This window comes from Carya illinoinensis, chromosome 15, assembly GCF_018687715.1.
Source record: "Carya illinoinensis cultivar Pawnee chromosome 15, C.illinoinensisPawnee_v1, whole genome shotgun sequence".
NCBI classification, from domain to species: Eukaryota; Viridiplantae; Streptophyta; class Magnoliopsida; order Fagales; family Juglandaceae; genus Carya; species Carya illinoinensis.
In genome coordinates, this window is record NC_056766.1 from 37241451 (window position 1) to 37313539 (window position 72089).

At 36.2% G+C, this 72089-nt stretch overlaps 5 protein-coding genes across 6 annotated transcripts in view; 3 read left to right on the forward strand and 2 right to left on the reverse strand.

Moving 5' to 3' along the window:
- The first annotated feature begins 27930 nt into the window (after window positions 1–27930).
- LOC122297813 (uncharacterized GPI-anchored protein At4g28100-like) lies at window positions 27931–30477 on the forward strand. The gene is made up of 2 exons (XM_043108010.1): window positions 27931–28885; window positions 29953–30477. The coding sequence occupies exons 1-2, from the start codon at window positions 28220–28222 to the stop codon at window positions 30295–30297; spliced, it is 1011 nt and encodes a 336-aa protein (XP_042963944.1). The 5' UTR covers window positions 27931–28219; the 3' UTR covers window positions 30298–30477.
- An 8181-nt stretch (window positions 30478–38658) lies between these two features.
- On the forward strand, window positions 38659–39003 carry LOC122296898 (uncharacterized mitochondrial protein AtMg00820-like). Its single transcript, XM_043106695.1, has one exon. It carries the CDS (start codon window positions 38659–38661, stop codon window positions 39001–39003), a length of 345 nt encoding a protein of 114 aa, XP_042962629.1.
- A 2193-nt stretch (window positions 39004–41196) lies between these two features.
- LOC122295566 (laccase-1) lies at window positions 41197–45339 on the reverse strand. Its single transcript, XM_043104644.1, has 5 exons — window positions 45023–45339; window positions 44766–44917; window positions 43188–43429; window positions 42618–42746; window positions 41197–42438 (listed from the first exon to the last, which is right to left on the reverse strand). The coding sequence occupies exons 1-5, from the start codon at window positions 45212–45214 to the stop codon at window positions 41336–41338; spliced, it is 1818 nt and encodes a 605-aa protein (XP_042960578.1). The 5' UTR covers window positions 45215–45339; the 3' UTR covers window positions 41197–41335.
- A 12803-nt stretch (window positions 45340–58142) lies between these two features.
- Window positions 58143–62453, forward strand: LOC122297808 (pentatricopeptide repeat-containing protein At4g02750). Its single transcript, XM_043107998.1, has 3 exons — window positions 58143–59797; window positions 60298–61583; window positions 61987–62453. Exons 1-2 carry the CDS (start codon window positions 58262–58264, stop codon window positions 61102–61104), a joined length of 2343 nt encoding a protein of 780 aa, XP_042963932.1. The 5' UTR covers window positions 58143–58261; the 3' UTR covers window positions 61105–61583; window positions 61987–62453.
- A 6034-nt stretch (window positions 62454–68487) lies between these two features.
- The window catches only part of LOC122297303 (mitogen-activated protein kinase 9-like), a 10141-nt gene continuing 6539 nt past the window's right edge, over window positions 68488–72089 (reverse strand). Inside the window, exons 9-11 of one of the 2 annotated variants that reach the window (XM_043107327.1) lie at window positions 70471–70572; window positions 69627–69876; window positions 68488–68983 (exon numbers count right to left, since the gene is read on the reverse strand). In XM_043107327.1, coding sequence (XP_042963261.1) covers window positions 68909–68983; window positions 69627–69876; window positions 70471–70572 — 427 coding nt within the window. In that variant the 3' untranslated portion in view covers window positions 68488–68908. Of the gene's footprint in view, window positions 68987–69626; window positions 69877–70470; window positions 70573–72089 lie in introns of both variants that reach the window. The other variant, XM_043107326.1, reaches the window with a different exon arrangement.

The window sequence follows — 72089 nt, forward strand, 5'->3', positions numbered from 1 at the left end:
AATTAAGTTTGTGTTTATTGTATGGACACAAGTGTGGGTAGCACTCACACCCAAAGACCTTTAAAAAATTGTAATCTAGATTATGATGATAAACTTTGAAGAATGGAGTTGATTTTTGAGAGTTCATGAAGGCAATAGATTTATAAGGTAAACTGCCGTGTCAAAAGCATCAGCCCAAAAATAAAATGGAAGAGACGCATGGGCTAAAAGGGGAAGCTCGGTTTCAACTATATGTCTATGTTTTCATTCAATGAGCCCATTTTGTTGATGTGTATGAGGGCATGGAAAACGGTGATGGATACCATGTTTTTGGCACAACGGAGTGAGAGGTTTGAATTCACCACCCCCATCGATTTGAAGGGTGATGAGTTTGGTATTGAATAGTCTTTCAACATAAGACAAAAAAGTAGAAAATATATTGATAACTTCACATTTTAATTTCAAGGGAAAAACCAAGTAAACCTAGTACAATGATCAACAAAAGAAAGGTAATACTTGTATCCATTTCTAGAAACAAAAGGGGCCAAACCCTAGAGGTTAGCACAAATTAATTCTAAGGGCTTAATAGAAGAGTCCCAACTAGTAGAAAAGGGAAGTTGATGACTTTTGGCTAGAGGGCAGTTGGTGCATTGAAAAGTGCTTGCTATGGGAGAAAACTTCAAATAGTTTGCGTCCAGAATGCAAGAGACCAGAGTGAGTGAGGGATGACCCAGCCGATGATGCCACTAAGCAATAGAAGTTTTCTCGCCTAGATGAGCAGATGGAGAAAAGGAAGAAGCCAAAGAAGATGGAAAAACATAGAGGCCATCATGAATTGGCCTTGTGATGAGGAACTTCCCCGTCAAGGTGTCCTTCACAGAAAAATGAGGGGCATGAAACTCAAAATAACAAGAATTATCACCATAAAACTTGGAAACTGAAATTAAATTTTTGGTAATGCTGGGAACGTGATGTAAGTTGCAAAGGAGAAAGGAAGAATGGGGGGAAGAAAGAGAAGAGCCACCAATACTTTGTATGGACAGTCCCGAACAATCACCCGCACGAATATGTTCACCACCATCGTACTGCTTAGAGGAGAGGTTGAGGTTTGTGAAGTCATGGGTTATGTGGTGCATCACAACTGAATTTGGGTACCATGTGGAGTCAAAAGTGCTTGGGCTTGTAAAATTTATAGAGAAAGAAGGAGAAGAACCATATCGATAACTGTGATCAAATCGATGTCTACACTATAGGGCTACATGCCTAGATTTATTATACAGTTGGCAAGTTGGCCTCTGATTATACTACTGATTTGGTTGAGCACCAGAAGTGGAATTTCTACCACCTCAATTGGAATAATTGGACCTACCTCACCCACTTCGACCATTGGGACCCCTACAAGCAGAGCCTCTACCACAACCTGTTGTGGTGAAATGAGCTAAAGGTTCAAGAGATATAGTATTATTTTTTTTTTTTTTTGATAGGAAATCTGTAAACTTCATTCATAAAACAAAGCATTACAATGATGTATCAACCCAAATAGCATGGGATATACATTCAGGAATAACATCCCACCATAGAGCAATATCATCAAGATGCCATGCAAACTTAGCTAGATTATGTGCCACACCATTAGACTCACGGCTTCTATATTGAATAGACCAAGCTGGAAAGGAGGATAGGAGGGATAGTATTATGTGCATTGTATGAGAGTCTATTTTCATGAACAAGCAACAATTGATAAATTTTATTAGTGGAAATGGGTTCAACCTGTGTGGTTACAGATGTGACAAGCGTCTCATATGCAGAACTAAGTCCAGTTAGAAGGTAACTAACAAAGTCCTGATCGGGTAAGGGATTACCAAATGCCGCAAGGATGTCTGCTAGAGCACAAGCCTTACCAAAATAATCTATGATGGTTTGCTCACCATGTCTGAGATTAGCAAGCTGAAATCACACCTTAAACTGCTTGGCCTGTGAGTGTGATGTGAACATGGAAGCAAGAGAGAGCCAGAGGGCATGGGAGGTGTTTGAAGAGAGAATATGGCCTATTACAGATTTTGAGAGTGATGAAAATAGGACGCTAAGGACCAATTGGTCAGTATATTTCCATGATTGGATTGACTTGTGGAGCAGAGTTGGATTGGGTGTATAGAAATTCAACTAGACATGTAAGAATGCATCAACGTATTGATAAAGGTCTTGGCCCTGTAGGTAAGAACTAATTTGCACTTTTCATAAGGTATATAGTTTTCTATTGTTAGTTTAGTGGTAACAATGTGTGAAAAGGAAGAGGCAATAGAGGGATTTTGTGACGCCCCCAAATCCCCACGCACGAACACGGGAAAATCGAGACGTCCGGATGATGACATCATGGGTCATCACCCTATTAACGTGTGCCAAGTGTGTGTATAAGTGACGAATGTGCACGAGAAATACGCAGCGAAAAACAAGTCAATAACTAAGTATCAGAATTTTTCTTGTTTAATACAAAACTGTTCAACACATACTTAAATAAATATTACAAAACACAAACATAAATTTAACCAAATACAAAACATAACATCAGCATCCCGGCGGAGCCGCATCCTCGGGCTCAGCCTCCTCCTCCTCATCCTCGATCTCTGCACCAAAATCTACGGTACCAAAAATGGTGCCGCAGGTAAGTAAACTCCAAACACCACTAGATAAAAACATATAAAACTCAAATAATATGCGTGAAAGAAAAACCAATGCACATGCGCCATAAAACCATAATTTTTCCACGCACGCCAAAAACCCATTTGGCCCATAAAAACATATCTTTAAAACCAAGCCTCGCCATTATCCCAGATAATGGCCCAAACCACCATTTTTCCAGAAAATGGATCAAAAGTCTCAAAAACCAAACATCGTCATTTTCCCAGAAAATGACCCACATCCGAAAACCATAAAAACAATCTGGTTATGCATGCACCATGATCTCCCCTAGGGATCACCCGCACACCCTGGCTCTGTGCCACACAGCAGGTAACGACTATGCATGTGACACCTAAACGAACGATGCCCAGACTCGCGCCCCACGCGTACCTGGCCAGGTCATCCTCTAGTCCCCGCCACTCTAGGGACCACGGAGTCATCACGACAGCGTTACCGTATCGTGCGATCCGGTCGTCGCCCTGCGACAACCCAGGGGATGTCACTCAGTATTATCCACTCCCAAGTGACCAGAAGAGCTCCACCGAGATATTAACCTATCCCGGCTTGGGCTCGTGAGACACACCCACCCAAAACCATTTACGCCAATAAAACGGGATTTTCTCGATTAAAACAATATGCACATAAACACAATATGCAACTCACGCCTCATGGCTCAAATAATCAAGCAAACACAAACAAGCAAAACCAAGCACTCCGTCCTCAATCCATCCGACCCCCGAACTCCTCGGACTCAGTCCGGAATCAGCCAACCAACAACAATTAGTTATTGAAAGAGTAAAATATATTTAAATCTAAAAGTAGGATTTGGAAAATACTTACAGCTATATGGTATTTTTAGAAAACACGCGGCGTTACAAACGGCGGAAGGAAAGCAACATAACAGTGCATATTCACTGTGGCCGTGAGTTGTAAAATACCCACTTTTGAACGGGGACAAACCAAGGCTTGGGATTGATAGGGAATGGTCTAAGGATGTTTATGAAGCTAGTGGAAGTGAAGTTTGGCCGTGGGTGGCAGCGAAAACGGCGGTTGAAGGCTAGATTTTCCAAAACGGAAACTAGCTCGTGGTAGCTGTTCCGGTGACTATTAGAGGCCGGAAATGGGTGGGTTAGGATAGCAAGGAGTCGGTGATGAAGTGGTGAAGAGGTGGTGGCCGGAGGTGGAGTGACGGCGGCTGATCGGAGCAAAATCCGTGAGGCTTGCTGGGCTTTTTCAGGCCAAACGGCGGCTCCGTTGGCGGTGAAAATTGGTGGGGTGGTTCACCAGAGGGAGGGGAAGATTTTGGTGGGGGTGGTATGCCGCACGGTGGCCGGCGGTGGTGGGTCTGGGCTGAAGAAGTTTTCGGCCGTGAGAAAAAGGAGAGAGAGAGAGAGAGAGAGAGAGAGAGAGAGAGAGAGACGAACGGGGGGAGGGGGGTTATCGCGCGGGAGAGGGGAGGGAAAAGGAAGAAGAAAAAGAAAAATAAAAAATAAAAAATAAAAAAGGATAGAAAAGAGAAAAAGAGAAAAAGGAAAAAGGGAAAAGAAAAGATGGAAGGAAGAAATGAGTTCCAGTCCTCACTCCGAAAACTAAAACAGATCCGCCGAAAACGAAATTAGAAACCATAAAACGACTAATTAAATTAAATACCGCATCAAATAAATAAAAAAAATCAATTAAAATACATTAATTTAAAATAAATAAACTAATATATTAATTAAATTAAAGATAACCCTTCAGTGAAAATACACGTAAAAGCAGGTCATCACATCCTCCCCCCTTAAAAACAAATTTCGTCCTCGAAATTTGCAAAATCAACCACCAACTTAAAACAAGCCACATAAAATCACATAAACCAACTGTGATCAAGATTAAGAAACGTACCGTCTTTACTCAAACAAGTATGGGTATTGTTTCCTCATGTCCGCTACTCGCTCCCAAGAGAAGTCTTGAGCTAACGGATCTCCTCATGCCACCTTAACCAAAGGTATCGTCTTGGACCTCAACTGTTGTTCCTTCCAATCCATGATCAGCGACGGAACAACCTCATAAGTGAGATCCGATTGCAACTAAATACTCTCTGGGTCGACAAAGCGTGGCTCTTGTAGTCCAAAGCTCTTCTTCAAGGACGATATGTGGAAGACATCATGAATATCCCCAAAATACTCTGGCAAAGCAACTCCATAGGCGACGGGCCCTACCTTCTCCAGAATCTGAAAAGGGCTGACATACCTCGGATCCAGTTTCCTCTTCTTACCAAAATGCTTAACACCTCTCATGGGAGAGACTTTGAGATAAACCCAATCACCTTCTTCAAAAGATAACTCTCTCCTCCTGGTGTCAGCATAGCTTTTCTGACGACTCTGAGCTGCCGCCATTTTATCCCTGATGATTCGAACTTGACTTTGCATCTCTTGAATTATTTCGGGTCCAATTATCCTACTCTCCCTGACTTCATCCTAACACAAGGGCGATCTGCACTTCCTCCCGTAAAGAGCTTCATAGGGGGCCATCTGAATGGTCGCATGGAAGCTGTTATTATATGCAAACTCTATGAGCGGCAAGTAGTTTTCCCAACTCCCTTGAAATTCCATGACACACGCTCGCAACATGTCTTCAAGGGTCTGAATGGTGCGCTCTGATTGGCCGTCTGTCTGCGGCTGATATGCAGTACTAAACTTCAACTTAGTACCCAAAGCTACTTGCAAACTCTTCCAGAACTGAGACGTGAACCTTGGGTCTCGATCCGACACTATACTCTTTGGTATGCCGTGCAGCCGCACTATTTCTTTCACGTACAAGCGTGTCAATTTACCCAAGGAATCAATGTTATTAACAGGCAAGAAATGAACACTCTTCGTTAACCGGTCAACAATCACCCAAACAGAATTTTTCCCACTAGGCATTCTCGACAAACCCACTACAAAGTCCATCGTGATGTCATCCTATTTCCACTCAGGAATAGGGAGGGGTTGGAGCATACCAGCGGGTCTTTGATGCTCGGCCTTCACTTGACGGCATGTGTGGCATTTCTCAACATACAAGGCAATATCCCTCTTCAATTCCATCCCACCAATAATTTTTCTTCAAGTCCCGGTACATCTTCGTACTGCAGGGATGAACTGAGGAAGGGGCCGCATGAGCTTCTGCCATGATCCGCTCCTTGAATTCTGAATCTTTGGGGACCACTCTACGATTTCGGAACCGAAGTATTCCATCTTTATCTATACTATAGTGCAACGACCCTCGAGATTTTCTGACTCTTTTTCTGATATTCAGCAGCTTCGGATCCTTCCTTTGAAGAGTCTTCAATTCCTCAAAATTAATTACCCGAACATCAAGAACTGAAGATAGAATCTCTTCTTGCTGTGAACTTTCAATAAGGAGCCTTCTCATCCCACAAAGCAAAGAATCCAATTCTGATGGCTCGGCTTCATTTTCCTAGTGCGATTTTCGGCTCAAAGCATCAGCAACTATATTAGCCTTCCCCAGATGATACTTGATCTCACACTGGTAGTCACTGATTAGCTCTAGCCATCGCCTCTGCCTCATGTTCATATTTTTCGGGGAAAACAAGTGCTTCAGGCTCTTGTGATCGGTGTATACCTCACATGCTTCCCCATACAAAAAGTGCCACCAGATCTTGAGAGCAAATACAATCGCAGCCAATTCCAAATCGTGCGTCGGATAATTCTTCTCATGGTCCTTTAGCTGACGAGATGCATAGGCAATAACCCGTCCTTCCTGCATAAGGACATAACCCAAACCAAACTTAGACGCATCGTTGAAGACTACAAATGGCTTATGCGGTTTTGGAAGTGCTAACACTGGTGTCGTCGTCAACCTGTTCTTCAATTCTTGGAAGCTTCTCTCACACTTATCTGACCAAACAAATTCTGTATTCTTTCGAGTCAAAGCTGTGAGAGGTCCGGATAGGCGAGCAAATCCCTCCACAAATCTTCGGTAATATCCGGCAAGTCCCAAGAAACTCTGGATCTCATGCACTGTAGTCGGACGCGGCCATGACAAAATGGCTTCCACCTTACTAGGATCAACAGCCACTCCGTCTCAAGAAATCACATGCCCAAGAAATCTGACTTCCTCCAGCCAGAATTCACACTTGCTGAGCTTGGCATATAACTGGTGTTCTCTCAATTTCCCAAGTACCAGACGAAGATGATACACATGCTCTTCAATATCTCGGGAATAAATCAGAATATCATCAATGAATACTACCACAAAGGAATCCAGATAAGGTCGAAATATTCGATTCATTAAATCCATAAAAGCAGCAGGGGCATTAGCTAGCCCAAACGGCATCACCTTAAATTCATAATGCCCATATCTCGACCTGAAAGCAGTTTTGGGCACATCCTTATCTCTGATCCTCAGCTGGTAGTATCCCGACCTCAAATCAATCTTCAAGAACACGGCTGCTCCTTGAAGCTAATCAAATAAATCATCTATCCGCAGGAGAGGATATTTATTTTTTATGGTCACCTTGTTTAATTCCTGATAATCAATGCACATACGGAGGGTTCCATCTTTCTTTTTAACGAACAACACTGGTGCACCCCACGGCGAAGTACTAGGCTGAATAAACCCCTTATCTACCAGCTCTTGCAACTGAGTTTTCAACTCTTTTAATTCAGCCGGTGCCATGCGATATGGAGCTTTATGTACAGGAGCCGCTCCAGGTTCTAAGTCTATAACAAACTCCATTTCTCGAACAGGGGGTAGTCCAGGCAAGTCATCCACAAACACATCGGGAAATTCTTCCACAACTGGAATGTCTACCAAAGACTTCTTCTCGGACGGCGTGGACACCATCTGGACTAAGAAGGCTTCCGCTCCCCATGCAATCTCTCTTCTTGCTTGAATTGCCGATATAATTACCGGCTTTTCTTTTAACTTACTCCCCGCAAATTCCGGACAATCACCATCTGGAAGCTGAAAGGTAATTACCCGACTTCTGCAATTAATACTCGCAGAATATCGGTATAGCCAATCCATCCCGAGGATGATATCAAAACCCAACAGCTTAAACACCACCAAATCAGCATCCAAGAACCTTCCATCAAAATTTAACGAGCATCCCAACGCAACCTTGGAGCACCACACCACTTCACCATCGAGTAAAGCCACTACCAATGACTTTGGCAAAGGTTCCGTGACCAAATTACACATCCGCACAAACGTAGAAGATACAAATGATTGTGAAGCACCGGAATCAAACAAAGTGCAAGCATAAAACTCATACAAACGGACTCTTCCTGAACCAAACACAACCCATGAAATCCAAAAAAAACAAAGGAGAAACCAAATACACCAAACATTAAATCCAACATAAAATTAAATTAAATTAATCCATACCTGTAATTACTCCAGCATCATGGGTCGCTGGTGCCTCATCATCCACATCTCTGGGTGTGACAGCATAAACCCGGGCTTGCACTGCTTGCCTTGGATTTGTTCTTCCACCACGTCTACCTCCACGGCTTCTTTGAACTGGTCTTGGACATTCTCGGGCAAAGTGACCCTGCTAGCCACAATTATAACATCGAGCCCCACCAAAAGGGCACTCACCCACTTGGGCTCTATTACAAACTCCGCAAACAGGCACACGTCCTCCCATGCGAACACCTGAGGATGATTACGGTTGAGTTCCGGTCCGCTGAACAAATTTTTGAGGCTAACCCGAGCTGCTTCCTTCACCAGAAAAACTCCGCCTCTTATGACCTGGAGGGGAGCCCATACTCAGATTATTCTCTCGCTCCACAAGGGTGACCACATCCACTAAGTTCTGAAAAGTGGATATCCGGTGGCTGACCACCATACGGCGTATGTCAGGGCGTAGTCCCTCCTGGAAACGCTCAGCTCGCATCTCCTCTGTGGCAATGAGGTGGGGAGCAAACCGCCCAAGTTCTATAAATCTTCGGGCGTACTGTTCCACTGTCGTGCTCCCTTGAACCAAATTTGAGAACTCTCTTGCCTTTTGCTTCCTTACAGATGCGGAAAAGAAGCGGTCGTTAAATTCTTTCTTGAAACGCTGCCAGGTCACAGAGGCAAAGGATCTCAATTCTGATTCCAGCATCATCCTCTTGGTATCCCACCAATCAGAAGCGGTGCCTTGCAACAGATAGCTGGCGTAGAGTACTTATTGCGCCTCGGTGCAACCACACACCTCAAAAGTTCTTTCCAAGTCCTTGATCCACTTTCCAGCCTGAAGTGGATCCTCTTCTCCAGTAAAGTGTGGAGTCCTATGCGCCAGAAAGCGCTTATAGGTGCATCCGGCTTGCACCATGCTACTAGATCCTCCCGGGTAAAGTCAAGGCCCTCCCTGATATGGCCAAGGACCTCCTGGTTGCGGCCAAAATCCTCCTTGTTGCGGACAAGGCCCTCCTTGTGGCGGCCAGGGACCCCCTTGTTGTGGCCAAGGTCCTCCTGGTTGTGGCCAAGGTCCTGTCTGCTGTGGCCTAAAATTTTGCTGCATAAACTCCGTCATCTGCCGTATTGCTTGGGCTATGGAGTCATCTCTTGATGTATTGTCCCGTGGTTCCTAAGTAGATTTCCTTGGTCTCACCATTTTTCCTGCCATCACAACCTTTGACCCCCTTTAAGAAAACAAAAACAAAAACCAAAGACCAACACCACATACCAAGAAACAAAAAGAAACCAACTTGCAAAAACATAACTAAATAAATAAAAACAAGCAAACAAGTTCAAACAAATAAAACCAATCAAATAACAACTTTACTTAACATAATTTTTAAAACACAACCTTAAAAATATTCTGGTACTACCTACGGGACATGTGGTTTTACGCAGAGCCAAACCGCTCTGATACCACCTATGACGCCCCCAAATCCCCACGCACGAACACGGAGAAATCGAGACGTCCAGATGATGACATCACTGGTCATCACCCTATCGACGTGTGCCAAGTGTGTGTATAAGCGACGAATGTGTACGAGAAATACGCAGCGAAAAGCAAGTCAATAACTAAGTACCAGAATTTTTCTTGTTTAATACAAAGCTGTTCAACACACACTTAAATAAATATTACAAAACACAAACATAAATTTAAACCAAATACAAAACATAACATCAGCATCCCGGCGGAGCCGCATCCTCGGGCTCAGCCTCCTCCTCCTCATCCTCGATCTCTGCACCAAAATCTAAGGTACCAAAAATGGTGCCGCAGATAAGTAAACTCCAAACACCACTAGATAAAAACATATAAAACTCAAACAATATGCATGAAAGAAAAACCAATACACATGCGCCATAAAACCATAATTTTTCCACGCATGCCAAAAACCCATTTGGCCCACAAAAACATATCCTTAAAACCAAGCTTTGCCATTATCCCAGATAATGGCCCAAACCACCATTTTCCCAGAAAATGGATCAAAAGCCTCGAAAACCAAACATCGCCATTTTCCCAGAAAATGGCCCACATCCGAAAACCATAAAAACAATCCGGTTATGTTGTGGAAAATGATGACAATGAATTGAAAAATAATATGGAACGAGAAAGACAATCACACACGCAATCACACACGGCACAGGATGTACGTGGTTCGGCAAATTGCCTACGTCCACGGGAGCTGCAGAGGATTTTATTATTGAGGAATATCACACTACAAGATGGATCTCAACACTGTTCGTCCACAGTGTTTTTGTGTCAACAGTAACCGGTCATATGAAGTAAAACATCATATATATAGTTTAAACGGCGGAAACCCTAAAAATGCATTTTCGCTCGAGCTGCGTGTCGAGCGCGCGTCGAGCGAACTTCCCTTCCGTATCCTGCTCGAGCTCACTGTCGAGCTGACATCGAGCGTTCAACTCTACCTGACTTCGCTCGAGCAGCCAATGCCTTCGCTCGAGTGAAAGCCTCCTGCTCGAGCTCACTGTCAAGCTAACATCGAGCATTCGACTCTGCCTAATTTCGCTCGAGCGACCAATGCCTCTGTTCGAGCGATGTGAACCAGACTCCATAGTACTCAACAGGTTATGCATGCACCATGATCTCCCTTAGGGATCACCCGCACACACTGGCTCTGTGCCACACCGCAGGTAACACTACACATGTGACACCTAAACGAGCGATGCCTAGACTCATGCCCCACGCGTACTTGGCCAGGCCATCCTCTAGTCCCCACCACTCTAGGGACCACAGAGTCGTCACGATAGCGTTACCATATGATGCGATCCAGTCGTAGGCCTGCGACAACCCAGGGGATGTCACTCAGTATTATCCACTCCTGAGTGATCAGATGAGCTCCACCGAGATATTAACCCATCCCGACTTGGGCTCATGAGACACACGCACCCAAAACCATTTACGCCAATAAAACGGGATTTTTTCGATTAAAACACTATGCACATAAACACAATATGCAACTCACGCCTCATGGCTCAAATAATCAAGCAAACACAAACAAGCAAAACCAAGCACTCCGTCCTCAATCCATCCGACCCCCGAACTCCTCGGACTCAGTCCGGAATCAGGCAACCAACAACAATTAATTATTGAAAGAGTAAAATATATTTAAATCTAAAAATAGGGTTTGGAAAATACTTACAACGCTATATGGTATTTTTAGAAAACACGCGGCGTTGCAAACGGCGGAAGGAAAGCAACGTAACAATGCATATTCACTGTGGCCGTGAGTTGTAAAATATCCACTTTTGAACGGGGACAAACCAAGGCTCGGGATTGATAGGGAATGGTCTAAGGATGTTTATGAAGCTAGTGGAAGTAAAGTTTGGCCGTGGGTGGCAACGAAAACGGCGGTTGAAGGCCGGATTTTCCAAAATGGAAACTAGCTCGTGGGAGCTGTTCCGGTGACTATTAGAGGCCAGAAATGGGTGGGTTATGACGGTAAGGAGTCGGTGATGAAGTGGTGAAGAGGTGGTGGCCGGAGGTGGAATGACGGCGGCAGATCGGAGCAAAATCTGTGAGGCTTGCTGGGCTTTTTCCGGCCAAACGGCGGCTCCGTTGGCGGTGAAAATTGGTGGGGTGGTTCACCGGAGGGAGGGGAAGATTTTGGTGGGGGTGGTGTGCCACACGGTGGCCGGCGGCGGTGGATCTGGGCTGAAGAAGTTTCCGGCCGTGAGAAAGAGGAGAGAGAGAGAGAGAGAGAGAGAGAGAGAGAGAGAGAGAGAGAGAGACGAACGGGGGGGTTATCGCGCGGGAGAGGGGAGGGAAAAGGAAGAAGAAAAAGAAAAAGAAAAAAGAAAAAAGGAAGGAAAAGAGAAAAAGAGAAAAAGGAAAAAGGGAAAAGAAAAGATAGAGAGAAGAAATGAGGTCCAGTTCTCCCTCCAAAAACTAAAACAGATCCGCCGAAAACGACATTAGAAACCGTAAAACGACTAATTAAATTAAATACCGCATCAAATAAATAAAAAAACCAATTAAAATACATTAATTTAAAATAAATAAACTAATATATTAATTAAATTAAAAACAACCCTTCAGTGAAAATACACATAAAAGCGGGTCATCACAGATTTAGAGTGGGAGGAGAATGTGATAATGCCATGAATCAGAGGGAAAGTGACTCGCAATGCTCTGATACCATATCAGAAAGGCTTCTTTGCCTGAATTCAATTTGTATATTTTCATTACCTTTCCATGTATATTTATACACAACATGTACATAATGCAAAGGCAACAATAGAGAATAAAAACGGTCACAAAACTTGAGAGAATAACAACCAAAATTGTCTACAATTTGACAATCATATCCTCTAAGCTAATAGGAATGATAAGCAGAATTATTCTAATATAATTGAGATGCTGAGATTAAATTGGATTCTGTTTTCATGACTCAAGGATCGATGTACTATAATGTCCAAAACCAATGTCTAAAATAGGAAAATGATATTTATAGTTTTGGAGTGTACAGTTCATGCGTATAACTCCATTTGAAAATAATGGGTAAATTTGTTACTCAAATAAAAAAATTTATTTTTTCAATAATGACCCTCTCTTTTTTTCAAAGGTAGTATGCAAAGGATTCATGCACACTTCAAGACTATATATAATGTCATTATCCATTCACTTGACTTCTATTCGAATATTTATCAAAGTAGACAATCAATCTATCCCTCCACCTGATCTCTTTCCACTAACGACAAAATTCTTTGAACCTAATCAGTCTTTGGTATGGTTAAATGAATTCAAGTATCTTGTTGTCATTGCCCTTTTCATAGAATTTTTAAATATATAATCAGTTACTTGCTCTCGCCCAATATCCTTTCTCCCCAACATGCTAATTATATATAAGTAGCGGTTTAAAATGTATACAAACTTAAGCGTTTTCGTATATATTAATATTTCATGATTAGATTAGCCTCCTCTTACCTAATATTCTCACGATATCATGGCAATTAATATTCCTAGGCTCCTATAATAATTTTATAGGTCCGAACAAATTAAATCAAGGATATTATGTGCTGAAAAATTCAAAACATAAGCTCATACACCACACACCACACATTTTTTTAATTTTTATTATTTTTTTCTTTTATTAAATATTTTGTATATGGATAATGAGTAGAAAAATTTAATTAGTTTAAAAATAATAAATCCAAAAATAATTTAAAAAAATTAAAAAAAAAATGAGGTGTGTGGTGTATGGGACTTATGATTAGCAAAGATCATTATGTGTGCTTGTTTGGGATTGTCGTATAACTAGCTTACTTTTATGTCTCTCTTTATTATTTATTGTTCTTTTGGCCAATCTACTAATTCTCTTTCAACACTGAGTTTATAGAAGTAAATCTAGAATATAAACAATATTGTGTGGACTAACTGGGGATACATTATACATGCTGAGTTACGATCCCCGGCCCCAAATTCCTTCACATAGAGCTTTAACACAAATTTAAGTGTGTGTGCGCGTGCGTAGAGAAAGAGAGAGAGAGAGAGATGCTATTTTAAGACATTTATACCACACATAATCCACAAGGCATTATTTGATTTAAAAGATTTAAATTTTAAAATTTATTGTTAATGTTATAGTTAGATGGATGGAACTCAAGCCAGCTGCTGATATCAAGCCTTGAGGATTGCCTTGCATGTAATATTATCATTGTACATATTTTTAGGCTAGTGATTAATTTGTATTAATTATTTTGCATTAAATTGTAATCTATTATTGACCTTGCTATATAATACACGACCAGACACATATACTCAGTTGAGGTGTGAAATAACAAATCCTTTTGTGCTATCTTAGCTCACTATTGAAGGAACTCTATTTTTAGACCCCCACTCTATATAGATCTCTTGTAGGTGGACTTTAGAATCTCACCATCAACCAATTAGATTTCTCATATTCTGCTAACATAATTTGTCAATTCGTACATGCTTCCGTCAAGGTTCATAATTTCCATGTTGTTAAAATGATACTTGGATATGTCAAAGGCACTTTGCATTTTGAATTCAACATTTCTTCTCAAAGCTCACCTACTCTATTAGTTTATTCAGATGCTAATTGGGCAAGCTGCCCTAACACACATAGATCCATGTCTTGGCTATGCCATTTTTCTAGGCTCAAACTTAGTATCATGGCACTGTGTAACAATATAGTGCCAAGTCTAAGTATTGATCCCTTGCTAGCAACAGTTGTAGCGCTACAACTGTTGCCGAGGTGACTTGGATACGAAACCTTGTCCAATAGCTCCACATAAATCTTTCACGTCGTGCTACTTTGCTATGTGATAATCAAAGCATAATTTTCTTATCTCGTTACCCTATTTCTCAAACTTGATCAAAACATATTTCTCTTGATTACCACTTCGTTTGTGAACAAGTGGCTACCAAACACTTACATGTTCAATTCATTCCATCAACTCTTCAGTTTGCAAATGTCTTCACTAAGACTCTACCTCATCCATAGTTTAGCTTCTTTAGGTCAAAGCTAACTGTCCCATCCTCCCAAATCAGCTTGAGGGGGTGTTAATGTTATAGTTGGATAGGTGGACCTCAAGACGGCTCATTACATGGAAAGATAAACAAATGTCCTTGATCATAACTGCTGATGTCAAGCCTTGTCATCAAAATAAACAGTTAATCCCTAGCCAATTAAGCACATGACTAGTACGTACGTACGCTTTGTCATCAAAATATATATTAATCATGTTAATTATATAATTACCTTTTGGGTTTTTTCCGACAAATGCATCATGTGTACGTAAATGATTGAAACAAATGATAATAATAGTACTACCAATATATCATGATTTTCATTCTTTTCCCGTGATGATCGATCATCATCATGTCTCAACCCATTATGGTTTTTTAGAAGAATAATTGGATGTATACCTAACGTCCTTGACGATCGATCGATCATAATTAAATAGGTTAGCTTTCTTTAATATCCATACATATATATATATATATCTATATTTGGAATTTCAACTGCCATTATATATAGGAGACTAGGGGCCTCCATAATTATCGTCGACCTAGAGTAATAAAAATGATCATGCATGGTAATTACCACAAAAGGGAAAATGAAAGTTAATGGGGAAATGAGACCATATGAGTGGTCCTACTCATGATTTGATCACTGATATGAAAAATGTCATTCTTACGTAGATACTGTAATATAAACATGCATCCATGGGTATATTGACATTGACTATAGGCAGAAGCAATTTGATAAAGCATCTACCTTATTTTACGTAAACAAAAGTATATCTCAATTTGCTTTCAGTTTCTATATGTCGGTAGAATCACGCATGAGATATAAACAGCATGTAACGACAGAATATCTTTAGATAGTAATATATATTAATAACTAAATAGGAATGAACATGCAGATGATCACCGGTGAAGGATAGATCTAGGGGAGAGGCCGAGTGGTGGAGGTTGGTAGATACGTAGGTAGCTAGGTAGAAAAATGAGAACGATCGAGTAGGGTGCGTACGTGGTAGTTGAGAGAAGGAAAAAATTCAGAGGCGGCTGAATATAAATTAAGATCTTATAATATAAAATTTAAATTAGTCATTTATAATTATAATATAATAAAATATAAGTAGAATATTTTCAAAATTTTCAATAAAATGAGATTTCATTTAAAATCTTTAAATAAAGTTTTTTGAAATTTATATTCAATACAACAACTTAAAATAAGCTCTCAATGCAAATTTTGTATCTCAATTTAGCAAGAATTTAAAAAATAAATAATTCATTGTATTAAATAATAAATTTAGTATTATGGGGCCTTGCACACTTTGAAAAATATAAAATTTATCTAAAATTTTATTTAATGAAATGGTTTTTATTTTTTTCCTAAAATAATTAAAAAAAAAAACATCTCATTTTTAATTTTGGGAGTTTTACATAGGATGAGGACCTTAGGCAATGACCTCAATGGCCTTACCATTGAGCCTGCCCTGGAAGAAACACGAGCATAAAAATCTCTCCTTACTGTCCTAGCTATATATCATATCCTATGGATCAAGGAGGGAAGGTGCATGAAAGGGCAAAATATTGGTGTTACTTTCCTGAATAAAACTGTGTAAGGGAGAGAGGGAGGGGGAGATCGAGAGAGCTATAGAGCAGAACAGAGCAGATTGTGGAGGTTTGATGTTTTGGGAAGGATGGGATCAGGAGATATGGGTACGTAGGAGGGAGAGAGGGAGAGAGAGAGAGAGAGAGAGAGAGAGAGAGAGAGAGAGAGAGAGAGAGATCTCCCTCTCTCTACCTTCTCTTTCTCTCACTAAAAGGTTCTTCATAATAAGTTGGTTCTTAATTTTGCAAGTAATTATCTACCATAAGATCATGGTTAATAAAAGAGTAAAAAGATAGCTAGGGATTAATTAGTGGTATTCATAATTAATTTCTGCTATAATGGAGAAATATTGTTGTGCGATTTAGGCAGAGAAGCATCGTATTATCATTATTTAGTCTTTTGTAAAAAGGAGTTTTTAATAAGTAAAAATTCTTACTAAAAAATCATTAAAGAAATGATTGTCGAATATAATATATATCAAGGAGGCATACTCCTAGTTAATTAAGTCTCAACTATATATATGAGAAAAAATATTTGTAATTGTAAATTGTGCAACTATCGTGAAATCACTTTGAAAAAAATAAATAAAACATAGAATTCATATGAAAAAATTTAATTTTTTAATAATAAATTTTACTCTTTTTTAATTTTAATTTTTGCTGTTTTGATATGTAGAATTACTATATATATATATATATATATATATATATATTATATATACAAGCAGAAAAACGTAAAGAAAGATGTATGATGCATGCTGCAGCTACGTACGTACCATGCATGTTTCACCTACCCACCTACAACCAAAATTGCACCAACCAAACTGCAAATACATAGATCAAACGGTACAATACTATATATACATGAACAAGGATCGATCTCAAAGAACAAACGTCCAAACTGATATCCATATCAGAACGGCAGAAAAATTGATTAGACACCATATCTGAGGCACATGCAGCTCTACATAGGGAATGCAAAAGAAGTGATAAGAAAGGCATGCGTACATGCCTACCAACCATGCGTATCGCGGTTGTATTTGAACCGATCGAAGATGAGCCTAATACATATACGATTGTTCAATGAAAATAATGGTAGCTTTTTTCCCATTTAATTATATTTTCACACCTTTTTAATGTCCAATTTAAGGGTCGGGAATGTGCCAATTTGGACATCGATCACATTACAGATGGAAATATAATAGTATTCTGAATTTCCTCACAGTACGTAATATTAGCTGCACTTTTTTCAAGGGAAAGTACCTCATCAAAACAATGAACAATAGAATGGTCAAGTTTTGTACAGTGACCTTATATAATAAAGCATGCAATTTACTATAAAATCTCTAACATAACTGGACCACGGGCCCTTACAATATTACGTTAACTAAAATATAAAGGTAACATAATCTGGCCCAGCATTGAGCCCAAAATCCGTCCCACTTCAATCTTCGGCCCATCACCAAGTCCCTTCCTTCGGTAGTCCACGACACAAGATCAACGCTTAGGGTTTGATATTTACTACCTCAGATGCCTTCCTCTTCTTCGTATTTTCCTTCCCTTCCCAGCCGCCGTCTCACAATCAAGGCTTGAAAATTTTGAATCACGTTCTAAATTATCGGATAATTTTTCATAACAATTTTGAATTAGTTATTTCACTATTGATAAAAAAAAAAAACGTATTAAAAACCATAAATAATGCAATTCAAGCATTTTATATCATGTATAAAAGAGTATAAAATATAAATTCATTAACTAATTTAAATAAAAATATGATATGAATCAAAATGATTTCAATAAACATGTAATTTATGTAATTAACCTCAACACGAAGAAGATAAAGACAACTAAATTATAAGCACATGGTAAATATAGTATTTTATCAACAGCCACAAATTTAATACAAAATATTCATTCAACTTTTAATTTTCTAATTCAACTAAAGCAAATAAAGAACTATATGTTTTATATTTTAATTTTTCCACAATTCTTATTGCATACAATAACAAAGAAGTTAATATATATATATATATATATATATGTAAAAGAAATTTAAAATAAAAAAACTCAATTCTTAAACAACTTAAAAATAAATACAGTTTTGAATCAGTTCGAATTGGTATAAAATCGACTAGAATTAGTCTGAATTGGCCCAAATCGATCAATTGAAGCAGTTTAGTGAACAATTTAAAAAGTTCACTAAAATCAGTTTGACTTCTAACCGATTTAATTTGAATCAACTTGAATCGAACCATTTTTTTCGAGCCTAGCTTGCATTTTGTAGACAATTTCAAACCATTCTAATTAGCTTGCAAGGAAATCGTATTTATGAAATTATAATTCATTTTACGACCAACCAATATGATAGTATCAATTAATAAAAAAGACGTTTTATGTAATCGCCCCCTATTTAAAACAGAATTATAAAAAAGACGTAAAATAACATTTGTATATACCTCCAAAATCCTTGTGGCTTATGATACAGATATTGGGCCCTCTATTTTGGGCCAAATTTTTGGGCTATTCTCTTGAGAAACAAAATTTTCGATCTTCAAGGCCAGGGGATGGGCTCAGATTGTTCGTATTCGTGTGACCCAACCCATGTTGAGTTATTTATGACCGTAACCATAGACAAAGATCGCACATGAGAATAAATAATTTATGAAGCTCTACGACAAATTCCTCTCATCTGCTCACCAGTATGTAGGCCCCACACACTTGACGCTTCTATATTTTGCAAAGAGTTTTATTATATATAAGTAAAATTACGTACTAATCTACGTATCAATACTGATTTATTTATAATTAAAATTTAAATTAACACTATTTTTAATAAAATTTACTTTTTAATCAATTACATTTACATTAAATTAATGTACAGATTAATACACAATTATACTTATAATTATATTTTTAATCTTATAGAAGATCAATAGAGAGCTTACATGTAAGAAAAAGTCTAGAGAGCAGCCACTGTTTGAGTGAATCCATCGCACACATTACGTGTGAACCGGGTTTACTAAAACAAACACTGAACCGATTTCAAGGATTACGTCTCTCAACCCTTAGCCCTTCCCCATCCCCCCCGACCTCACAGCCCTCAATGCCTTCTCGAAATCGACTCCTTCCCCCTTTGTCTTCTTCGACATCCATCAAAGCCAGGCACCACCAAGCATCCTTCATCTTCTTCAACAGCCAAACCAAGCACCACGGGCACCACGACCTGTGAGCATGGCGGTGAAAATACTTCTAACGCTGGAGCCAGCAGCGACATCAAAATAATCGGCGATTCTTGCTTTTGAATTACCGAATTTCACGTTGGGCGCTTTTTCCAAATATGCCAAAGCTTTACAGGAGAGAATGCCTAGCATGTCAGCGTCGTCGATGCTAAGAATGCAGATTTTACCCCTTTGGTTCTTAATCGCTGAGATGCTATTATCAACGGCTGATTGAACTTTGACTTGAGCTTGAGGCTGAGCTTCAGTGGTCGGGGGAGCGATCGGCTTGGGAACTCAGAGCTTTGATCGTCGTAGCCGAAGAGGAACTTGCTCTCCAAGATGGAGAATATTTCGTAGCTGAGCTTGTCGGTGTCTTCAGTTCTTGCATTTTTGACTAATTCGAACCCATTTGCTCAAAGACTCTGTGGAAGTTTCTTATAGAAAGAAGCACCTCGTAATTTGCCCTTCAAAAAACCCAATTAATCTTCATTTTAGGTATTAAATTCCTTCTATTGCATGTCCATCGGTACACACCCTTTAATAGAACTTAAAGAACGAAACATGTAAAAAGTAACCAAGCCTCCTCTCTCTCTTTGTCTCTCACTCAAACATGGCTGAGTAGCTAGAGGTTTTTCTTTCTTTCTGCAATTTTCCTTTTGTTATTATAAAATAATAAGAAAATGGAGTTCAGAAATTTAGGTCTCAAATCTCAGTTTTAAATGTGTTTTCCTCCCCCAATTTGAACATTCTATAACACAATGCTTAATATTAATAACAATGCTCAACCCAATTTGTCCAACTCGTCCCCTTCAAATAGAATGTATCCAAACAAGAATCTCCAAACGAAGTTTTTTTTCTCCGAATTTCCTCCTAACCAAACACCATCACTCTAGTTCTGCTCTAAAACCAATTATATCTCTCTCCCAAAAGTTAAAAGAAGAAAAATAAAGCAGAGAAAGAATCACGTGTTGGACGTTAAAAATAAAATAGAAAAGATATAAGCAGCCACGTAATGAGTGCGCTGCTACAGTGGTTGCTCTGTAGAAGCCCTCCTTTCGGTCCTTACTCGATCGACTTTCTCTCACTCTACTTCGAAATTGCTCTACTCTCTCTCTATCTCCTTCAATCGCTCATGGGAAATCCGTCCCGAACGAAATCACTCGACTCTCTCTCTCTCCTTCGAAATCGCTTGACTCTCCTCTTTCCTTCTATCTCTCATGGAAAATCCTTTACCCAAATTTTCCTAGAATCTAAACAGAACAGAGCATAACGAACTCATCCAACCCAAATGCACAGATTGTAGCTCCACTGAGGAACTTTGCAAGCATCTCCATGAGATATTCAAGCAATTCATAAATGATGTTTTGTTTTGTCTCATTTTGTTTCAGTTTTTTGCTTAGCAACTGCACCAAGAAATGCCAAAACTTATTTGATTTTTTTTAATATTTCAGTTTTTTTAATGTTTCAATTTTTTAATGTTTTGTTGGATTTTTTAAACCAAGAAATCAAGCTAGAAAATTATTCAAGCAAGATATCACGAGAGGGAATGAGAGAGACGGAGATGGAGTGAAGGAGCGAGAGAGGCAGCGTGAGGGAGGGTTTGGGTTTTCCATCTTTTGGGTTGAGAGACCGACAGAGAGGATTTGGGTTTCAATTTCACTTTCGGATTAAGAGGCATAGAGAGTGAGAGAGCAGGGAGAGAGAGAGGCTTCAATGAGAGGCAATGAGGGCTTGGGTGGTTTTGTCTTTCGGATCGCTTGATAGAGAGAGTGGGCATCCACGTCCCATTCCTTATCTCCATTCTTATAATTTAACTTAAAATCATATTTCTTTAAATTTTTTCCTAAATTTTATTCATCTTTTAAAAACTTCCTACATTCCATTCTCCACCCCTATCTCTATTCTATTAAATAATATTTTTTTTATTCTTTTTTATTACTTTTTTCTTTCACTTCTATTTACAAATTTAACTACTCAATATTTTTTCTTATTTTTTGAACTATTACTCTAGTGAATATTTTAAACAAAAATTTAAATTATTTTTTTGTGAATATGAGAATATTTTTAAAATTAATTTTTTGATATTTTCGTAATTAATTAAATTATTTTTAAAACTATTATTTAAAACTATAATAAATATGAGTATGAGAGAAAGTGTAGATGATTAGAAAATTATTTATTTGATATATTAGAATAAAATATTGATAAAAATAATTTAGGGAATGAATAGTAAGTCTCCAAATATGGAGACTTACTGTTTAGTCCTTAAACCTTTTCCTTAAAATAGAAATCCGGATGTGAGGGACATTTTAATTAAAATTTTAAAATAAACTTTAAATTATAGGAAATATGGTATTTTAAAGAACCGGATGGAGATGCTGTGTGAGAGCAGAGAGAGAGATGGGGAGGCTTGAGAGGCAGAGAGAGTGAAGGAGCATATCCCTGTATATTAGTGCAATTTGGCTCATGTGCTCCTTACATGGCAGCTCCGTCTCCGATAAGACCACTTTATAATGGTCTCTGATTAGACCACTTTTTATCCTATTTTAAAATGGATAATGCTACTGGGACTGACCGTCTCAACCGATAATCAACCAATGCAATATATTTTCAGTTTTTTATGTCCTCTCTTTCAAATATTTTTTTAATATTTTTAAATAATTTTTTGAAAAAAAATACATAAAGTTAATAATATTCACTTTCTTAATTACTAATACAAAAAAAGAAAAAATAGAATCAGTCAAACCATCGGTAGATAATCGGTTCAATAAGCATTTCCATATATAAAATATAATTATATAAAATATTATTAAAAAATTGTGCTGAAATAAAACTATATCGATATTGCACTTTTTAATTTCATTAATCTATTTTTTATTAAAAATAAAAAAGAAATCTCCACTGGTTGCTATACAATAAATTCCTAATTTTCATTCAATAATGCTAGGCTTCTTGTTGAAATTTTTTTTTTTATCTTTAACTTCGTGATTAAAGAAGTAATTTTTAATAATATTATAAATTTTTTAAAATATATATATATTTAAAAATATTAAAAAATATATATAAAAAGAACACTTTAAATTATACTAACGGGAGCCCTCAGTAGTAGGAGTAGCACCACCTATTTCATATGGATTGCTATGTCGTCCAGCATGTAATGCTTAGCGTCTATAGTACATTGTATTTTTTATTTCTTTTTTAATATTTTTTAAATATTTATAAAAATAAATATATAAATTTCTTAATATTTAATTTCTTAATTTAAAAAAAATTAAAATATATAAATAAATATAGTATCATTTATCTTTATTTTTAATTAGTTACCCCTTATTTCATTTTGGGGCCCTACATTGGAATGTGCAATATCCTTTTCATGCTCAGAGACAAACGAAGTCAGTCTAGGCTCAGCTGGACCTTCATCTCAATGCTTTAAATCATCCTTGATGTAACTTGTCCTTTATGTGGGCCAATTTGCAGTCACGTGCATTGACATGAAAAAATAATAATGGACCGACCCTCCTTCACTCTACCTATATTTAATTCCCATATACACTATTGAATTCACTCCCCCATTGATTATGTGATTTACCGACACTTTGCTTTTCTTGTGAGCAGAAAGAGGCCTTGGCTCAGAGCAGCAGGCTCAAAGAAGTGATCCTATTTAATGAAATTTATAGCTTCAAACAACAAACATATGTAGTAGTTATTTCAGTTCATCTTGCACGAGGAGAAGCTTTACACATTGATTATTTGGAATGTTTCGGATTGCTGTAGGATTCTTATAAAAATTAGATTATTTGCATATTACATATTAAAATAGTATAAATTTTAAATAAGTTAAAAAGTACGTCTGAGGAAAAGCATCAAACATGTTTTTTTTTTTTAAGTTTCCATATTTTTTTTTATAAAATAAACCTCCCTAAACTTAACTGCATATTTGAGATTGCAGTGAAAAATATAACTTATAACTTTAGGGCTTATAGCTTATAACTTAACTAATAAGTTCTACTATTAAAAATTTATTTACTGTTTGGTAACCATATGTTTAAAATAATTTCAAACATATTACGTTTGTTTAGAAACAAATTAAAAAAGTACTTTTTGAAGTAGAAATAACAATTATTTGAATTTTTAAAAATTATGTTCATATATTTAAAAGTTGTAATTATCTTAAAGTTATATGGATATTTTTGTTCATTAATAGTCTTTTTAAAATTTGAATTACGTTCTGTATTATCTAAAAAAACACGTTTCAGAAAAATAATATTTTTCTTCAAACGTGATTTTTAATATTTTGAAATCAAAATATTAAAAATATTTTGATATATAATATCCAAATAATCTACAATTTCAAAGAGAACCTAAATTCCATCCTATTCAATTATTGACTATTGTAGATCTCTATGCCTTTATTCCATCTACCATTCACCACTATGTCTTATTTTACCAAGGGCAAGGTACATTTGTACGTATTGTTTAAATAAAAACAACATAATTTGTACGTATTGTTTAAATAAAAACAACATTAAAGATCCTTAAAGTAGGTGAAGATGAGTTAGAAAGAGAGAGAAAATTAAATTAAATGTGGAGTAAAATAAACCTAAATTGGAGAACGTACATAAAATAAAGTATTCTATTATTAAGTTGGTGTATAAAATATACAATTCACATAAGTTAAATAGTAAAATTTGATTTTTAAAATTAAAATTTTACAATTTTATCTTCCGAATCAACTTATACTATCTAAGTATTTTAATTACCTAAAAAGAAATATTTTAGCCATAAATAGATTACATAAAAATAAACTTACACACTGACGAGACTTGATGTAATACGTCATATTGTAAACTCACTTTTATTGTTAAGTAGATCTAACAAATCACATGAAATCACATTAATTTGTAGATTTATTTTTGTACTCTTTTTATATGTGTAGCACTTCTCTTTACTAAATGTGTTTTAAGTACACACCGACTTAAAGAATAGAACTTTTTGCATAAAATAACTTGTGACTAGGGTTGTTAATTAAACATCTTAAGATTCCAACCCCAATCAAGTATATGTCTATTTCTTATTGCATAGTATATGTTATTGAATTTCTCCATCTTCCTCAAATGGGTCCCCCATGCACTTTGTAATAAGTTATGGAACTTTGAAGGGTAGAAAGTGTTGTGAGGAATATTGACTGTTGCACCTTTTTTTTGTGTTGTTTGGTGATCAGCACTGCATTCTCAATCCCACTTTGGCCAATGTTCTTATGCAAGGGAATTGAAGCTTGACATTCTATTTAGCACTCGAAGGTGCAGAATATAATTCATGACAGAAAGACTTGACAGCTAGTGCAAGTGGGACTTTGCCTCACTTTTGTATTCTTTTAATGTATTCTTTTTCCTTGCTTGATCAGAAACTTTACCTCACTTTGCTGGCCAACACCAATTCCATATAATAAGTTAGTTTATCGATATACTAAATACATTAGAATATAAAATATATATATATCTGACAGTAAGTCTAATGGAAGAGTCAGGCCCTTTCGATGTTGAAAATCGAGATATCATCTAATCACATTTCAACATCCAAATATCAATAAAATGTAAATACTGTTTAATTTCAAGTTTACCAACTTTTCAGTTTTAGACCTTAATTTTGGCACATTCATCTATTTTTTTTTTTTTCTCAGCTAAAGGATTAAATTGGGGAATTAACATATAGATAGCTAATCCATTTTGAGATGATAGATAGGAATATGACAAAGAAGTACTGGAGTTTGGAGGCCATCCAAGTGAGAGGAAAATCCATTCATGGGCAGCTTATCTGGCCACGTGATTTGCTCCCAAACCCACAGTTCTGTTACAAGACACACCAAAACATAATACAATGCCTTTGTCTCCACCTTTCAGCAAAGATACTGCCAAAGATTTTATAGATCCTGTCTGTTTTTCAATCTAGGCCTACACACATATGTCAAAAGAAGACAAAATTTAAGGCAATAGTAAAAAATGAGGGAGGAAGATTATTTGGCTGTTAAATATACAACACAAGACATGAATCTTGTGTTAAGTAAGCTAGAGACTTCATTTGTAACATAAAATTTCGAGGGTAAGTCATAGCGTTAACATCGTGTTTCACAATCATTTGAGCCGGGCTCTTAGCAACTCGAGTATTTGGTCTTAGGCCTACAAACATAGAGAAAACACTACGAGACGAAGGTATGGTGGTTGCCGGAGAGTCTCCAATGTCAAAGTTAGTATCATCTTAAAGTTTAATACAAGTATGTAACGAGATTAGAAAACATTCCTAATACTTGAAGATTTGCCTTTTATACATGATTTCTGGGGTCAATTGCTTATGCTCGGTGTTAGGAGGATGTGTCAGATTATTTTAATACGGCATGGCTTCCTATCCCACTTACCCCTCAAGTTCACGCCGTCAGGTCTTCCATTCCCTATTCGTCAAAGGATCAATGGCTCTCCATAATATCCGCTCAAGGCAACGTGGGATGTGGGACTAGACCCCGCAGGAGGGTGTCGAGATGGCGTGTTTCCCTTATTTGCATTGTGGGGGGTTTCCCGCACTTTTGAATCTGCAGGCCGCCCTCAGCTCCAAGGCCAAGGGCCCCTTGATGGGCCAATGGGCCACTCAATTGGCCTAGGCCTCTCTTGTATTTGGGCATATAGTCTGGGCTTCTGACTAGAGGGAAATAAAAAAAAAAAAAAAAAAAAAATCCCCTTACACATAATATCGATCAATGCTCAACTTGAGAAAACATATGTAGTTTCTTGCTGTCTAGACCTCCTATCTCGTTATCAGTAAGTAAGATGCTTCTATGATCATGTGTATAGAAACCACCTCCAATTATCCCTCTTATACTTTTAATTCAAAAAAAAAAAAAAAACCCATAGCATTGGTGTGGCTGAATAATTATCATTGATACTGACCGGATGCTCTTGCTCTAACCATTTTAAGTATGATATAATTCCATAACTCGATACACAACTCTATACAAAATTAAAAGTTCTACAATTCAAAATCATAGTTAATACTTCTTTGATCTTAAAATAGATTTTTTATTTTTTAAGCTATACTACGTTTCATCATCTCCGAACACATTCGTTGATGTGACATATTTTTTTAATAGTTTCATAGGTTAATCACTTAAACAATAATAATGAAAGCTTAAGGTCGGGTCTGAGATTGAGAAGCGATGAGGTATATTGTGAATAATAATAAAAAAATATGTAAAAAATAATAATAAAATATTAAATAGTAATAAAAAGTAATAAATAGTAGTAAAAAATAAATGAAAAATAATAATAAAATAATAAATAATAATGATGTATATTGAAAAGTGTTGAGATATCCTCAATACCCACACAGCCTAAAAAAATTCTATTTCAGTCAATATAATTTGAGATGACAAATTTACTATGACCAACAACCTCTCTTATTCAAACATTAGTTTCTAAAAGTAAAATCTTTTATGATTAGTTTTGTATCATCGTTAAAATATGATTACATATTTTTTAATAGAAGTGTTATGATTGAAAAGAGATTTCATAAAATAAACCCACAAATTAACATGATTTTATATGATATATTATATCTATTTTATAATAAAAGTAATTTTTCAGTATAACGTAATATATCTAGCCATGTCAATTTATAAATTCACTTATGTAGAAATCTTTTTATAGTTAAAACATTTCTTATTTTTCAAAGCTCGACCTATATATTTTTCGAGTTTACATATATGTTTTTAGCTAACTTTAGAGCATTTTAAGTTGTCATGTTTAAATATTACTCGAAGAATTCTAAACTTTGTAAGGAAGATGGCAATACATAAATGCATGCTCAATACAAAACATTTGATAGTTTTCATGAATGTTCTTTCTTCGCATGGAACTCATGAATTTGGAGTTTTTTTCTTATGAATAATCTCAAATATATCCCCTAAAGTTCTCTAAAAATGAGTATCTTATATATTTCTCTCTTCCATTTGAGATCTTTATATTCTGATAGACAGTTTGCCTACACATAAGTCGTCACTCGGCATGTTAATAGCTAACAAACTATTTATAGTAGGATCCATTATAACTTAAAAAATTCAAAAAATTAATATTTTTTAGCACAATTAATTTGAAAAACTTTTACGTGTAAAGAAAAAATATAAAAGTTGTATGTACAGTCACTTTTACGCGTTCTTTTGTGCACTCCGCTTATATAATTGGCTGTCATTTTTTTAATATAAAATAATTTTTTTATTAATTATATGCATAAATAATATATAAAAATGACTGTTTAGTTAAAAAAATAAAAAATAATAAAATAAAATAAAATAAAAAATGGGGTGTTCTCTGACAACAACTTGGCCCGCTCCTTTCCAAATGCACAGAAATACGTGAATACATATTTACCTCGTGAGGGAAACTTAAAATAAAATCCCCACGAATGATATGTTGATGATGCTAATACCAATGGTCCAATGCCAAATGAACTTTACAGAGGCATACATACTAAACTTTGGATCTAACCTAGGCAGCAAAAGCAGCCAAAAACTTAACTCAGCCCCCACTGCCTCACCCTCCTCAACCCCACCAGCCTGTTGTTAATTTCTCCCACTCCAACACCAACATTTCAAACCAACAGCCACCATTACTGGTCCACTAACAATGTACCTTTATTGATTTGCACTCCCGGTACATCTCCATAATCATAAAAGCTGAAGCTTGAACGAAACCCAAAAACACACAGGCACTCGCATTTCCTCACAAAAAGAAAAGAAAGACCCTTTCTTTGTACCATACTACCAATGTCCCCGAACTCTTCTCTCTTTTCCTTCCTTGTTTTGTTCTCCATTCTCTTGCCCACCTTTCTGGGCCAGCACAACCCGGACTCTGCCACAATCCAATCGTTCCGTCAAACCCCATCTCCACCAGCAACTATTCCTGCATTCCCCGAACAATCCAATTTGGCTGGCTGCCCCCTCGACCTCCCGCATGAGCTCTTCCATGGCATAAAGAGCGCGTGTGGCTCCACAAAGGGTGACGCCAATGGGCAGCTCCGGCGCAGCCGCTGCTGCCCTGTACTGGCTGCGTGGCTGTACTCAGCCTACTCTGGGACTGCCTTGGGCAGGGTAGGCGCTGCAGTGGCGGCTCGTAATAATACGACATCCTACGACCTGCCATTGCTGCCGGATGATTCCGAAACCTGCGTGGATGGCTTGGGGAAAGCCCTAACGGCAAAAGGAATTGAGTTGGTGAGACCCAATGAGACCTGCGATGTGGTGTACTGCTACTGCGGCATTAGGCTGCACCCATTGAGTTGTCCTGAGGCGTTTAAGGTGACCCAGAAAGGGAAACTGGTTGGGGATGCGAGTGTGAAGAGGTTGGAGCGGAATTGCTTGAGTAGCAGCACCAATGTGAATGGATTTCCAGGTCTTGGTGGGTGCTCCAAGTGCTTGCGCAGTCTCCATCAGGTGAGTTCTTTTCTCTGATCGATAATTGGTTGTTTCGATAGCATTTCATTTATCTAATTGATTTTCTTCTTGAAAATTACATCTTTTCTTTTGTTCTGATTTGCATTGAATGGGTAGGGGGAAGGATGAAGAAGAATAATCCGGTTAAACAAAATGGTCCCTTCTAGCCTTCCGAATCTCGAGTCTTTTGCCAAGCTTTGTAATTGGGAAAGTTTTTCCTGCTTTTTTCTCATCTGGATCACCGTCAAACTCTTTGAGGGAAAATTCGTGACGCTCCACGAGAGCGAGTTCATTGTACGCTTGGTGCAAAAAAGAAAACACCAGGTCTGACTGGCATGACCAACCTTGTCTTAAACCCAGAGGGTACGAAAAGTTTTGCAGGAATGCAGAACAGAACAGAGAATAGAAACTTGAGAGAACGTGAGATTGGTTATTTTAGTTATATTTTCCAGTAAGCAGCAGATCAGAGTTGTCTGAAAACTGAAGTAAGAATAGACTCTTACACGCGCCCAAAGGCGAGTTGAACTAAAATCTATAATATAAACAACTCAGCTATTAATCAATTTTCAACGTTATTTTCTTGGTTACAATGATTATGGTCACGAGCCTTCTGTTAGAATGATTAATTTTGGTATGGTGCTTGTTTCTAGAGAAAAAAAAGTACTTAAGAGTGAGGTACCTGTCTTTAATCAGTGTGTATTCTTATATGGAGACACTTTTACTTACTTCTTATAGATTTTATTGATGTAATTGATCAAAATAATTATTTTATATAAAAAATAATACAGTCAATTATATTAATAGAATGCATAAAAAGCAAGTTTATTTTTTGACAGAATATGACAAAACGCATGCACAGTCGAGTTTTTGTGTTGGTTAGATTTATTTGTTCAGTTTGAGAATTGTTGTTTGCTTCAAAGGCTTATTTTAACAGATTGTGGTTAGATGTTGCACCTACACCTACTAATTGGCAGTGTAAAAGCTTTCTTTCATCCACCAAACTTGTGTTTGTCCAATCAGTGGGAAATGCATCATGTTGTTTACTCATGGATAGTGATCTTATGTAGCTTAACAAGAAGAAGACTTCCAATTCAAGTAAACCTGAGGACAGGACCACTAAAATGCACAACAAAGATTGTCAGCTAATGGGTCTGACATGGCTTCTTGCCAAGAACCGAACGGCATACATCCACACAGTTTCGGCGGTCTTACGAGCAATCATGATGAGCAACGATGGCTCCCATCCTCAATCGTGTGCTCTCAACAGTGACGGAATGCCTCTCGCAGTTGATTCCTCCGAAATCTCCGGCCATTCTTCATCAAACAACCTTAGAGCACCCATCAACCTCTGCCCATTATTGCTTTGTTTGCTGTATTTACTCTCAATTTTGTTGTCCACCCAGATTCATTAGATCTGTAGTCATTCATTCATGATTGTTCTACTCTTCTCTCTTCCTTGTAATATGACATGCCCTGTTTCTCCTCTGCATCTGTTAGTGTAGTTAATTCGATTGCGTTCTTTCTGTCATCTGAACAAGAATGTGGGAATTTTGGTTGTTTTCTGCATAGATAAAGAAGATGTTTGGTCCAAATTTGAAAGGGAATTTTGAGGTGGGGCTCCAATAGCATGTGCTATAGAGACTACTGTTCTGTTTTGGAGAAACAACTCTTGGTATTTTGGCGAGTAGATTGGTGTCATTAATATGGAACAGTCGTGTTTCACGGAAAATTTATGGACTGTCAACATCTTCCCAACAACGGTCCTTTATCTTCTATGGCTCATATCTGCAGAAGATGAAGGATTTTGTCATTTCTGAATAATTTGCTGCCAAGTTGGGCAGGACAATGACAAATGTCCCATATCTTAGGAAATTAAAAAAAATCTATATTTATTTAAAAACCAAATATGCGAAATAAATAAATAAAATAAAAAACTCTATATGCAGTTATTTTTACATATTTTTTGTGTATTCTACTGATATAATTGGCCAAAACGGTTATTTTATATTAAAAAAAGGTAATGCGGCCAATTATTAGTGGAGTGCATAAAATATACATAAAAGTGACTATACGTAACAAAAATTAGAAAACAATATACATGTTCAATAAAAAGCTAAAAATACAAATTATTATAAAATTATATTCGAAGAATCTGATGCCACATGAACATGTCATGCAAATCAATCTAATTTTCAGCTTTCAATGCGTTAAAAAAACAAAAATCTGCGATGGGAGTGCATTAGTTTTGCTGAAATTTTAGTTACCAAGAACTAGAAATACGGAGGGGGAACAGCTTAGGGAATGGAAGACGGCAGAAAGAAGCATACCCAATTATGAATAATTATGAATTCCTATAAAAATTTTGAAAGGATGCATATGCCATGTACTTGTTAAAAACATTCAACCCAATTCAAAGATGCAATATATTGAAGAAAAAAGTTATTTATAAGCTTGGCTGTTGACTCTTCCGATACATTATTGCTAAATAGAAGATTGGCATATCAGCTAGCATAAAAAAGGTCATTTTTGAAGTATTTTATAAACTAACTTTTAAGCAGTTGAAATCACTGTCCCTGTCCCGTTTGAATTCAGAGTTAATCTCAACTCATCTCATTTTATCTCATATTACTTAATTATTATAATTTTTTTAAATTTTTACACAAAATATAATAAACACTTTAACTTTTTCAAATATCAAAATAATGATAATATTAAAAAATAATATTCTAATAATATTTTATTCAACTTTCACTTTTCATCTCAACTCATTATTTAAATCTAACCAATATTCCATATTGATAGAACCCAATATGGCATCTCTTCTTGTGAAAACGATACGAGGAAAGTAAATTAAAATAAGACATCAATTACATGACATAAAGATTTACATGGTTCGGCAACATGTCTATATTCACAGAGTTGCAAAGGATTTTATTAGCTCGAGGAATGACAAAACACACTTTGAGGCAAAATATAGTGTTCCAGATGACCATATTTGTGACGCTCCCAACCCCCATATACGAACACGTAGAAATTGAGGTGTTGGCATGATGACAACATGGGTCACGTATCCCAACGATAAGTGTTAAGTATGTGCATATGTAACACGTATAAAACAAAAGATGCAACAGATACATTAAAGTCAATCATCTAAATACTAAAATTGTTAAGTACAAATTCACTTAAATACAAACGTTTCAAAAAATAATATAGTTATCCAATAAAAACATAATAAAGCCAAAATACAATAACCAAAATAGGGAAATAAATCCCGATATACGTGAAACTGATCCCCGATCACTCCTCTGACAGAGCTACATCCTCAGGCTCTACCTCGTCGTTTGCATCAAAATTTACGGTTCCATAAAACAATACCACAAGGTATTGAATATCGTCAGATTGTGAATCTCAATAAATAATAAACTAAACAGCCCAAGAGATGAAAATACATTTATGCAACAACAATTATACGTGCATATGATGAAATATGCATAGACCCAAAAGTCATCATTTCTCAAAAATAATTATTTCCAACACACGCTAAAATATCATTTTGGCCCAAAAACCAAGTCCATTAAATAACCTCCACCATTTTCTCAAAAAATCAGTATAAAATCCATAATTTTCCTAGAAAATGGTTCAAATATATCCATTTATCGAAACCACCATTTTTCTAGAAAATGGCTCAAATATCTATTTTACCGTATGCACCATAATCTCTCCTAAGGATCATCTACACACTCTAGCTCTTTTCGTCACACCACAAGTAATGACCGTGCGTGTGACTTCATAATGAGCGATGCTCAGTTCTGCGCCTAGTGCGTACGTGACTAAACCTAGTGCGTTCGTGACCAAGCATCCTCTAGCCCCCACCAGCAAATGGGTTACAAAATCGGCACGAGAGTGTTACCATCCCATCCAATCTCATTGTCATTCTAGCTCTCGCCAGCAAAGGGGCCACGAAATCAGCATGAGAGTGTTACCATCTCATTCGATCCCGTTGTCGCGTAACAAGAACCAAGGGGACGTCACTAAGAAGCTCTACCGAGATAATGCCTCATCTTGACTTGGGTCATGATATACATGCATCCAAAAATAATTTTCCACATGAAAACCCAGTTTTCAATTATACACATGAACATGCATGTAATTATGCAATGTATATCATGAACCCACACAAGGCATAAAATACCAAGCAACCTCACAAACAACTTCATCCTCCAATCCAACCGATCCCCAAACTCTTTGGACTCAACGTTCGGCACAACCAACTAGATCACAAAATATTTGTTAATACAAAATATATTTAAATCTTAAAAGTTATTTGGAAAAAGACTTACATTGCTTAAAGGCAAATTCTGAAAGATCAAACGCATGAACACATGATTTAATGCCAAAAGCAAACCCGAAAATACAATTACCAAAAATCACAATTTTTGAGACTGAAAATGGATTTCGAAAACAAGTAAATTTGAAATGATATTATCATGGAAATAAAGGGCTGATTTACTAAAATAAAATTAGAAGATGATGGCTGGAAAGAAAGAGGTTCACGGCAAGGCAAAAATCAACAAGAATACAAAATGAAGCCCACGGTTTTAGACCAAAAAAGGGCACATCAAAGGGCAAAACAGAGCATGAAAATGGGCAAAACAAATGAGAATGCAAGGGAAAAAAATCACAAGCATGAACTACGAAATTACTAAGGAAAAATTAAAGAAAGAAACAACATGGAGGCTTATGGCTTAGGGAGAAAACAGGGCTTGAAAAGGGAAAAAAACATATGGAAACACAACACAAACTAGGGATACAAAAGAAATGGAGAAGAGGGAAGATGGTGTGCAATGAGGATTCGAACTGACCTGCAAGAAAATAACCAGAGGAAATAAAATGCAAAGAGAGAAGAAGAACCAGTCAGTTTTGAAGAAAAATTATAGAAACCAAACCAAAGAGAAGTGAAATGTATATATTATTAGCTGAAGAATGGTGGGAGAGAATTGCAGCAACCAAAAGAAGAAGAAGAAATCAAAAAACAAAGGAAGAAGAAGAAGAGGAGTGAACGGCACAACAAAGGAGAAGGGAAAGATGAAGCAAAGCCTTAAGGGCATGGACCAAACGATGTCGTATAGGAAAATTAAAGGGGCTAGGCTTCATTGCAACTAGTTGGACTGAAAACTGGAAGGGGCTTCATCCAAAAACAAAGAACAACCCATTAAAAATAAGCCCAGTTTGAAAATCATGGTCTAAGAAATAAAAATGTACAATAAAAATAAATAAATGCCAAGTAAAAACACTACAACTAAACATTAGTAAATTAAAATAATTAAAGTCCAACAATAAAACAAATTAAAGCAAAGAGCAATTTAAACGTAAAATAATAATTAATATAAGAAAACACATTAAAATAAATTTCACAACTTAAAAATCATAAAATAATCCAACGATTAACACATTAAATTTAAACAAGATAACTACTATTTATAATAATTTAAATAATCTTTCATTAAAAATATACGTAAAAATGGGATATCACAATATTATTCATAATAAACACATTTATAGGGTTACACGACGGAAGTCCTAATTATGCAATTATCGCATTAATCGCTAGAGTGAGTCTTGAGCAAACTTTCTGTCTGATATTTGCTCCAATGACATGTCGAGTGAACTCTCTTCCTAAGCTTCGCTCGAGCAACCTATCACACGTATGTCTAGCCAACATTCTGTCTAGCGATTATTAAGTCACAACATGGGTCAAAAAAATTACTCAAAGGCTTCACCCCCGAACCCTCACGTATCAGCCCAAGTCTCATTAAAAATACATCAAGAAATCATGACAAATCCTTGTCAAATCAGGTCATCAAATCGAGTTATCACAAGAATAAACTAGCCTCCAAAACCTAACATCTCCATAATTTAGGAAACATGAATTATTTTCTTCGTGGTTCATTATCATCATTAGTTCCTATGTTCTAAAATTTTGCACAAAAAAATATCTAGGTTTTCGACTCTTGCATTTCATTTCTTCCATCCATCTCTTGTTGAGCATCCAGTGATGACATATAATCATGAGGAAATCAATTTTTAAAAACCAAAAAATGATACAAAATAATCTCTTAAAACATGGTTTGATCCTCTTTTGGTTCACCGCGTCAAAATATGAGAGGCATTTTAAAAATTAATGTGTAAAGCTTATTTACACATTCAATATGGTTTGATCCTCTTTGGTTCTTCACGTAAAGCATTTCAATACAAATTAATGTGTAGGGCAAATAAGTTTTTAGTTTCTTGCTTTTGTTGGTTAGAGCTTTGGCTGCATTTGGTTCTATGAGTGGGTTCAATTCATTCCAAACTAATCATTGATAGAATTCATTACTTTTTCAACCTTCTATAAAAAAAAGTTAACTTCATCTCAACTTATTTCATTTATTTACATTTAAACACATATCTCAATTGATTTACATTTAAATACATCTCAAGGAGATCTACAAAATATTATTATTTACATATCAATTCAGATAATTTAAAATCACTTAAGCATCAAAAAGCAGACTAAAGGTTATTGTTAGCTTATGAACCATAATACTTGCAATCAGAAGCTTGTCTCTACGTCGATCTCGACCTTCTTGAATATTGAGGCTCATCATTGTGTTCCAAAGGAAACTCAAGGTCTTCTACGTCCATGTTGTTCGTTCCAATCTGAATCAAAATACACTAGACATTATCTCATGCTCTTCCAATCGCATTCTGAGAACAAGAAAAAAATAAAGGCAAAAACTTTTCATTTCTTTTGAATAGACCGACAATGTACATCTAAAACTTAGGATTAATAATATATACAAGGTCAAGTATACAATATTAAGGCAAATTCTGTAAATCGAGCACAAGTCAACAAAACAAATTCCTAGCCTCAATTCTTGTGGATATCTTTCTCTAGAATCATGCTGTAATTTTCTGTAATTATGTGTAGCAAGATACTAGCCATAACAGTTGTAAATTTCCTTAAGTTAGACACAGCTGTAAATTTAAAACTAGACATGGAGCGTTTGTATAAATCAATTCTCTATACATGAATACATGTGAGGAAAGTTTCCATTGAAACATATTTGTTGAGTTTTATTTTTCTTTATGGTATCAGGAGAGCAAAACTCTCACGAGTCAATGATCCATTTACTAGAGATGTCTTCTTCCCCAACCCTAAATGCTCAACCTCCCTCTCTAACTGCAACATCACTGGTTGCTCTCAACATCATTGTCCAAATCAATAAGAAATTAACCCCTTCCACTTTCCTACAATGGCGTGCCCAATTTGAAGCTCTTCTAATTAGATACGACTTGCTGGATTATGTTACTGGCCTTTTGGTGTGTCCATCATCTGATGGCACTCCAACCTCTACCTTACAAACCACCCACTGAGTTAGGCAGGACAGGCTTATTCTTAGTACTATTCTCACCTCCACATCCACCATAATTACCCCTCTTATAGCTACTGCTAAGACATCCCATAAGGCATGGAAAAAATTAAATCATATGTATGCTAGCCGATCTCGAATGCAAGCTATGCAACTCAAGGAAGAAATTACCTTGATTCAGCATGGGAACTGTTCGGTTCCTGACTATCTTCATGCTGTTAAGGCACTGGCTGATGAGATTGCTCTCATCAATCATCCCATCTCCAATGATGACCTAACTCTTTACATTCTTAATGGTTTAGGCTTTGATTTCAAGGAGATTGTTGAGCAAGTCCGTGCAAGGGAGAAATCTTTGGCATTTGAAGAGTTCCATGATCTTCTGGTAGGGCACGACAGCTATCTACCATGACTAGAAACGACTACCTGGCAGTTCGTTGCTTCGGCAAATTACAGCAACCGAAAGAACACCTCCAATGGAGGGTCTTACACGAGGAACTCCTCTAAATCGTCTGGAACCCAGCACAATTAGGCCCCCAACAAGGATGCAAAGGGTCCAAACAATTCCTCAAGCTAGCCCAACTCTAATCAAAAGAGGTATCAGCCCAAATGTCAATTTTGTGACCAAACATACGGCCAAGTCCTACTCTCAACTGCACTCCACAGAAGTCACTGCAAACTACACCTCCACTTCTAGTGCAAAGGATACTAAATGGCTAATCAATTCCGTTGTGTCCTATAATATCACTAGTGATCTCACAAATTTATCCATTAATATATAATAGGATGGCAATAATGAAGTTGTGATTAGTGATGGTTTACGTTTGGCTATCTTACACATTGGTTCTTTAACTTTAAAATCACCCAAAAAAAAATTTATCCTTAGTGATACACTTTGTGTACCAAGTCTTCACAAAAATCTCATATATGTTCATCATTTTACATTTCAAAACAATGTATTTATTGAATTTCATCCTTCTTATTTTCTTATGAAGGACAAGATATCAGGGGTGATCATACTAAGAGGTGCATGTGAAAATGGTGGCTACATCTTTTCGGAATCATTGGTGGCTCCTTCCTCCAACTTGGTTGCTTATGTGCATGAAAAGACTTCACTTGATGGATGGCACAAGTGACTTGGACATCCGTCTTTCAAACTTGTTCACATTGTTATTTGCAATTTTTCACTTCCAATTGCATCAAATAAAGTCTTTCTTATGTACCTCATGTTCAGTCAATAAAGCACATCAACAACCATTTCGTTCCAATAGTCTTATGAGCAAGGCTTCTCTTGAATTGATTTATACTAATGTATAAGGCCCCTGCTCACTGTGTTGGACTAGATGGCTGTCGTTATTATCTTGTCTTTATTGACCATCACACAAAATACATGTGGTTATATCCTATGGTGACAAAATCCAGTGTCTCTACCATTTTTCCACAATTCAAAAATATTGTTGAAAATCATTTTCAATGCAAAATTAAATCTTTATACTCAAATAATAGTGGTGAATTTGTGAGTCTAAAATATTTTTTTATCTCTTCATGGTATAAGTTATTACACCACCGCTCCTCACACACCTCAACAAAATGATATCTCTGAACATTGTCACCGTCATCTTGTCAAAACCGGACTCACCTTACTTCATGATGCTTTTTTACCTCTTTCATATTGGCCCCATGCATTTCAAACGGCCACATACCTCATAAACCACAAACTACCTCGTTGTTCCTAAATAAATCACCTTACCAAGCCCTCTTTGGACAACAACCCAAATACCTCAAAATAAAAAAAATTGGGTGTTTTTGCTATCCCCTCACCAAGCCTTAAAACAAATATAAGATGGAGCCCAAATTCATACCATGTGTTTTTCTAGGCTACTTTTTAACTCAAAATGCTTATAAATGCTTGGACCCAACAAATTAACGACTTTATCTCTCACAGCATGTCCTTTTTTACGAAAAGCCCAAAGCCCATTTTTAGAATGTAGATCATCCTCTTCACGACCTGACCCTCATTCTCATTCCAAAATGGTTTCAGTCTCTGCTTCCATTCCCGTGCTACAAACAAAGCTCTCCTCGCCACCAGTGCCTTCAAATGGTGTTCATACCAACATCACTGCAGCTCCAAGTAATCCCTGTATCTCTACTTCTCATCTTTTACATGCTCAAGTTAGTTTGGATTCTCAACATGTGAATTTCATTCTCCCAAACCCTAATTCCTTTACTTTGTCTCAAAATCCTACCCAACTGCCCAATACCTGCACTGAACCTTCCTCACATACTTGCCCTAACCAAGTCGCTAAAAGTGCCCAATAGGATTCAACCATAAGCCAGTCATCCTCAAATCCACTCGCCCACAATATGACCACCCGCTCCATGAACCAAATATACAAACCAAAACAACTTCACTCTGTTACGAAACATCCTCTACCGGAGACGATAGAACCAACATGTGTGAGCCAAGCTATCTCTGAACCTCACTGGCATGATGCTATTTCCCATGAGCTCACAGCCCTCATGCAGCATGGGAAATGGGAATTGGTTCCTCCTTCACCCCACTACAACTCATTGGGCTGTAAATGGGTATTTAGAGTGAAGTGTAAATCTGATGGGTCTGTGGATCGATTTAAAGCTAGACTTATGGCTAAAGGGTACAATCAACGTCCTAGTGTTGATAATAAGGAGACATTCAGTCCAATAGTTTAACCAGCTAGGATTAGGACTACTTTAACAATTGTTATCTTGAATGGCTGGGTTTTGTGGCAAATGGACATTAGTAATGCATTCTTGCATGGAAAAATTACTGAAACTGTTTTTATGATGCAACCTCCTGGCTTTAAAGATTTGATCAAACCTGATCATGTATGAAGATTATGTAAGGTCATCTATGGGTTTAAACAGGCTTCTAGGGCATGGTACTCAGCTTTGAAAAATGCTCTCATTTAGCTTGGGTTTCACAACTCCAAAGCTGAGTCTTCGCTGTTTATATATAACCATGAGTCTATGGTTTGCTATTTCCTGGTATATGTTGATGATCTCGTAATTACAGGAAATAACTCAACTTTTGTCAGTTCCATTATTGAGAAGGTTGGTGCTAAATTTTCATTGAAGGATATGGGAAATTTAAATTTCTTTTTGGGAGTGGAAGTGATACCCACTCGTGATGGACTTTTTCTTTCACAACATAAATATGTTCGTGGTCTATTGTCTAATACAAACATGCTTGGTGCCAAAGATGTTTCCACTCCTTTATCAACAAGCACAACTCTCAAACTAAATGATGGTATAGTCTTAGTTGACAGTAGTGAATTTCAAAGAATTCTTAGCAGTTTGTAATATCTCTCAGTGACTTGCCCAAACATCTCCTTTGCTATCAATAAGTTGTCTCAGTTCATGCACAAGCCCACTGCAACACACTGGACAACAACAAAACGACTTCTCTGTTACATGAAGCATACCATATTTCATGGTATTAAGCTTACTCAAAATGCCCATTCCACTCTCACAACATACTCCGAGGCCAACTAGGCTGGAAACCTTGATGATCGAACTTTCACATCAGCCTATATCAGCTATCTTGGTTCGAGTCTTATATCATGGAGCTCAAAGAAACAACGTATAGTTGCAAGATCATCAACAGAGGCCAAGTACAAGGCCCTTGCCGATGCAGCATCAAAAACTGTCTGGCTACATGCTTTTCTTCAAGAGCTTGGGTTCAACTTAAAGTCCTCTCCCTCTTTGCTGTGTGACAATCTTAGAGCTACTCATCTTAGCTTCAATCCAGTTCAACATTCCAGGATGAAACACATTCAAATTGACCTTCATTTTGTACGTGACCTAGTTCAACGTGGAGCCCTTCAAGTCAGACATGTTCACACTTAGGACCAACTTGCCAAGCCGAAGAACTGAATTTCTTAGAGACAAAATTGACCTTGCTGATGGAAGCCCAATTTTGATGGGACATATTAAGGCAGATTCCATAAATCAAGCACGAGTCAACCAAACAGATTCCTAGCTTCAATTCTTGCGGATATCTTTGCCTAGAATCATGCTGTAATTTTCTGTAATTATGTGTGGCAAGATACTAGCCATAACAGTTGTATATTTCTGTTGGTTTTGTGAAAACAGAACACCGTAAAAAAACAGAGGAGAACTTCAACCAACACTTGTTTGATTGATTCTAAATATGTTCTGCGTATGCCATAAACCAAATACAACTTATAAGCGATCTTGAAACAATCAGCAACTAATGACAGATAGTTCAAAGGAAAACATTAACTGAGTTGGCTAAAAATAACAAAAGGCTAAAAATAGAGTTTATTGAAAAACTGCATCAGCATCAATGTGCAGCAGCTTCAATAATTTCCTTAAGTTAGACACAGCTGTAAATTCTGTAAAACTAGACATGGAGGGTTTGTATAAATCAGTTCTCTGTACACGAATACGGGCGAGGAAAGTTTCCATTGAAACATGTTTGCTGAGTTTTATTTTTCTACATACAAACTCAAATCTCGTGTTGATCGGTCTTTTATATAGAAGTGAGGTTCATCGTGAAAATGTTCGAAAATTTCATTTTTTCTTGGAGAGTCCAATTTTTTTACGAAAGGTCATCACTGACATCACTCAAAACTGGTGTAAATGCTAATACACACACGGGTGTTCATAGAACGTGCGTTGAAAATGTAGGGGTCGCATCTTTGTTGTTTTCTTCGCGGTGAAAGAGTGTTCACAGAACGTGCGTTGAAACGTGTTGTTTTCTTCGCGTCTTTGTTTTCACTTTTGCTATGCTTTGCTAGGTCTCAGATACTAAAGGAAAGCTGATTCAGGGTTGAAAGCGTAGGGAGTAAAAGGGTCTAAAACTATAAGATTCCACAAGATATGACATCCAAAAGCTCAGACTTGATATCAATCTTCAATCAAGTATAGATTGACAGACGCTTTTATAATACGCATACTGATTCCTAGTAATTCGAGAGAAACTGTAAGCTTAGTCAACCAGTATTTGCATCTGATTCCCAGAGAAATGGTTCCTGAAATTTTAACAGGAGGGAAGATCCTCAGGTGGAGGAAGCAAGCTCTGAGACTGTTCTGGGCCGTTTTTTACAATGAAAGCCATGGCTAGACCCCAGGAAGTATGTTCCTCAAGATGACAATGAATGAACCATACTCCCGGGTTGTCTGCATTGAATCTAATTGCAGCCCATCCTCCAGCTGGAACTGCCACTGTATTCCTTTCTGCAGGATTGACAAGGTTGTAGTTTTTGGTATCCTTTATAGCATCGAAATTTCCAAATCCACTGCCAACAATGAAGAAGTTGTGACCATGGACATGAATTGGATGGTTCTCCACGTTAAGAAAGCCTGTACCCTGCAGCACAATTTCTATTTTTGTGCCGTATGGCAATATCAAAAGCCTTGTACCAAACTCGGTGTTCATGTTTTCCTTCACTGGGTCCACTCCGGTATAATCAAAAGCATTAGGTGGCTTTTCCGGGAAATCTAAAGAGAATGCGGTGGAGTTCTTGTAATGGTATTCCAATATCGACTTCAAAGGCCGAACAAAGGATTGATTATTCATGGAAGCAAAGAATCTCTTATCTTCATAGCCCTTGCAAGTTTTGTTTGCAGGACAGTCTTGAAGATTAAGGCTTACGGTTGTTATAACTCGCTTATCAATCTTTTTGGGAACATGACAAGGATACTCAGTAGATGCAAGGCTGCAGAGTTTTTTAGAAAATCTTGTAGCAAAGGCAGTATCTCTCATTTCAGGAAGGTTATGAAATGCAGAACTCCTTGGCAAAAAAGGGGTCTCACTTGTTTCTTTCCTAAAATTACTGTACTTTAAAAAGCCAATTGAAGTAGAGTTATTGAAGGGAAAAATGGTAGTTATATAAGGAGTGACTGCCATGACAAACATGCCTGAGGAGTCTGGAATTTGATTTGCAGTGAACAAAACATTGGTAGTTTGTCCAGGAGCAACCATAATTGCTGTAGTTGTGAAAGGTCTTGTGTAAACTGCATCAACTTCAACAACTATCAATGCGTGTTTAGCAATGGCAAAGAAGAGCTCATTGTTGAGTGCTGCATTAATGATTCTAAGCATGTAGGTTTTGCCATGTTCCACTGTCTGGATGTAAGTATCTGCACATTTTAACATAACATTGTAATGTATATATGTAGGTATGTCCATCTTTTCTCTTAGGCATACCTTTCTTCAGCATTATTACGGGCACTTCAAGCCTTTTGATCTTTATGGGAACCAAAAGTATTGATATTCTTTACAATTCAGGTTGGCAATACTTCAGCAACACTAAACTCACCTTTATTGGAGCAAGGATAGAGTGGTCCTGGCAAGCCATTTATGGTATAAGCATCTGAACTATTAGGCCCACCTCCATACAACATCATCTCATTTTCCACTGCAGCTACCTCTGCATTCCACCATTCACCTGTATTCAAACCCATAAACTTGTCATGGACAGAATAAACAAGAAGACAATGTTCAAGAAGATACAACAATATATCATTTACAGTAGAGAAGCAAAGTGATTCTAAACGGTGCACCCCAGAATTGGTCGGGACTTTGTTCGGACACCCATTGCCAATAAAAAAAGAGAGTGAGTCCAACAACAACTAGTTGCCACTTGCTGTTTGACCATTTATGTTAATAGTCTTTCAATTTCATCCAATCAAAGAAATCTGAAAACAAAATCCTTGTTAGGTATTTACTTGTATATTCGTCTTATATACTTAAGCTATGCCTGTTGCCATCATCTTATGAATAAAACTTCTTGATTACCTAATAAAAACCCTGAAATCCGAAAACGAAAAATAGAACAAAAAAGAAGTTAATTAAAAGGCCAGGAAAATGGTCTAATTGGGATTGTCACCTAATATAATGGGCACTTCAGATTGGATTGGAACTGAAAATGGATATGGCATGCGAGGGTGGATTATGAAGGAGCCATGCACTGAAGAACGTTGCCAACCATAATGTGCATGCCATAGGAGGGTGCCTCTTTGGTCGATCACAGTGAACTTGTATGTGTAGGACTGCCCTCCTCTTATAGGGCATTGTGTAATGTAAGCTGGTCCATCTGCCCATCCTGTTCTTAGTTGCCTTATTCCATGCCTATAATGAGCAACAAAACACATCAGTCAGGTAAAATTCAAGACAGCTAGTTTCTCACGGTGGTCAGAATATATAGAATTAGGATTTCCTACAACCTTTTTTCTTTTTTCTTTTTTTTAATTTCTATTATTCTGAGAAAGATAAACATAACATGTGAGTCCCACTGTACTAAATATTGGGGTCCACTTTGCTCAGGGCCAGCTTTAATACAATATGAACAACATGTTGAGAGTATTTATCTCTAAATTGTAAAATATGTATAGATCAACAAGGTGTATACACACACATATGTATATATATTATTATATATAATTGGCAAAAAGCTGACAACTACTTGAAGTACAACCATCCTGCTTGAAGCCTCCTCAAATAAATACTAGCTGCAAGACCTTCCATACAGTTAATATCCCTTTATTGTTATTATTATCGCAGTAGATATGAACAATTATGGTGCTAGATGAGGTTTTTAATTAGGCTGGTTTGGATACCCAAAGCATCTCATCTGGGTTGTACGGACCAGAGTTTTGTCTATCTAAATGTTACAGTATATGAACAGTACAAAACTATATAAACGGTGCAACACAGTAAATGTACAATACAAAACTGACGGAAACATTATATAAATAGTACGTAAACAGTACAAGACTTCAAGAATTTGGGTACTCTTTAAAAGCACCAAAATATGGGACTCACACCTTTTTTAAATCTTAAAAAATAAAAATTTCTCATTTTATTATTTAAACACATTTTTTTTATAAATTATTTCATCTTATCTTAATTTAAAAATTTTACTACTATTCAAAATATCTCATATCATCTCATCTCATCACATCTCATTTAAACAACATAACCAAACGAGCATTAATCCTTATATAGTACTATCCGTACTCTATTTTTAATTCTGCTCTTAAAATTTTTGGGTTTGTTGGTTGGCTCATTAATATAAAATCTCTCTCTCTCTCTCTCTCTCTCTCTCTCTCTCCACCCTCGTGTCCTTTGTATCTATTAGTTCATTATGGAAATATATGATATGCTTAGAGCATATTAATTAAACATGAAGATACGTGCTGAATATATATTAGATGATTATTTCCCTTCTGAAAAGAATCTTTTAGAATTCTTAATCTTAAGGTTTAAAAAATGTATTTTACTTGTAAGTCGTTGCGAATATATCCTGTACATTGGTTATCGGGCAAGACTTAGCAAGTGGCCAACTTGTAATTATAATTTATAATTGCGTTTGAAAGAAAGACGCGTTTATAAAAAACTTTTTATCAAGTATTTCTAAGATTTTCATTACAGACTGTTCACTGAGGGTGGGAGCATATATGCTTACCAATGGATGGTGGTGTTCATGGCCATGCTATTAGTGACTTTTATTTCTACATTGTCGCCTTCATGAACAGAAATGGTCGGCCCTGGATACTCCCCATTCACCGTTAGAAGCGGCTTTGTGTGGCACAAACGCCTCACCTTCTTCCACTCAACCTGTTTGGAAATAGAGAAAATGAAGAAGAAGAAGAATCACAATGTTTGAATCACTTTCTTTTCAAGAAGAGGGTGAAACACAGAAAGTTTCTGATCTTAGCTTACATTAAAATGAAAGCTCTGAGTGGTTGTAGAAGAATAAGATAACTGAAGAAGCCTTGCCAGTAACAGTACTTGAAGTGTTACTGCGAAGAAGAACCTGTAATGTTGGCACAAGCCCTCCATTTTCAGCACCAATATTGCAGCAGTACTCAGGAATAAATTGCTGCTCATACATACATACATATATATACACATACATATATATATGTATATTACAAGTTTTACGTCAGGAATCTCATGCACGTTGCCCCACTTGTAAAAATCCTATGAGAGTTACAGGGAGTAGGTGTGATGGGGATGGAAGAGGGACAATGAATATGTCAAATGACCATTCATCTAAATCAGTTCCTTTTTGTTAGAAGCCTTGGCTGCTATATACGTATATATATATATATATATATGCATAACGACATGCATAATTAAGAAAGGGTTTTTCAGAGAACAATACATAGGGAGCTTTCATCTCCAAGCCATGCGTGCATTATAAATATAATTTTGAAGCAAATATTTATTGATTTGCCTTCTCTCTCATCTACTCATCTCGTCATGTACTGCTCTTGTTTTGGGTTCTTAATTATATGAGTTAACTTGGGGTTCAGAGATTTGGTGGACTTTTCAAGGGTCTATACCAGACAAAGCTGGACTCATTGAATATCTTTGCTCACCAGAAACAGAGCATCTTTGCTTACCAGAAACAACACAAATTCTTAGTAGCTAGTTTGGACGAAAAGATACTATATAGTACAGTCTTAAGGCGCGTTCTCATGCACTCTTCTTGAAAAGTTGGTTTTTCTAGCGAGTCTCAGATTTATCAATTATTTTAAAAGAACTGTAGAACTCGTACACTCTACAATTCTATAAATTATATCTCTAATGAAAACAATGTATCAACATACTAAAATAATAGCAATATATGAGTGCGTTAAAGATAGAAAATAAATAATAAAATCTACCTCTTCAGTTTAAATTTTTAGGACAAATAGTAATTTCATATAGTATTAGAGTAAAGGTCCTGAATTCAAATCCTGACTCTACACTTTATTTCATTTAATTAAATATTTCACGTGTTAGGTCACCCATTGAGGGAGAGTCTAACCCATACATGAGGGGGTGTTAAGATATTAAATAAATAATCAAATTTACATCTTCCTATCAATTTAAACTTTTGAAATAAGTAGTAATTTCATAAAATGTAATATATAAAGTAATTCTTTCAAATGATTTGGGAGCCAACCTGATGCACACACGAAAGAGAGTATTATTCTCAAGGTATGTGCACTAGCAGTGGCCTTAATAAAATTTGGCCAAATTTTAACTAGAAAATTTATTTTTACAGATTTTAACTAGCATTTTTCATAACATCAAATAATAGATTCAACAAATTTATCACTATTCTATTAAAATATTGATTTAGATTTTTTTCATTTATTTTAATTTTAATTATAATTTAAATATTTATTCATTATTAAAAAAATACACATTAATTTTCTAACTTTTTTCAAAATTTTCCAAATTAACATTTTTTTTAAATCACAAAAATTTTTGAACTTTTTTCAAATCACAATTTACACAATATATTCAAACCCAATTTCATTTTGATTCCTGTTTGGCCACCAATGAAATTAAAGCTTAACTACAACAACAACAAATTTCTTCTTACGCTAAGATCAAAGTAGTGGGAAAATGAATTATTTTATTTTAAAAATAATATTTAACCAGCTTAATTAAATTTGGCAGTGAAATAGCTTTAAATTATAATTATTGTTCATTTGTTAAGTCTAATATAATAATTTATTGCACTACTTGGTCCCGTTTGATTACACAGATCAGATGAGATGAGATGAGATGTTTTAAATAGTAATAAATAAAATATTATTATAATATAATTTTGTAATATTAATTTTATATTGAGATTTAAAAAAATAAAGTTATTTATTATATTTTATATAAAAAATTTAAAAAATTATAATAATGAGTTGAGATGAGATGAGATAAATTTTTTAATTTTATGTAATTAATCCGGCATAAATCTCGGCTAAATTTTAAATTGGTTGAATCGACCACTACCGGTGCTCAAGTTAGATGAGTCGACGAACTTACCAACTAAAACCTTCACTTTATTTTTTCCTTTTTCTGTAAATGATTATCTTTGGTGCATGTCATGTCTCCAACCGCCAGAGATGGGGAAAGGAGAACGCCTTCTGCGTAAAAAGCAGATATATATATATATATATATTTTAGTAATACTATATATAATTGTAAAGTAGGTAAATATTACATAATTATTTTAAAAAATAATAAAGTTTATAATTAAAAAATTAATTTTTTTATGTAAATTTTATATTAATTTATTTTTTTTTTAAATTATACGATATTTGTACAACCACAATTATAAATATCATTTCTTTTTTATTTTTATAATTCTTGATGGCAGAAAGTTCATGGGTAACTGTACCATTGGCATAATTATAAGGGTATACATATAGAGCTATATATATATAATATTAATATTAAATACAGTCATGAAAGGCATAAATATCATATAATTCTTTTGAAAAAAAAAATGAATTAATTTATTATTAAAAATTAATTGTTTATATGAATTTCATATTTTTTTATTTTTTTAAAAAAATTACGTAATATATATACACCCTATAATTATAAATATTAAGTAAAGAAGTGATACTCCAGCACTCTATTTTTAAGAATAAATATATTTGTAAGTTGTTTTATTAACACAAACTACGTTCCTGATACCCATAAATAAACTATGAGAAATGATTTGTGCAGTCGGTAAATGCAGTCGGCGTGCAGTCGCTTTAAAAAAAATAAATTAATATGGGACCTATATGAAAAAAAAAAATTATTTTTATAACTTTTTTTTATTCATTTTGTACAACCATGAAAAAAAAAATATTTTTATATTTTTTTTATTTATTCCGTACAGCTGACTACATGCCAACTGCATTTATCGACTACGTCTAGCAAAGCTCATAAACTATATTGTTGACGTGGATGCAGTCATATCAATTTCTATAAAAAAAAAAAAAATGCATTGTTTTTAATTATTAATATTATCGATCTTATCATTAGTGGTGAGGTACAAATCAGACTTGGAAATAATGCAACTTTTTTCATAATTTATGAACGGATTAAAATGTTCTTCAATATGAACTTATTTTAGTGTGCAGTAGATTATCTTTTTGTGTTTTCTGATAGAAGGATGGATTTTTCTTAAATTCTGTATATAATTTTGCTAATTATTTGCTGAGTACAAGACAATTTTGTAGGTATATAACAGGAAAAAAAACACTTTTGTAAGTAATTTTTATTATAAATAATGTTACATACAGTCATAGATTGTACAAGCGACGTGTAGTTATTGTAAAAAATAGTTAGGTCTATTATTAAAAAATTAATTTTTTTTATATGAGTCTCGTATTTATTCATTTTTTATAAATAATTATACAGTATTTATACACTCACGATTGCAACTATCATTTCTCAATAATAAGTATTAACCACCTAATTAGAGACATAATCAAGGCAGTGCTGGTAGTGGTAGAGGCTATGCCCCTTGGTTTTTAAATATTTAATTAAAACTAACTAGCTATGTTTTTACATATAGTTTATTGTATATATAATTGAAAAACAATTTGGCCCCAACAAAATTATAATTCTTCTTCATGTATTTGATCAATTGCTAAAAACTCCAAGACATTTAACGTACAATATTTACTTTCATAAAATATATACAAAAAATGAAAAGAATTAGTGTATATTATGGAACAATATTTCTTATTTACATTTCTTAAAACTCTCAAATGGACTTCAATTCAATTAAATTGTTTTGTTTTGATTATTTCTCAATATAGTTATTGAGACACCTTAAATATATGAGTTGATTTTTATTTTTTTGAAACAATATCATTTCTATTGATGAAGAATGCAAAGACAGAAAATTCTATCACCATTACATAAATTGTTCACACATAACAGTAGACATAATCTGTATTGGGCCATCCTCTATCTAAATTTGCTCATTTTCAAAAATTAGAGCATGTTTAGCTAACTGATGAGCAACACCATTAGCTTCACAGTAAACAAAACCCATTTGCCAACTTGGTTTTTCCGAAAGCATAACTCTACCATCATGGATGACAGGTCCATAGTCAATACATACATCCTCTTCACTAGTTGCAACCTTCACAATAATCTATAAATCACCTTCAAACACTACCCTGACAAAACCCAGCTCATACTTCCAATGCCTTTCACAAAGTCATCCCTTCTGCAATGATAGCATAAGGCCTAATTTGTGCACAAACGCATGCCATAACTTCCCCATATTCAGCCCTGAAAATAATACCCAGGCCTACTTTATTCTATCTTGTACACATAGAGGCATCCCAATTGGCTTTTATCCATTGATGACTTGGTTTCTTCCACCTTATCTCACTTGTGTCAACTGCATTAAGAATAGCACTTGTATCTTCTCGAGCTAGTGATATCACAAAAGAATCCCTATCTGCTGCAGCTACCATTACCACCTGTTGAGGACTCTCAAGATCTTTCCCATGAACTACATAGTTTCTTCTAATCCATATCCTCCTTAAGATGAAACAAGACAACTGAACATCATCCACAGATAGCTTAGTGGACATATGTGACCATAACATAGAAAATTCTGGGAATGTGGTAAGCCATTTCTGTATTGGAAATTAAGAAATAGCCCATATATCATTTGTAGTAGGACACGTCCACAAAACATGCAACACTGATTTAGTCTCTATTTTACATATCCCACATACATCAGACTCAGTTACTCTTCTTGTACCAAATTTTGTGAAGTAGGTAGAATATCATGTACAACCTTCCACACAAAAAGTTTAATCTTCATAGGCAAAATTGAATTCCACATCTGCTGCCAATTTATCACCCCTACCGATACACTTGAGCATTCTCCTTCCATTTGTCTTGTAAGAGTTTGTTATAAATAATAAGCACTTCTGACACTAAAAGAGCCATTTGCAGAATAACCCCATGTCAATTTATCTTAAGAATTTCTTTTACTTAGTGGAATCTTACAAATTAGTTCCACCTCCTCCATTTAAAAAATCTGAGATAAGACTTCCTTCTTCTAGCAACCCTCCGCTTTATTAATCAATTCTGAAACAGTAGCATCATTATCCAACACTTGTATAGGAGATTGTATCTTACTAGGAGCCTCTCTAGGAATCCACTTATCATGCCATATGCTAAAATTAATCACATCACCAACTCTCCAAAGGCAACCAACTTTTAGTAAAGGAATTGAGGACCATAAACTTTGCCAAATCATTGAAGAATTATTACACTTCTTTGCCTTAAATACATTTCCATTCCTAAAATACTTCTGCGTAAGAATTGTTGCAACAAAAAAACTTGGATTATTCAACACCCTCCATACTTGCTTTGCCAATATAGCACAATTGAAAAATTATAAGTTCTTAAAGCCCAACCCCTTATCCTTCTTAGATTTCCCCATGCTCTTCCAGTTCTTCCAATGGATCTTATTTTGATTATAACAATTTCCCCACCAAAAATTTTCCATCATTGAATTTATCTTCTTAAGCAATCTCTTTAGCAACTTGAACACACTCATCGTGTATGTTGGGACAACTTGGATCACAACTTTTAACATGACTTCTTTTTCAGCCTCAGATAAAAAATCATTCTTCCAGTTTGAAATCTTAGTCCATATCTTCTTTTTGATAGCTCTAAAAGAATGATACTTAGATCTACCAACCATGGTTGGAAGGCCAAATACTTATTATAACTATTACTTGCTGAAACACCAACTGCATTAACTAATTCAGCCATTCTAACAGCACTAGTATTTGAACTGAAAAAAATAGCAGTTTTCTCTTTATTCAAATCCTGTCCAGAGGCCTTCTCATAGATATTCAACAAGCCTTGTATCCGTAGCCATTCATCAACTGTTGCTCGATAGAACAACAAACTATCATCAGCAAAAAGTAAGTGACTAACCCTCACACCCCCTCTACAAGCTGCAACACCATTAATCTCTCATTTTGTTTCTACTTATGTTAACAATGCACTAAGTCCTTCTGCACATAAGAGGAATAGGTAAGAAGATAATGGATCTCCTTGCCTAATCCTTCTTTCGGGTTTAAAAGAACTTCCATATTGACCATTCATAATTATTAAGTAACTGACTGAAGTAATGCAGTCTATTACCAACTTTATCCATCTACATCCAAAACCCATCTTCTTCATAATTGACTCCAAGAACTTCCATTCCACTCGATCATAAGTCTTTGGCATGTCCAGTTTGATAGCCATAATACCTGTTCTTCCTTTCTGTTTTGTTTTCATGGAATGTAACAGCTCATAGGCAGTAATCACATTATCTGTGATTAGCCTATTTGGAATAAAAGCAGTTTGATGGATTGAAATTATAAGATGCAACACATATTTTAACCTATTACCTAACACTTTTGAAGCCAATTTATACAATACATTACATAAACTGATGGACCTAAATTGGTTAACAACAGTAGGCTCTCTAATTTTTGGAATTAATGCAATAAAAGTAGAGTTCACACCCAAATCCATCCTACCCCCATTAAGAAATTGCAACAGAGTTTTACATACCTCATCCCCTACAATATGCTAATATGTTTGAAAGAATTGAGTATTATAGCCATCAGATCCAGGAGCTTTGAGAGGTGACATTTGATTAAGAGTTTCTTCTATTTCTTCTCTGATGAAAACCCGCTGCAATCTGTCATTCATTCCACTTGTTACCCGCTTATTAATACGTCTCAAACATATTTCCAAGTCTTCATCAGTTGGTTTTGAGGACCTGACTCTTCAAAGTATTGAGTAAATGCAGCTTCAATATCTGTCTGTAGATCCTATGTTCTACCTTGCACATCGGTAATAGATCTGACTTTATTCTTTTTTCTTTTCTGTGTTGCACATAAATGAAAAAATTTCATGTTTTTGTCCCCTATCTGGTACCAATTAACTTTTGCTTTCTGTCTCCACTTAAGATCTTGTTAATCTAACAATAAAACAATTTCCTTTTGCAAAGTTTTTATAGCAGCTATATTCTGAGGACCTTCTTCATCCTACAATTTTTTAAGTTCCTCAGATTTCGTTAGAATTTCCTTATCACAATCCATGTACTTCACCTTTCTCCATCCAATAAGCTTTTTAGAACAAGTTGGCAACTTACCCTTAATACTATCCCAACCATCCAGCCCCTTTACCACACTAGACCACCCTTGTCTTATCACATCCTCCCCCTCCCCATCCTTAACCCATTCTGCTTCAAATCAAAACTTATTTCTTTTTGTATACGCCAGGGATCATATCTAAGACAGGTTAGTAAAATTGATTTATGATCAGATCTTCTAGCAATTAGAGTATCCACACCATACCTCTTGAACATGTCCTACCATTGAGAGTTGGCCAATACACGATCCAACATTTCTTTAGTGTAGTTTGAGCTTTCCTGTTTATTACTCCATGTAAACAAGCATCCATTCCACCCCAAATCATGCAAACTATTACACCAAATAGTATGCCTAAAATTTTCCATTTGTCTCTCAGGCCTTAGTCTTCCACCAACTTTCTCATGAGAAAACAGTATCTCATTGAAATATCCCATTACACACCAAGCTTGATTAAAGCCTGGTCTGATCATAAATAAAAGAGCCCAAGTACTACTTCTTTTGTTGGCTATTAGATGTCCATAAAAACCTGTGCAATACCACTGCTTCTGATCCTCTTGTTTAGTTATTAGAACATGTATATGATTTTGAGAATAATTAATAATCTCCACTACATACCCCCTATGCGACATCATGGCTAGACCACCTTGCTGATCCAGAGAATCAACTACAAAACAACAATCGAATCCCATGTTCCTTTTAATTATATCAAATCTAGAACTTCTTAGTTTTGTCTCCATGAGAAAAACTAAGTTGGATCTCTTTTCTCTGACTAACAAACAGAGATCATGAACTGCTCGAGGGTTTCCAAGCTCCCGACAGTTCTAACTTAAGTGTTTCATAATGATTGGTAGGCATGTGTCACCATATTATCATCATCCAAAGTAGAACCTCTGCCTCTTTTCATAGGCCCTTGACTATTAGAAGTAAGCTCCTCTTCCACAATGTTGCGGTTCTTGCTGTTAATCACCTTACTAGACCGATTCTCAGGCTCCTTACTACCTTGATTTCCTCGTAATCTTGCTTTTATTTTCCATCCTCTTGTACTCATTTTCTTATTCTTGGCAGGTGGTACAGTTTGTTGATCAGCTATGCATATACTATCAACATTCTCAGGATCAATATTACTTGACTCAACGAGATGGTCCATAGAAATTGGGCCAGTAATAATGGGCCTTGCAATAGTGCAATCCCCCTCCACCAAGGCCACATGAATTGCACTTGAGGAAACTTCCCTCCTACCCATTAGCGTTTGAATATCAGATAAATCAGTATCAAACTCTTCTTCATTCATAATCACCTTATCCTTTTTGAATCTGAATCAATCCCCTCAATTTGGAAACTATCCAAACTCTCCTCATTCAAATTCAAACTTGCATCTCCCCTTTAGCAGCCTTATCTATAGAAACAGAAGTTCCTACATTTTCTCCCCCATCCTTCGAAACCTGGTCCACTCTAATTGAAACCATTGGAGAAGATCTCAACTTAGCCTCTTCCCATCCCACCTCCTACCTCAGCCCCTGTTGCTCCGAATTGGACCATCTTCCCTCTGCATTGTACCGAGCCACATGTTTTCTTTTGTAAATTGATTTAGCATGCAACCAGGCTCCAAATTGAGCATGCACTACAGTACCTTCCTCATTACCTATACCCTGACACCCAACTTTATCATGCATAATTCTTCTATTTTTGAAACATAACTTTGGCAACTTCTCATATTTCATAGGGATCCATATAGTCTAATATTGTACCTTAATCATTCTCCCCCTAGCTATTGGCTTCTGCAAACTTGTCTCCACCTGAACTCGTAAGAATTGTCCCGAGCCCATACTATCTTCATTCACATCAATGTCTAAAACTTCTCCCATAGAAGAACCAATCTCTTTATTCATACATTCTAAAGGCAAATTATATAGCTAAATCCTTAACACTTTAGAATCAAATGCTAGTTGTTGAGGAGATACCAACCCATCAAAAGCCTTTATAACAAGAAGGTTGTTGTCAAACAACCAAGGTTTACCCGAGAACACCCACTCCCTATCGGCCTGATTTTCAAAAATAATCACAAATAAGTTCAGACTGATATCTTGAAATTGAAAAGGCTTCCTTACTTTCCATATTTTTGACATAGTAGTACTGAGCACCTCTTTGTTAATCATCCAATCATAACACAACTTTGCAACAAGACTTCTCGATCCTTTTTTAAGTGAATCTGACAAAGTATCCACATCCACCAGAATGCTTGCATCCTCTTCCTCTGTCAGCCTCAAATTCCTCCACTTTTCTTCAATAAATCCATCACTAACTCTCCCACAATTCAAATCACTGAATTTGGAAGATCATCACCCTTATAGCGTACCACTGTAAGCAATGATTAAAATCACTTCACTTCTTTGTCCTTCCATTCCAACACGCGAGAGAACAGAAAGAGAGAAAAGAGATGAGACTTCAAAAGACTCACAATTAGATTTATGAGGTTTATTTTTGAGTTGATTTTGTATTTATGTTTTTTAGACATTCAGATTTGATCGGCTTAAAGAAATAAGTACATTCGGATTTGATTGGCTTAAAGAAATAAGTACACAAATAAGTAATTTAATTGTTTTTAATGAAATATGTATTTTGTTACCTTGCTTAGTTATACAGATAAGATGAAATAAAAGTTAAAAATTGAATAAAATATTATTTTTTAATATTATTTTATTTTTTGATTTTAAAAAATTAAATTATTTATTATATTTTGTGTGAAAATTTTTAAAAAAATTATAACAATTATACGAGATGAGATGAAATAGTTTTATCTATGTAACTAAATCATGCTAGTAGTAAAATATACAACATTTTTACTCAAAAAAACATGTCAGTATCCTCAATCTTTTATTTATTTTTAAATTCTTTCTATTTGGAGCTTCTTTTTTCCCCCCTAATCTTTCTATTTGAGTTTAACTGTAAATAAACTTGATATTTTTAACTTCTCTTGCAAATTACTTTATGCTAAGCCAATAGCGTGGAGATATATAGGATGTCCTCCGACTAAGTTAGGCCTGATTTGAACAGTGAGTTTAGATAAATTGAATTGAGATGATTTGTAAATAGTAGTGAAATGATTTGAATTAAACTATTTTATAAGGTTTTGAAAAATAAGAAAGAAAAAATTAAATAAAAATATTATAAAATTAAATATTGTCAGAATATAATTTTATATTAATATTTTTGTTTTAAAATTTAGAAAATTAAATTATTTTTTATGTTTCTAATTATATCCCTGCATTTAATGCTATAAAAACTATTTATATATATATATATATATATATATATTTAACAATGTTGTACAACTATTTTATGTATAAATTATTCTCCTATTTAAAGCTTTCAAACTCGACAAAATTAACTTGAGAAAATCTCTTTTCCGAGTAAGTATATTGTATCAACAACAATACCGCAACCAAATATAAATCTTTTCGACCAAATTATTGATCTTTCAATGTTTGTTTGAGCTCCTAGAGATAAAACAACCATCCTTTTTAGCAAAAATGCCAAATAAAAAACTCAAAATTATTTTATTAGTATTATTAGAGTGAAGGGAAATATTTTGAGAAGTATTTGGGGCTTCCTATTATGATTGATAGAGAAAAAAGAAGAACTTCCAATTACATCCAAGATAGAATATGTCAAATGATAAGTAATTGGAAGATTAGGTTTCCGTCACAAGCTAAGAATGATGTTTTGATTAAAGCAATAGTGCAAGTAATTTCTGCATATAACATGAATATTTTTCAACTTCCAAAGGGGCTACCACACGTCATAACTAAAATGATACAGAAATTTTGGTGGGTTCACCAACAGCAGGATAAAAAAAAATTATTGGATCAAGTGGTCAACAATGAATAAAACAAAAGTTATAGGTGGATTGGATTTTAGGGACTTGGAGTGTTTTAATAAGGCTATTCCAGCTAAGCAGGGCTAGAGACTACAACACATGCCTAACTCAATTGTGGCAAAAGTTATGAAGCTAAAGTATTATAGGCAAGGAGGTTTTTTGAACTCTAGACTGGGATATAAACCTTCATATGCATAGAGATTGATTCAAAGGACAAAAGGATTACTGACGGAAAGAATGATATAGAGAATTGGTAATAGTTGTAGAGTCTCCATATAGAATGACAATTGGCTTCCTAAACCTGTGACTTATCGAATCCAATCCCTAGCTACTATACTTCCCCTCGCAACAAAGGTGAATGATTTGATTGATGTTGAAAATTGGAGATGGAATGTAGAAATTGTAAGGACAAATTATATTGTTGTAGATGTTGAAGTTATATTGCAAGTTCCTTTATGTATGATAAACAGAGAAGATAAGCATATTTTGCAATATACAAACTCTGGTGTTTACTGTTAAAAGTGGATATCACTTAGAAAAAATGTTGATTGATAAAAGTTATGGAGAATCCTCAAGTAGATTACTTGGAGAGACTTTTTGGAAAAGGTTATAGAATTCATCTACTCCTGTGATGGTGAAGATATTTATATGGAATGCATGTCATAATGGATTGCCAACTAGAAGAAATTCAGTCTTAAAATAAGTGATTGACTTTGATCTATGTCCTATCTGTGGACTGGATTCTAAACATGTGGTACATGTTTTGTGGAATTGTATAGCTGCAAGTGATGTGTGGAATGTTCGCTCTCGAATCATTTAGAAAATGGGAAGTTGGGAGAGAGATTTTATAACTCTGCTAGAGCATATCAGTTGCAAAGTTGAACAATAACAATTTGCTAAGATAACTATTATTATGAGAAAAATTTGGCTAAGGCGAAATTCTATTATATATGAAAACTGTTTTCTTCATCCTATTGCATTTGTTATGTACACAAGCAATGGTGCTATTACCGGAGTTTCAAAATGCCATAGTTGAGAAAGTGCATCCTAGCAATATCACTTCGTATGAGCAAAAATGTTAGTTGCCACCGGTATCTCCATGGATGAAGGCAAACTGGAATGTAGTTGTAGAAAATGAGCACAAAAGGATAAGGATTGGGGTGGTGATCAGAAATTCAGAAAGGGCAGTGCTAGTAACAATGAGAGCACTTGTTGAGCTATCTACATATTCCATTGCAGAAAAAGCAAAGGCAACTGATAAATACTTCTATTTTGTAGGGATTTCAGAGTACATAATGTTATTTTGCAAGGGGATGCAAAAATAATAGTTGATGCTATGAATACAGTGGAGGAAAATTTCACTAGGTATGGACATCTAGTGGAGGACATTAGGTTATTCACAAGAGGTCCAGCGGTTTGGAAGATGCAATATGTGAAGAGGGATTTCAATCAAGTGGCACATTTATTAACAAAAGATGCTTTATTGAGTAATTCTAGAAGAGTTAGATAAAGAAGGGATACCTAAGTGTGTTAAGAGTGGCTATATTATCTGATATGAATACTCATTAATGAATGAAAGTATGTTTATTTTCCAAAATATAAAAAATAAAAGTAATGACAAACATATTTTCAATACTTGGTTGATAACAAAAATACTTAAAAAAATGAAAAAAGTTCACAATTTGTCTAATATTTTTTTGCAAAACAATATTTACAGTCTTATAATTATAAGTCTCCCTCTTTTGAAAAAAAAAAAAATATATATATATATATATATATAAGATTTACATAAAAAAAAATATATATTTTAATAATAGATATTACTCTTTAAAAAAAAAAATTGCAAAACTTACACACATTTTATTAAAAGGGGGCGCAGGGGACTTATAAACGTCTTTTGAAAAAAATAAATATATATATATATATATATTTATATATATAAGATTCACATAAAAAAAATTAATTTTTAATAATAAATACTACTCTAAAAAAAAAAAAACAGGGAGAGAGAGGAGGAGGAGGGCGGGGGGGCGCCTAACTCGCAGCCTTATAACTTGTTCTCTACCCTTAGACAAGCTGCTCTGTACAACCAGAGTCCCATTTCGACTGTGTATAAAATCAATGCCTAGAGCAATGCGCGGGAGTTACCGTTTGAGACAGTTATACAACACCAACCATCGCTCACTCCATAACGAACCCATCAACAAGAGGCTCCAAAACACAAGAAAAACCACAACTCCATCAAAGAAAACATTAAACGGAAGGCACGATGCTAAGAACAAGAAGTCACCCATCTCAGACTCGGAAATAGTGAAATGGAACATGTCCATCACCGCCCACATGCGCAACTGCCAGTGCGAGTCCGCTCTCCGCGTCTTCAATTCCATGCCACGCCGGAGCTCGGTCTCCTATAACGCCATGATCTCTGGGTACTTGTCGAATGACAAGTTTGATCTTGCAAGAGAAGTGTTTGAGAAAACGCCCAACAGAGACCTGGTTACTTGGAATTTGATGCTTAGTGGGTTTGTGAGAAATGGTAACCTTGGAGCTGCTCGTACTTTGTTTGATCAGATGCCCGAAAGGGATGTTGTTTCATGGAATGCTATGTTGTCTGGGTACGCTCAGAATGGATATGTCGATGAGGCGAGGAAGATTTTTGATAGGATGCCGGATAAGAATGTAATTTCATGGAATGGGATACTTGCAGCATATGTGCAGAATGGAAGAATAGAGGAAGCTAGGAACTTGTTTGAGTCAAAAACGGATTGGGAAGTGGTGTCTTGGAATTGTTTGATGGGTGGGTATGTAAAGAGGAAGAGGTTGGTTGATGCTAGGTATCTGTTTGATCGGATGCCTATCAGAGATGAGATTTCTTGGAATACTTTAATTACAGGTTACACCCAGAATGGGGAGTTGTTGGAAGCAAGAAGATTGTTTGACGAGTCTCCTACTCGGGATGTCTTTACGTGGACAGCAATGTTGTCTGGATACGTGCAGAATGGGATGTTGGACGAAGCAAGGAGATTTTTCAATGAGATGCCAGAAAAAAATGAGGTCTCGTGGAATGCTATGATTGCAGGATATGTGCAGTGCAAGAGAATGGATGTAGCAAGGGAATTGTTTGAGGCCATGCCTTATCGGAACATAAGCTCTTGGAACACAATGATTACAGGCTATGCTCAGGGAGGTGATATTTCTCAAGCTAGGAACTTGTTTGATAGGATGCCTCGACGAGACGGTATTTCTTGGGCAGCAATCATTGCTGGCTATGCTCAGATTGGTCAGGGTGAAGAGGCTCTGCAGCTATTTGTAAACATGAAAAGGGATGGTGAAAGATTGAATAGGTCTTCATTTACCTGTTCTCTGAGGGCATGTGCTGATGTTGCTGCTCTGGAGTTGGGGAAGCAATTGCATGGGCAGCTAGTTAAGGCAGGATATGAGACTGGGTGTTATGTGGGGAATGCACTTCTGGCAATGTATTGTAAATGTGGAGACATAGATGAAGCCTATGATGTTTTTGAAGATATAGCAGAAAAGGATGTTGTCTCTTGGAACACCATGATTGCAGGATATGCAAGGCATGGATTTGGCAAAGAGGCTCTGAGGGTTTTTGAGTCAATGAAGACAGTGGGTATCAACCCAGATGATGTTACTATGGTATACATTAAATCAATCTAGAAGACGTCTTAAGTCTTCAAACTTGTTTATCATCTCTATTAACAAATTATTTAAAACTTGAAGGACAACTCTTTAATTTGATGTCATCACCACTTTTAATAATCTTAGGATGGTCATTAAATCAGTAGATGGAAATAATTTAGGAATGAGGCTTGGGGGTATGCTCCCCCCAGGTCTAAGGTTCAAATTCCCTTGGCTGCAAACAATCTCTAAGGGCCATCGGACTGTGGGATCTTTCTCTTGAGTTTTCCAAGATGCACTTGCGGGAAAACTTTTTGCTGAGGACCTATGCACCCCTAGGATTAGTTGGGAAACTGTTTCCGAACACCTGATGCCAATTAAAAAAGAAAAAAAGAAAAAAAAAAAAGAAAAGAAAAGAAAAGAAAAGGGACAAGGGTCCAACTTATTGGTTCTAATAATCTCTTTGGGATTTTCTTCTTTCTCCTAATGGTTTTTAACCCTTTTCTGCCGTGTTTCAGGTTGGTGTACTGTCTGCTTGCAGTCATACAGGTTTGGTAGACAAGGGTACACAATATTTTTATTCAATGGATCGAGATTATGGTATAACAGCAAACTCAAAACACTATACTTGTATGATCGATCTTCTTGGTCGAGCCGGGCGTCTGGATGAGGCTCAGAATTTAATGAGAAATATGCCTTTCGAACCAGATGCTGCTACATGGGGTGCTGTACTTGGTGCAAGCAGGATTCATGGCAACACTGAATTAGGTGAAAAGGCTGCTCAGATGATTTTTGAGATGGAACCTGATAATGCAGGAATGTATGTTCTTCTCTCAAATTTATATGCAGCTTCAGGTAGATGGGGTGATGTTAGCAAGATGAGATTGAAAATGAGGGATAGTGGTGTGAAGAAAGTACCTGGTTATAGTTGGCTCGAAGTGCAGAATATGATCCATACATTTTCAGTTGGTGACCCTTTCCACCCAGACAAGGAGAAAATATATGCATTTTTAGAAGAGTTGGATCTGAAAATGAAGCTGGATGGGTATGTTTCTTCTACGAAATTGGTTTTACATGATGTGGAAGAAGAGGAGAAGGAGCATATGCTCAAGTATCACAGTGAGAAATTGGCCGTGGCATTTGGAATTCTTTCAATACCTGCTGGGAGACCGATACGTGTAATGAAAAACTTGCGAATGTGTGAAGACTGTCACAATGCCATCAAACACATATCCAAGATAGAAGGAAGGTTGATAATCTTAAGGGATTCTCACCGCTTTCACCACTTCAGTGGTGGTTCATGCTCATGTGGGGATTACTGGTGAGATAGAAGAGATTTGGCAATTGGAAATGGTACATTTATTTTGCAACTCTATGTTCTTCACTTGGTAATCCTTGCAGATTGATAAATTACTGTATTGTGAGTTTTTTGGAAAATCTCAGTTTATTGACTCTTTTGAGAGAAGATTAGAGGCAGATATTTATGCTTTCTCCTCTTGAAAGCATTACCCTGTGAAGATGGGTGGAATAGCATTACCCTCTTCAAAGTCTGTCAAGATGGGTGGAATAACGTTGGATCTATTCAGAAATTTCTGGACTTATTGCTGATTTTATGGACGATTTCTCTCTGGTTGATGATGGGATCTGTTGTCTTGGATAACTTTTTATAGATCCCAGGCTGCATATAAACGAGAAAGTTCAAGGGGGAATACATGATGAAATGAATTAACAAGTGAGAAACAGTCAGCTGATACTTGGAGAAAACAGCCAAACAAGTGTGCTTCATATAGGCGATACCATTGAGGTATATAAAAGGAAACCCCTTCTTGTATTCATCCTCCAATTTTGGTTTCAAGTTTAGACTTAATATGCTTTAGCTATTAAAAATACGTGGTTTTCTTGGTCATAAGAAAGAACAACTAAGAAGTGAGACTATTAAAACCATCAAGTAAACCTGTTCCTAAGGAGTGGGTTTTCTTCAAAATAGAAATTATGCATTAATTGCTCGATATAATCTCAATCTACTCCATGATGGTGTTTGCTTGCAATTAAATGCCGGTATGCAAAATTTTGGTGTTCTCTCTCTTCAGCAATAGTTCAAGCATATCACAAGCAATAAGTGCCCCTCCACAGAATCTTTGAACATGTTTAAGATGGCTATTGGTTGTATAATTTGCCATTCACAATCACCAACCCTGTTTGTGCAGCCATGCCAAGCCAGTGCTTCCCGCAATCTCATATGCATGCATTGAGAACAAAGCAAAGGCACATCCAGCAAAAATATATGCTCCGATAGAAAAGAGTTACCTTTCCAAGTCACCTGATGAACATAGAGAACAAGGAAGGGAAATGTCTTCATTATGCCATGTGAGATGATAATGCCCACAAGGACTATATGTACAAGTTTTTTTATCCTTGCTTATCCAATTTGTTTTCTTTTTTTTATGTAATATTCGTCTATTTTAGTTTATGCTTCATTACTGTCACTCTAGTCATTTCATGTTTATTTTCCCTATTTGAGTTCAAGATAGATTGCAATGAGCAACTGGTCCTGCAATCAACTTAAGAAGTTATGATGCCTCCGTTGTAGCAACAATTTAGTACATTCCTTTTCATTTTTCCCTTGGGAACAATTCATAATCTTGATCAGGAAAGTCAAGATGCTTCAGTGAAATATCCCTCTTTACTTGTTCTCAGACTAGGAACTGTGAATATCTAGAATTTCATGTTCTTTTAGCCTATGGCCATTCTGCCTACTAACCATGAAATGTCAATTCTTTATTTTTACCTATTTATGCTCTCTTCTTCAGGTATTTTTACCTACCAAATGAATCATGCTGGCTATTAATAGCAAATGTTCTTCAAGACTACTCCGGATATTATACCATTTTCCATCTTTTTTTTTTTAATATATTTTGGGGACCCATCTTGGTTTTTCTTAACCAAACATTTGCTTTGACTTCCAATTATGATCTGAATTTCGAATGACTCATCCCAGTTGTGGCCAAGTTTTTTCCAGTTACACTACGTAAAACCAATCACAATCAAAGAGTGATACTTGAAGGTGTAAGGAAAGGAAAAACTAGAAAGAAAAATAGAGAATCAAGAAGCACAGAGCAAGGAGAAGGAAGTGAATATTCCACTCTGATTCATTGAAAGGACATGTGTAAAATGCAAAGAAGAAGGCCTTCTATATACAATCTGCCATTCCTAACAAACTTACAGATTCTCCTACTAAATACAGCTGCCAAAAAATAAAAAATGGATAATACAAAATAATAAACAAATGAGCAATGCAGATAAAGAAAAACTAGATGGATCGTCATTTTTCGTCATTTTGTATTGCATGTGGAAATGATGTTGTGTGACTTGTAGTTGTAGCAAGTGGTATGCAACTTGTAGCTTGTAAATTTGCTGCATCTTTATTTTGTAATAAGGCCCTGCAAGATGAAGAATAGAGATTTAACTATTCCCATCTTGGATAAATGAGAAGAGAGGAGGTAAGAGGGCAAGGCTTTTGTAAGTATGTCAGCTAGTTGTCATTGGGAAGCAACATGGGTTGTGGTGATGCTGCCCTCTTGGATTTTGTCTCAAATCAAAAGACAATTGAGCTCAATATGCTTGGTGCGCTCGTGGAAGACAGGATTAACAACAATGTGAAGGGTTGCTTGATTGTCACAATAGAGAAACGCAGCTTAAGGATGTGAGATTTTGAGATCTTGAAGGAAATATCATAGCCATGTGAGCTCTGAACAAGTGGCTACCATTGACCGATACTCAACTTCAGCTGAGGAACGAGATACCATAGATTGCTTTTTAGACTTGAGTGGCCAAGAAAAATGTAGTAGCCAATAACGGATCTACAGGTATCGGAGCAAGACTCCCAATTAGAATCACAATAAGCCTTTAGTTACAAGGGAAATGTGGATGAGAGGAGAAGGCCTTGTCCAGGAGCAGATTTGATATACCTAAGAACTTTGTGGGTAGTAGCTAAGTGTGCATCAGTAGGTCAATCCATGAATTGACTTAGAAGTTGAACAACATAGCAAATATCAAGTCTTGTGAGAGTGAGGTATAACAAACGACCAATGAGTCGTCGATAAACACTAGGATCTAAAAGTAGTGCACCAAAATCCTTACTGATTTTGAAATTTTGCTCTAAAGGCAATTGAATAGGCTTGCTACCAAGGGCACCAGAATCAGCTAAAATGTTCAAAGCATACCTGCGTTGGCATAAATGAATACCTTGGGAAGATCTAGCAAGTAGCATAAACAACCATGATCCTTGATCTTGAACTTGTGGTTCAGAAAAGATTTAAGAGAATCAATGGGAACTTGAGAGTTACTAGCTACGATGATATCATCTACATCTAGTAAAGCAAGAAAAGAATCTCCATCAAGCTTTGTGAAAAGACTATACTCGGTTTTGGATTATTCAAAACCAAATTCAATGAGAGAAGTAGAGAATTTAGAGAACCATTGTCTAAAGGCCTGCTTAAGGCCATCGATACTCTTAAGGAGCTTGCAAACTTGGTGAGGTCCTCCTTTGGTATAACCGGGTGATTTTTGCATGTAAATTTCCTTAGATAAATCACCATGTAAGAAAGCGTTGTTGACATCAAATTGATGAACAATCTAGCCATGTATTGCTGCCAGGGAGAGTAAGAGCCGAACTGTTACAAACTTTGCAACTGGGGAAAATGTCTCTATATGGTCGATCCCTTCCTACTGTGTAAAGCCCTTTGCTACAACCCTGGCTTTTAACCTCTCGATGGTGCCATTAGAATTATATTTGATCTTGTACACATATTTCCAAGCAACAACTTCTTTACCTGGAGAAAGGTTAGTGATAATCCAAGTTTTGTTATGTTCTAAAGCTTGTAATTTAGTGTCCATTGCCTGACACCAACCAGGGTCTTTTACTGCTTGTTTGTAAGTGGTTGGCTCAAAAGAAGTGGAAATAGATTAAGAGAATGCACGAAATGAAGGAGTAAAAAGCTGATAAGACAGAAAATTATATAAAGAACAAGCTGTACCAGGGCTATTGGAAGTGTCTTGGACAAAGATTGGGTTGGGGCTGGGAGTGAGACCTGTTGATAGTGAAAATCAAGTAAGTATTGAGGTGCCCTCTTTTCTCTAGTGGACCTGCGAAGGGGAGGAATAGATGGGGGTTGGGAGGTAGGTTGTAGTGATGAAGAAGGATTTAGAAGGGTAGAAGAAGTGGTGGTAGCAGCAGGAAGAGAAAGAGGAGTAGAAGATGGTGTAAATGTGGGGTTGGTATGAGAAGGAAATTAAGGAAAATCAAGAATATCTGGTAAAGGTTTAGTATACACAAAATTAGGATGGCCAGGTTGTGAAAAGTTGGAATGGGAGGTATGAAATGGAAAAATGGATTCATGGAATTGAACATCCCGAGAGGCAAAGGCAGTGTTTGTAGTAAGGTCGAGGAGTTTATATCCTTTAATGCCAAAGGGATATACAAGAAAAATGCACTTGCGACCTCGGGGATCAAATTTCTTCCTACCATGAATGAGGATAGTGGCAAAACATAAAGATCCAAAAATACGCATATAAGCATAAGTAGGTTTTGACTTAAAAGGAAGCTCAAATGGAGTTTTATTGTTAAGAAGAGGACTGTGGGTCCTGTTAATGATGTAAGTGGTAATTAACACACAATCATTCCAAAATTTTAAGGGAAGTCCAGCCTGGAATTTTAAAGCTCGAGCAACATTAAGTAAGTATTGGTGTTTTCGTTCGACTAAAGCATTTTGTTGAGGTGGAGCAACACAAGATCTTTGATGAATTATGTCCTTAGTATTAAAAAAATCTAACATGTGAAACTCACTTCAATTGTCACTTCTTAGAATCTAAATTTTGAGATTAAACTGTGTGTCAATTAGGTTGGAGAAAGCCTCAATGCATCTGCGAGTTTCATTTTTATTTTGAAGCAAATATAGCCAGGTTGTTCTTGTAAAGTCATCAACTGGTGAGGAAGTATTTATATCTATCATATGCAGTAGTGGAACATGGTCTCCAAAGATCACAGTGTATTAATTCAAAAGGTCTAACAGTTCTATGAATGCTGTTAGGGAAAAGGAGTTGATGAAACTTAGCAAGAGGACAAATACAATAAGGATTTTCATTAATAGAAGAAATGTTGTGCTTAACAATAGGATCAATAATTAAAAGAAAACGAGAGTGTGAAAGATGACCTAGGCGACAATGCCAAAGGTCAGAAATAGCAACATTGTGTATAACAGAAGCTGAAATTGGAACAGTAGCATGGGATAAATTCAAGAGAGCAATAGCTAGAGATGAGGGGAAAATTGCAGTCCTTAGCAAATGATATAAGCCATGTCTCACTTCACCCTTCCCAATCATTTTCCAAGTTGAAAGGTCTTGGATAAAACAGTAATTAATGCAGAAAACAAGGCAGCAAGTTAGTGAGATAGCAAGTTTTTTGGCTGAAAGAATGTTAAAATGAAAATATGGAACACATACGACATCTGTGAGTAAAATGGATTGTGTGAGTTGAACATGGCCTCTGTGTGTGACAGGAACCTGATTCCCATTGGGTAGTTTGATAAAAAAAAGAGGTGCAACAAACCATATGGTCGGTTGCCCCTGCATCAATAATCCAAGGAGTGTCATTGACTTGTAGTGATTTTTGTGTGGAAGATGAGAAACAAAGGGGAATACTAGATAAATTAGAGGTCAAAGATGGATTGAAAAGAGACTGTAACTAGTTGGCAGAAGGGGAAGCAGCAGTTGCAGAGTCCTGTGGTTGAATCAAGGTAACAAGTTGCTGATATTGAGTTTTAGTCAAACCAACTCTCTCATCACTGATGTCCTCAAGTGTAAAAGTAGGTGCAAAACTCGACTAATTAGCAAAGGGTCATGGTGATGGAGATTTGCTGAAAAATTTATAGCCCGGTAGATAACCATGTAGTTTATAGCACTTGTCAGCTTTGTGACCAGATAAATGGCAATGAGAGCAGATGGGGGCCTTGGCATTTCCAGCTTTAAAATAGGTTTCAAATGAGTGACCTATGATCTTGCAATGGCTACAATATGGTCTATCCCGTTTGAATGGAGGTTTGGATGGGTGAGAGGTAGTGGTGGGTGGATAAGGTTTCTTGATGGCTAAGGCTATTGAATCAGGAGAGGGAATGGTGGAAATCAGCTGGTGTTGCTTTTCTTGTTGGTGAATTAGAGAGAAAACCTTGGTGACAGGGGGCAAAGGGTCTAAAAGCATAAGCCGGTCATGCACATTAGCATAGGAATCGTGTAAGCCCATAAGAAATTGAAACACACAATCTCTTTAATAGCGATCCAAGAGAGTTTTGGTAGAACCACAATTACAAGTAAGAATTGGATCATAAATAGATAGTTCATTCCAAAGGGTTTTCAACTTACCATAGTAAGTACTTACTGAGTCATGATCTTGATGAAGGCTGGAGAGAGTTTTCTCAAGCTAGAAAATTCGAGGCCCATTTTGCTGAGAAAAGCTATGCTGAAGGTCGAGCCAAATGTCTCTAGCATTATCGACGAACACGATGCTGGATTTAATTGAAGAGCTTATGAAGGTTTGCAACCATGAAATGACCGTGTCGTTGCAATGCTCCCAGAGATCAAGCAAAGGGTCCTCTGGGTCAGTTGGTGGCAGGATTGTGCCAAACATGAAGCCTAGTTTGTTCTTTGCACAAAGTGCCCATCGCATAGCACAGGACCAAGTCATGTAGTTGTCATTTGTAAGCAAGTCTATGACAAGAATAATTGCAAGATTGTCGCCATTGTCCAAGCGAAAAGGGTTGCTAAGGTCACCAAGGTTCAAGAATCGGGATGCTGGTGAGGTGTTTGTATTTAGGTATGTATAATAGAGGATGAGTCATCCGAATGTTCTTGTGTGTCCTCCATGGAAAAGTGCTCCTAGGCTCGTGATACCATGTAGAGAAAGGAAAAACTAGAAAGAAAAACATAGAATCAAGAAGCACAGAGCGTGGAGAATGAGGTGAATATTCCACTTTGATTCATTGAGAGGACATGTGTACAATGCAAAGAAAAAGGCCTGCTTTATACAGTCTACAATTCCTAACAAACTAATAGATTCTCGTACTAAATACAACTGCCAGAAAATTAAAAATGGATAATGCAAAAGAATAAACAAATAAGCAATGCAGATAAAGACAAAATAGAGGGATCATCCTTTTTCGTCATTTTGTATTACATGTGGAAATGATGTTGTGCGACTTGTAGTTGCAGCAGGTGGTATGCGACTTGTAGCTTGTAAGTTTGCTACATCTTCATCTTTATTCTCTAATAGAAGGCACTCCCCCCAACCCCCAAAACCCAAAGAAAATACACCTTATAGAGTTATTTATAAACACTTTTGCTAATGTTTATACATTATCTGTTTTCGAGCATAATAGGGCATAATTTGCACTGTTTTATGCCAGGCAACTGTCTGAAATCTGAATGTCATCATGGTGATCCAATAAGCTTCGCCGAGACTCTTTGGATGTAAGCTGCTTGATTCCATGATTGAGTGCTTAGGCAAAGGCATGTTATGTTGTTAATATTCCTTTTATGGAGCTTTTGAGCTCCAGAATATTAGCACATTCTCAATAACTTCTAATAATCTATTTAACGGAAAGGTGATACGGGTACTCAGAATTTAAGATTTATGATCATGTGTTAAAACTCAGGTCTCAAATCTTAAAACACTAGACTTGTATTAACATCAGCAATATGATCAATCAACCAAGTATTTGTCAGTCCTAGGATGGATAAACTTACCCAAAGTTACTAGCAATCATAACGAAGTGGTTACATAGCTAAATGAAATGAAAACAAAATAGAGATCATCTGTTCTTCCAACCATAACCTCTTCTCCCAACTTTGTCACAGTACCTAAATGGAAATTACATTGTTGTCGTTTCTTCCAAATATTTGTTTAATTACACTACTTTGGCTATTACTATTTAATCCTAGGGTTAGCTTCTACCTGAAATAATGTGAGAATCTTCTGTGTGGGTTTATGCACCATCTGTCCATGCCATGGAGGAAATATATGCAGAGCACAAAAGTAAACCATCTGGAAATCGTTATAAAATAGATCGGAACTATAAATCAGGCATGTAGGGCGGCAAGTTTCTGCGACAAGCTGTTGATTTCCTCATCATTGTCCTCACCAATCGGTTTGTCCTGCTGTTGAAAAGCAAAGAGTGCTCATAAATACCAGATAAATGCAAGTCAGTCCTGAAAAGAAACTGAAAAATCAAAGCAATGAATCCCTATGTCAGGGACCTTTTAGATTGCACAAAGTCCTTAAGATTGTTTTCATTTTGTGAATTTTAGTTACGGTTTTAGATGGAAAAGGGAACCCTATAAAGGTGCCCATGAAAAAGAGTTTAATTCATTTGCTCTCAAATAGCTTAAGGCAAAAACCATCAGGTGGGGGCAGCAAGGAGAAAACACAATAAGAGCGACAGACAGAATGCGGTCATCATTAACAAAAATTATAAACACCGGCTAAAAATCCAAAATGCAGTCATCACCAAAAGCGTCGTTACAAAAGGGTAATTTGATACCATTTCAAATATTAGAGCATCGCTGTTTTCAAGATATGGAAGATATTTCTGAACTCTATGAATTAAAGAACTGACATTCCAAAATTCGATTATTGCTTTAGTTTCAGAGAGACTTTTTTACTGGCTACAAACAAGCAGAGGTTCATTTCAATTTTGGATACCTACTGCAGAGATAAATGGAGATCCCTCACCAATTTCCATGCAAGGAAAGATTACATCCACAAACAAGAGTATATATTTAATGTAATGTTAGTTACCTCTGAATCTTTACTTGCTTTCACACCTACACACTTGGAAGCACTAATACTAGCACTCTTCAACAGGCTACGACCACTGTAATTTGGCTTGCTAGGTCCATTTTGTGAACCTACATTAGCATTTTCGGCATTATCATATTGCTGCAAACTTGGAGGACTCTCCAGACTTGTAGCGACAGAAGCTGCAGTTCGCCTTTCAATTTCATTTTCTGAGTTAGCAGTCTCATCCTTGGGTGCACAAACCCGCTCCCTGGAAAAGTATAACATAGTAGGAGATTCATATGAATGCCAAAAAAAAAAGAGTAATGATAACACAACCCTTTATATAACCTTTTTGTACAACCATGTTTTAAAATGAGGATATTTATATAAAGTGATGTTTCTTTTGTAAGTTATTTTACAAAAATGCCCCTCATTTCAAATATAGTTGTGTAAATGATTAAAAAAGAATTGTATGTCTCTCATTTTCCAAAAAAGAATAAAATAAAGATCAAGAAACTGGAATTTCTTTTGGTAAGGGGGACTTATTTAGCAGCACAAACATATAAATTAACTCATTACCATAAAAACTCACGTTAACGCCCGGAAGATTTTGGCGCAAAAAGGAGCATTCTTTGGCTAAAAACAATTGAAATGAGTGTATCTCATGCTCCCCCCCCCCCCCCCCCCCCCCCAAACACACACACACACATAGAGAGAGAGAGAGAGAGAGAGAGAGAGAGAGAGAGAGAGAGAGTAGGTTGGAATTTTTTTTATAAGATAACTTGAAGGCTTGGTTTTGAAATTTTAAGAGTGTCACTAACTACAAATTCAGAACATGCCAACTTTCAATTTAAAACGGTACCTAGGTAAGGAAGCATGCTGCCTTTCGAGTGGATTGCTTCTTTCACCTTTACCATAATGCTCCTCAAGATGCGCAAACTGCCGTTTGAATCGATCTACACCACTAAATTGCACAAAGATGTATTAGTGACTGATAATCACATATCAAGAAACTTCTGAAAATGTAAAAGGATCTCTTTTTTGGCCAATGACATTTTTTTTTATTTTTTATAAGTAAAATAAAGTGTTAAAGAGTCAAGTAAATTGGTAAGCCGAGTACACGGGAAGAATACACAAGAGAAACTAGCATCTGCATCTTAATAGATGGTACAGCATAACGGAAAGAACTCTAAATTTCAAATCACGAGTTAGATATTTCTTCCAATCAGTGGCAAAATAAGCACTATGATTTTTATTTTTGTTTTTGTTTTATTGATGATTAGGAAACAAAAGCAAAACTAGGCATTAGTACACTTGGAGAATACTTCAAGTACACCAAATGACACAAAGAAAGAAGATCACGAAAATCCTGGAAGGGAGCACACAATAATGCTTTCAACGTGGATAATTAATGTTTGGAGCACCAATATCATTAGTATGATTATGGAAGTTAAGAGGGTACATGGGTCCCTCCATTATCAGGGTGTGAAACAAAACATTTGATCTCTACCCTAGTACTTTTTTTTATTTTTGAAAACCAATGGAACCAATTAGAAGCAAACCAAAAATTATCAATCAATTGAAATAGGCTACAGAGTTCAAATAATTGCCTTTGAAAGCATTTCTCATTGGCAATGTATCCGACTTTGCATAACCTTTAAATCCAGCAGTTTGGGAATATATAATATGATCAAACTAAACATTTCTTTATTCGCACCAAGTGTCCGAGAGCAACATCCCAACAAATCCCAAGGGTGCACAAAGAGCGGGTGTTTAGTTTGATATTATGCTCAAACTACACATTCAAAAATGAGAAATGATATTTTTCTAGTCGTGGAATGTGCAAGCACCACACAATCCCTTTAAAAAAAGTGAGTTAATACGGGACCCACATGGAAAAAAAAAACTAATTTTTTAATAGTGGACTCCACTCTTTTTTAAAACGATTGCACGGCACTTGCGCACTCCATGACTATATCTGCATTACTATTCAAAAATGGCTGGGGCAGTAAATGATAAAGTAAATGATTAATTGATCTATACACATTCAAAAGATACAGTAAATGCCACAAAATCTTTTTGGGAGATATGCTAAAGTGATAGCAAAATGGGCATGGCTCATATTAAGACACTGATAAAAGCTAACAAGCAGGGAGGACAAAACTATAAGTAAATTATATGACCTCTAAAGGATGACAGAAATAGAGGTCAAGATGAAAGATAATTGATTAAGATGTTCTTGGCATATACAACTAAAACTAGCAATGGAATATTGAAGTTACGTGTTAAAAAAGATACTACTATGACAGACAGACAAACATGCAACCAGTAACATGTATGAATAAAATGGTAAGAACAGAGTTTCTAGCCTATATTTTATCTGAAAGTGTGCCCCTGATTGAGCAGGGTTTCCTGAGTTAAGTGCTTGTACAGCTTCTGACATGTTGTATGAGAACAGGTCCTAAAGCTTAAATGGGAAAC

Excerpts from the sequence above, each read along its gene's own strand:
- LOC122297813 (XM_043108010.1), top strand. The coding sequence starts at position 28,220 with ATGTCCCCGAACTCTTCTCTCTTTTCCTTCCTTGTTTTGTTCTCCATT. Across the intron at positions 28,886-29,952 it reads GCTTGCGCAGTCTCCATCAG|CTTAACAAGAAGAAGACTTC; the intron begins GTGAGTTCTTTT and ends GATCTTATGTAG.
- LOC122296898 (XM_043106695.1), top strand. The coding sequence starts at position 38,659 with ATGACCACCCGCTCCATGAACCAAATATACAAACCAAAACAACTTCAC.
- LOC122295566 (XM_043104644.1), bottom strand. The coding sequence starts at position 45,214 with ATGTGTATATATATGTATGTATGTATGAGCAGCAATTTATTCCTGAGT. Across the intron at positions 44,918-45,022 it reads CTCAGAGCTTTCATTTTAAT|GTTGAGTGGAAGAAGGTGAG; the intron begins GTAAGCTAAGAT and ends ATTTCCAAACAG. Across the intron at positions 42,439-42,617 it reads CTATCCTTGCTCCAATAAAG|ATACTTACATCCAGACAGTG; the intron begins GTGAGTTTAGTG and ends TAAAATGTGCAG.
- LOC122297808 (XM_043107998.1), top strand. The coding sequence starts at position 58,262 with ATGCCTAGAGCAATGCGCGGGAGTTACCGTTTGAGACAGTTATACAAC. Across the intron at positions 59,798-60,297 it reads ACCCAGATGATGTTACTATG|GTTGGTGTACTGTCTGCTTG; the intron begins GTATACATTAAA and ends GCCGTGTTTCAG.